Below are 60,948 nucleotides of genomic sequence, written 5' to 3'. Positions count from 1 at the left end.
GGCGAACAGGTGTTTTGAATGCAATGGGGTTTACAGTAATAAATGAGGTCAAGCTCATTCACTGACAAGGCTATGCAGATTATTACCCAAGGAATGTATTATGGAATGTTTCCGTCTGTCCTCAGTACTGTCAAAACCTCTTGTCACAACTCAATCAACAGCTGGAGAGTTTACAGTCGCCTAATGAGGGTAGATCGTTTCTGGGTCGTAGGAGTGATTGATCATTTGTGCAGCCTTTCGGCAACATTATTCCATCTGCTAGAGTCTACAGGTTAAATGGTTTAAATGTTTCTCACAGTAAAGCATCATTACTATGGGAATACATTATATGCATACTACTGGGCTCATCTCTTGTACAGGTACAGATGGTCTACCTTAATTTGACTCTGCTTCTCAGGAAATGGAAACAGGAAATGTGAATTATTATGTGGATTATAATTAATGGATATTTTTGTAAGTGTTGATACTTTATCATTAGGGCAAATCAGGTCAGAAATGTTAAAGTGGAAAGTACAAAATTTAGAAACTTTTATAAACCTTTTAAAGACTACAATGTGCATTTCCTGTGACAACAGAGTGATCAAACTAAGATAGCAGATCTGTAATTCAACCTTTAAGCCACGCTGGGACTTTTCAGAGTTGTTGAGAGGTTTGATTGTTCTAAGGGTTGGACTAAAGTAGGATGGAGGACAGGTGGGGAAGCAATTTGATACAATACATTTCAATCTTATTTGAAAGCCAGCTGTGGAAGACGAACTCTGAAAATGTTCTGATCAAAACTGGATGAAGAAAGACTTGCTGGAGTCGATCAGGAAATTCCTCTCAGGAACAAATTAGTTGATTGTTTCAGACTGTATTTCTTAGTTTTTACATGCTTTTTTGGAGGAAGAGAAGAAATGAAAGAAATGGCAGCTGTTTTGTCTCTGGGCCTCTTTGAAAAGAAGTCACTCATGACAGCAGTGGCAAATTTGAGAATGTATGTTTTCGAAAGAGATGAGGTGCAGTGTCTTCAATGGAGACGTCTGGGGAACAGGTGCTTTGAATGCTGTGGGTTTACACTCATGACTGAGGCCATACAGACAGTTACCCAAGGAATGTATTATGGAATGTGTCCGTCTGTCCTCGGTACTGTCAAAACCTCTTGGCACAACTCAATCAACAGCTGGAGAATGTACAGTTACCTATTAAGGGTAGATAGTGTCTGGATAATAGGAGTGATTGAAGGAAAAGCTCTCTTGTCATTCCTCCTCTATCGTCCTTCTGTTGAAAAGACATGAACTTCTTATTGCAATGAGCCTTGACAAGAGTGACTGGGGAAACTGGACTCCTGTCTTGAGTTATGTAACAGAGTTGATGGGTAACAGGCCACGGAGTAGTAGAGTCAGCCAAGTGGATTTAAACACACACACACAGGATCCCTTACAGGTACTCAGAGTTCAAGGCAACGAGTCCTTTGACGTGTCACGTTGAGGTGCGGCGACCACGCCAACCACACTTACAGGTTTTTTCTCAACTGTCCGGTCGTTGGCATGGTCATGGTGCCTTCAGAGTCTCTCAAAGAGGTTAGATATGTCATTGGATGAAACAGCCCAATGGTTGTTGTGTTTTGACACTTGAATCTAATGCATTTGGTTTTAGTTGCAATGGATAATCTCCGGCAGAACCGTATTTATATTGTGTTGTTTTTACTTTCCATCTGTTTCTGAAGTGCAATCCCCAACTAGCCCTAAACTTTGGTCATTGTATCAGATCCCCAACCAACCCTAACCTTATTGTATCAGAATACCCAACCAACCCTAACCTTATTATACAGATCCCCAATCAACCCTAACCTCATTGTATCAGAATACCCAACCAACCCTAACCTTATTGTATCAGAACACCCAACCAACCCTAACCTCATTGTATCAGAATACCCAACCAACCCTAACCTTATTATACAGATCCCCAATCAACCCTAACCTCATTATATCAGATGCCCATCTAACCCTAAACTCATTGTATCAGAACACCCAACCAACCCTAACCTTATTGTATCAGAACACCCAACCAATCCTAACCTCATTATATCAGAGATGTTGAGACAGCGCAGTGTTACCACTTTATCACTACTATCTGCTACTAACTAACCAAGGCCTTACGGGTAGGTTCAAGAGGATTTAGGGCTAAGGCTACGTCCCAAATGGCACCGTAATCCCTATAGTGCCATATATCGTGCAGTAGCAAAAGTGGTGCACTATGTAGGGAATAGGGCGCCATTTGGGACTAATACTAATCTGTATTTGTTATTTTATTTATGGCCTCAAATAACCTTCTCAGCCCTAAATCATAATCTCAACACCAACAGAATGTTAGTTTGAACTTCAGCCACTGTAACACTATCGCCAAACACCCATAATCCACTTTGTCTCTCTATTTAGACCCATAATATGAGTCAACTCAACTCCCCGTGAGAAAATGAGAACAGAGCATTCTTTTTTATGGTAAATAAAACATTTGTTAACCGTTTCTACTGCTTTTGCTCATTGTTTTACTGTGTTTTATTTTTAGGTTCATGCCCTACTTTGACATGCCAGTGATTTGATGTGCACATTAGGAGTTTAAAATGGCAATACTCGGCCAAAACGTTTTAGTCCTGGATGCACAACAGTTTCCATGTTGTCTGGAATTTTCTCACACTCTCTGTGATGTAGTAATGCTCTGCCCACCTCTGGCATAACACATTCTCTCATTTATCATCATGGAGACTATGGCTTCTCTGTACCAGTCTGTCTCAGCACCACCCTCTTCTCTCGCTTTCTCTAGAAATGCCCCTTGTTGCTCTATCTGTCTCTGTCTCTCTCTGTCTTTGTCTCTCTCTTGCTCTCTCTCGCTCTCTCTCTTGCTCTCTCTCGCTCTCTCTCTCGCTCTCTCTCTGTATCTCTTTCTCTCTCTATTTCTCTCTCTTTCTCTGTTGCTCTCGCTCTGTTTCTCTCTCTGTCTGTTTTTCTCTCTCTCTCTGTCTGTTTTTTTCTCTCTCTCTCTCTGTCTGTTTTTCTCTCTCTCAGTTCAATTCAAAGGGCTTTATGGACATGGGAAACATATGTTTACATTGCCAAATCAAGTGAAATGGATAAACAAAAGTGAAATAAACAAAAGTGAACAGTAAATATTACACTCACACAAGTTCCAAAAGAATAGAGACATTTCAAATGCCATTATGTCTATTTACAGTGTTGTAACGATGTGCAAATAGTTAAAGTACAAAATGGAAAATAAATAAACATGAATATGGGTTGTATTTATAATGGTGTTTGCTCTCTCTCCATCGATTCCCTGTCGTTTTAGCCCTCCCCTCTGTTTTCCTCACACTTTCTAATCCTCTTTAATTAATGGTGGTCATTAAAGAGGTTCAGGACCATAAACTTGTGGTCATTAGTCAGTACAGTTGGAATGTCCCACATTTTTTCAACATCAATTCTCCATTAAGACCGCTGAGCTTTTGTTCTCTGAACTTCACAGGCTGGCTTGTTTGTAGGAAAACAGTTTTGTGTTGAAAATAAGTGTGTGTGTGTGTGTGTGTGTGTGTGTGTGTGTGTGTGTGTGTGTGTGTGTGTGTGTGTGTGTGTGTGTGTGTGTGTGTGTGTGTGTGTGTGTGTGTGTGTGTGTGTGTGTGCGCTCGCGTACGTATGTGTGTGTGAGAGCATCCCAGCTGAGGGGAATGGAGTGTGTAAAAGGAAAACACTGCGTCGGATTAGGACTCTCACCCCCTCCGTTTTTCTTTCTCCCTGTCATGTTTCTCTCAAGGGCTTCCTTGATAGATGAGTTGTGGTCCAAGGGAAATTCCCTAATCCTATCTGGGCAGGGATTCCCTGTATAAGGAAAAATATTTTTTTTGAGAGATGAATGGAGAGATGGAAGGAGGATGGAGGGATGGAAGGAGAGCGGAGGATGAAGGGTGCTTGGCTCCGGGGAAGGTGGATGACAGTGAAGAGGGGCATGGAGATTAATGTGGTATTGCTCTGTGATGACTACCTCATACAAGCATGGGATCCCTGCATAGAGATTAGTGTTGTGATTGTTTTCACAGCCCTCGTCTGTCCACTGCAGGACTGTGCTAACGTGTTGCTCCGTCATTCAGGTTGGTTATGGGCCTCTGTCTATCTTGTACTGACGTGAAGCGTTGTAGCTCATAACATTAAAACAGAAAATGGACCACACAAGCTTTACCCCGTATTTGTAATGCTAGTAAAACAGTTTTATGTCTTTCCATTTTAGGAGTGCTTTGGTTTTAACACAACCCATGTTGGTAGTGATTATAGGGGGGACACTGGGGACATGCTTTTATACATCTGGTGCAAAGCGTCTCACCTTTGCATTGAGGGAAGTTGACAACAGAAAGCAAACACATTCAACATGTGTTTTCGGTTGACCCAATACTGAGTGCCTGGACAGCTCTCTTTTTTCATCTTTTCAGTGTATTCTGCTATGTATGTCCTTGAAAGGGAAAGGTCATTCTTCACAACTCCTCTGCAAATGTCATCCATGCTGTTTAATTGCTTGACAAGAGCGTTGTCATAAACATTTTTACTTACTATCAGAACCTCCTTCACACAATGTACTTTGTGGCTGAGTGACTGGGGTGAGGGGTACGACAGTCAGTACTGAGTTTAACACTGTCTTATTTCACAACAGTCACAGTGATTGCTACTGAGACAAATCACAGAGAAGAGAAGCCCCTAAAGTCAGCTTCAATCAAACTGTATTTTTGCCAGCAGTCCTCTAGAGCAGGGGTTCTTCAACTTTTTCAGTTCCAGACCCAAATGAGAAATGTACTGTCCTCCTGTGACCCAAATCGTACTCCAACGACCCAGATGAAGAAGAAATAGTATGTGATTATAGATGTATTATCATAACTTGTGACCCACCTCTCACATGCCCAGAAACCCTGCTCTAGAGATGTGATGGTGACAGCTGGATGTGGATGTGATGAGGGACCCCAGTACACACATGCCTTCTCAGAGAGAGAGAGAGAAAGAGAACTTCCAGCTGGCTGCAGAACACACTACGGTTGCATCTGAAATGGCACACTACTCCCTATATAGTACACTACCTATGGGCCCTGGTCGAACCACCTATGGACCCTGGTCAAAAGTAGTGCACTAGGCCTATATAGTGAATAGGGTGCCATTTTGGATGCGCCCCTAGAGAAAGAGACTGAACATTTCCAGCTGGCTGCAGAACAGACCCTCCCAGAGGCCTGCTGTCTAAACTCCCCAGGGCCATGTACTTACTGTCAGTAACCATGAAGTGGACTTTTATCACATCCCCTGAAAACTAGAGGATCGGTTACAGTACCAGCATGTGCTGTTCACAGAGTGCTGAACACTTCCTGGTTACTGACAGTCAGATCCCATTCAAGTCCAAGTCATTGATTAGCTCATTTTATTTTCTCAGACACATTTCTTCTTTCATTTAACTAGGCAAGTCAGTTAAGAACACAATCTTATTTTCAATGACAGCCTAGGAACAGTGGGTTAACTGCCTTGTTCAGGGGCAGAAGGACAGATTTTTACCTTGTTAGTTCAGGGATTCAATCTAGCAACCTTTCGGTTACTGGCCCAACACTCTAACCACTAGGCTACCAATAATCGCATGAAAATACTTTCCCAAGGCTGGTAAGTGACATTTCATGTGGTCCCCGATCCTTTCCTCTGTTAGTGTTGACAGAGATCTGAGCACACACACGCACGTCGGCACCCATGTACTCGCACACACACCAAAAATGACAGTCATTCCATTGTGTCTAGTCAGACCAGATGGATTGCACGTTTTTATGCTGTGTGTGTGTGTGTGTGTGTGTGTGTGTGTGTGTGTGTGTGTGTGTGTGTGTGTGTGTGTGTGTGTGTGTGTGTGTGTGTGTGTGTGTGTGTGTGTGTGTGTGTGTGTGTGTGTGTGTGTGTGTGTGTGTGTGTGTGTGTATGTGTGTTTATAATGCTGATTCATTCTGAGACTGGAGACACATTCCTCTCCGGTGCTCATGTTTCATCATAGTAAAAGCTTGCTGCATACGGCTCAACAATAGCAGACTGTATACATTACATGCAGGGCTTGTGAGTTGGAATATCCCATAGACACAGAACTCAATTCAATACAATTCAAATATAAATGGGACGCTTCGATTTTCTTGGTTTTTCGATTGAGACGTTTGTTTCATAACAGTGTCAGACAGTGGTTGACTGACCGTTGAATGGAGATCTGTGGACTGGCGTCTGGTGCACATTTCCATGATTTGAGAACTGATTTCAGTACAACACATACAGACATCTGTTATCGTGCTCTGTTGTTTTTCTACTACACTTAGTTGTTTTGACATGCTTCTATATTTCTGTCTCTGTATTCACTTTGGGCTTCACAATGTTGTGTGAAAGAGGCTTTATCAATATTTTTGTTAGGATTCAATCCCAAATGACTGGCCCCTATGCCTTAAGTCTTAACCTTAAGTCTAACTCCTAAACTAAACAGAATCCCTACAGTTTAACACATGCATTGCCTAATGCCTGAAATTATAAGAAATCACCACCCAAGGATGTAATGTCCCTGCATAATGATTCCACCACTGGCATTTTGGCCTTACACTCCACAGAGCTTATTTATCAACTGTTGAGGCTGAATTCTGCTTGTGATCATTAATTAGTACAGTATATTTGATTAACAGCCAAGCCCTGCAGTTCTACCCCGGTTAACATGGGAAACCAGCTAGCTATAAAGGCCATACTGTGAAACTGTTCCTCTATACAGTGAATGCCCTGCGGTTGAAACAGCTGCGTGGGATTTGTGGTTCCCTTGTGTAAAGCGGTGTGGGTGAGCGGTGTAGTGGTGTAGTGAGACACAGTCACTTACAACAATGTCAGCAGAGAGTATAGTATATGTAGTCTGTCTAGCCAGCATGCTTGGACAGAAGCCCCTATGTACTGTTACAGTGCATTCGAAAAGTATTCAGACCCCTTGACTTTTTACACATTGTTACGTTACAGTCTTATCCTAAAATGTATTACATTTTAAAAAATCCTCATCAATCTACACACAATACCCCATAATGACAAAGAAAGAACAGTTTTTTTGAATTTTTAGAATTACCTTATTTACATAAGTATTCAGACCCTTTGCTATGAGACTTGAAATTGAGCTCAGGTGCATCTGGTTTCCATTGATCATCCTTATGATGTTTCTACAACTTGATTGGAGTCCCCCTGTGGTAAATTCAAATGACTGGACATGATTTGGAAAGGCACACACCTGTCTATTTAAGGTCCCACAGTTGACATTGCATATCACAGCAAAAACCAAGCCATGATGTCTAAGGAATTGTCAGAGAGCTCCGAGACAGGATTGTGTCCAGGTATAGATCTGGGGAAGGGTACCAAAAAATGTCTGTAGCATTGAAGGTCCCCAAGAACACAGTGGCCTCCAATCATTCTTAAATAAAAGAAGTCTGGAACCACCAAGAGCTGGCCACCCGGCCAAACTGAGCAATTGGGGGAGAAGGGCCTTAGTCAGGGAGGTGACCAAGAACCCGATGGTCACTCTGGCAGAGCTCCAGAGTACCTCTGTGAAGATGGGAGAATCTTCCAGAAGGACAACCATCTTTGCAGCACTCCACCACTCCACCAATCAGGCCTTTATGGTAGAGTGGCCAGACGGAAGCCACTCCTCAGTAAAATGCATATGACGGCCTGCTTGGGCACCTAAAGGACTCAGACCATGAGAAACAAGATTATCTGGTCTGATGGAACCAAGATTGAACTCTTTGGCCTGAATGCCAAGTGTCACGTCTGGCAGAAACCTGGCACCATCCCTACGGTGAAGCATGGTGGTGGCAGCATCATGCTGTGGGGATATTTTTCAGTGGCAGGGAGAGGGAGACTTGTCAGAATTGAGGAGAAAATGAACAGAGCAAAGTACAGAGAGATCCTTGATGAAAACCTGCTCCAGAGCGCTCAGGACCTCAGACTGGGGCAAAGGTTCACCTTCCAACAGGACAACGGCCTTAAGCACACAGCCAAGACAATCCAGGAGTGGCTTCGGGACAAGTCTCTGAATGTACTTGAGTGGCCCAGCCAGAGCCTAGACTTGAACCCGATCAAACCTGAAAATAGCTGTGCAGTAACGCTCCCCATCCAACCTGACAGAGCTGAAGAGGATCTGCAGAGAAGAATCAGATAAACTCCCCAAATACAGGTGTGCCAAGCTTGTAACGTCATACCCAAGAAGACTTGAGGCTGTAATCGCTGCCAAAGGTGTTTCAACAAAGTACTGAGTAAAGGGTCTGAATAATTTTTTGAATTTTTTAAAATATTTTTTCTTAGCAAAAATGTCATTATTGTAGTGCTGGATACAGGGAAGTCAGGCGCAGGAGAAAGAACTTGGTGTAAACGGAGTCATTTAATAAGTCCTCACAAAACTCAGAAAACCAAAATATACAAAATAATAAAAGTGGGTACAAAACCCGTCGCGTACCAGAACATAACTTGCACATCACATACAAACAAACAATCACCGACAAGGACATGAAGGGGAACAGAGGGTTAAATACACAACATGTAATTGATGGGATTGGAACCAGGTGTGAAGGAAGACAAGACAAAATCAATTGAAAATGAAAAATGGATCAGCGATGGCTAGAAGATCGGTGACGTCGACCGCCGAACACCGCCCGAACAAGGAGCGGGACCGACTTCGGCGGAAGTCGTGACAATTATGGGGTATTGTGTGTGTAGATTGATGAGGAAAAAACACAATTTAAAACATTTTACAATAAGGCTGTAACATAACAAAATGTGGAAAAACTCAAGGGGTCTGAATACTTTCCGAATGTACCGTAAGCTATTTGTAGTGTATTTGTGGTTTAAAAATGACTTTTGAAGTTTGCAATATCCACTTTGAAATATCAGGTTTGATTTTCCCATACAAAAAATGATCAACACCTATAAAAATTCCCATTAATTATAATCCACATAATAAATCACATGTCCTGTTGCTGCAGGATTATTTTCCTGCTGTAGCAAACTGTCTCAAATGAAGATCCTATTTCCGTATAACATTCCCATTCTGTAACTCCTACCGCTGAGTTGTTCCCCATGGATCAGCTTGGCACCAAGCTTGGCAGTGTCCCTGATGGCACTGGTTAGCTGAAGCTTATCTTTATCATTCTGCAAATCTTATTGTAAAAAAAAACGTTCAGCTGGTAATGTCTCATTGCCTGCACAAACTGGTCCAAATCAAATCAAATCAAATGTATTTATATAGCCCTTCTTACATCAGCTGATATCTCAAAGTGCTGTACAGAAACCCAGCCTAAAACCCCAAACAGCAAGCAATGCAGGTGTAGAAGCACGGTGGCTAGGAAAAACTCACTAGAAAGGCCAAAACCAAGGAAGAAACCTAGAGAGGAACCAGGCTATGAGGGGTGGCCAGTCCTCTTCTGGCTGTGCCGGGTGGAGATTATAACAGCACATGGCCAAGATGTTCAAATGTTCATAAATGACCAGCATGGTCAAATAATAATAATCATAGTAGTTGTCGAGGGTGCAACAAGTCAGTAACACAAGACTAAGTGTCAGTTGGCTTTTTCATAGCCGATCTTTGAGAGTATCTCTACCGCTCCTGCTGTTTCTAGAGAGTTGAAAACAGCAGGTCTGGGACAGGTAGCACGTTCGGTGAACAGGTCAGGGTTCCAGCAGGTCTGGGACAGCAGGTCTGGGACAGGTAGCACGTCCGGTGAACAGGTCAAGGTTCCATAGCTGCAGGCAGAACAGTTGGAACTGGAGCAGCAGCACGGCCAGGTGAACTGGGGACAGCAAGGAGACACCATCCTTCTGAACTGGGGACACCATCCTTCTTAATATAGAGCACTGTTATTATTACTAAAGCAACAAGGGTGAAGTGGTTAGTTTAGCAGTATTTAGCCTGTTGGTTTTGTACAAAGTGGTTAGTTTAGCAGTATTTAGCCTGTTTGTTTTGTATGAAGTGTTTATTTTAGCAGTATTTAACCTGTTGGTTTTGTTTGAAGTGGTTAGTTTAGCAGTATTTGGCCTGTTGGTTTTGTATGAAGTGGTTAGTTTAGCAGTATTTAACCTGTCGGTTTTGTATGAAGTGGTTATTTTAGCAGTATTTAGCCTGCTGGTTTTGTATGAGAGTGACATAACTTGAACTTCCTTCTGAAAGACTGCTTCTTAAAGCTTATGTAGGTCAGCTGTGGGAGATGCAGTCAGGTTCCTGGGATCAGACTACTGCCCACCTTGATGTGACATTAGCTGTTATGCCCAGACTATAACTTTCTCTTGGAAAGCTAATACAGACATTGAGAACCTTTCTTCCCCTTGCCCCTGCGATTTCGAAGAATGTCCCTGTGTTGAATTTGGCGTTCGTTGGGCTCTCTCTGGAAAAGTGTGGTAATCCATGGATGTCTGTTGATTTTTCTAATTGGCGATGTGGTTCTACTCTGACATGGGGAAAGTACACCAGGATGTATGAGCTGTAAGGGGATCGGCTCAGTGGTGGTCAACATCTCATGTCAACATAGACAGACCATAAAAAACACTACATTTTCTTTTCTACCTAATAGAAATTCTATGGATGAAACAGAGCAGCCCAGTTAAGGAAGGCAGTTTATTTTTCAAGTTCCACCTGTACGCTCCTTCAACTGGAAAACACTATCCCTCCAGCTACCCAAAGCGAAAAATGGCAAGGACATATTTTTTTTTATAAAAAAGGAACAGAACTTCTGTTTTTATTATTGAAAATAGATACAGGAATTAAAGTATGTTTTAAAAAAACAAGAGTACAGTTCCATATGACAAACATTTTCCATGAAAAATAAGTATAAAAACACTGATCTGCAAGCGCATTGAGCCAAAAGTGTATTTTTGTACAAAACTAAGAAATCATTCAACAGGACTCCTCTCAGGACCATTTATCAAGGCTACTAAGAAGATAAGATATCCCTCTTATTTTCCAACAAGATATATACAACGTGTTGTATCAGAGGTTGTAAAATGTTGCCAGTGGAACACTGAAGTATGAACGTTCGCTTTAAGTGACGTGTCTTTTGAAAAAGTTAGTTGAAAAAATACTTTCTCTCCATATACATATAAATACATTTATGCTGTGCAAATTGCAAGTGTAAAGACCTCCCATGCATAGCCACCCCATATATCAGGGCTAATGAAGGAGAAATATTGGTTTGGTACAAGACGTCCTCTGTGTGTTTTGCGTGTGTGCTTATTTTCCAATGCTTGTTTTTGGTTTTAGGTGACTGTGAGGGGAAGATGCAGGTGCACCATGTGTCATTGCTCGGTCAACATTCATACAATGAACTTTACTGGTGCAGGAGGTTGGTGGCACCTTAATTGGGGAGGACGGGCTCGTGGTAATGACTGGAGCGGAATTAGTGGAATGTTATCAAATACAACAAATACATGGTTTCCATATGTTTAATGCCATTCCATTTACTCCGTTCCAGCCATTATTATGAGCCGTCCTCCCCTCAGCAGCCTCCACTGGTTAGTGGATATGTGTGAGAGTGGACTTCATGTTAATATATACAGCATTATCTTCTCTGAAGGTGTATATTGAACTAGGGCTGGATTCAATTTGTTTCGCTGAAGCGTTCAAGATTGCGTGATGGAAATGTAAAGGTATTTTCCCATTGAGCTGACATATGCAGCGTTTACCATGAATGCAGTCTCCGCTAACTCGGGAATATTGCCTTTAAATCATTTCAATCGCGCCACAACGCTGAGCTTCAGCGATACGGATTGAATAGAGCCCTAAGACTGACCAATTTATGGAACAATTCTTGCACCATGAATCGGTCACTGAATGAAACCATGAAATTCCGGCAGGTTGTCTGAAACTCTACAACTCGGACTGTACAGCAAAAGCATTGCATTATAACCCATTTCCTGGAACTATGAACATGGCATCAAACACTTTGATAAATAATATTATACACGTTATCAAAATAAGTTTCAGGGAGCCAGCTTCCCATTATAAAAAAAAAAGTTATCTGCTGTATGTTTGTTACCTCACTCTGTTAGTTAGAAGTTTCTCCATCTATCTCATACTATGCTCTTTTTATCCGTTTTCCTTTTTGCCATGTTTGATAAATAAGATAAGGCTATTACATATGGACATTATATTAACCTGACACGGAGATCCTGTACACGTTTTTACATGGCTGGTGTTCGGAGGCGGATGGATGGGGGATATGTAGCATCCAGAGACTGATTGGATGCGTAGAAGGACCCCTCTTGCCACCTTCCCAGCCGGTTTGATATGTACTGTATATCCTTCGGGCTTCTCCACAGACAGCTTTGGGGGGGTCCTACCATTTGCCAGGAATGGCTGTTCCACACTCATACCATGACACGTAGGTGACGTGAGAGTTCCCTCCTATCTGACCAAAGTTGACAGGCTCTTGTCTCATAGCCCTGTAATACCCTGTATGTGACAGACAAAATGAAGTGAGAGGCTGAACTTTGAGTCGTTTTAGACATTGTGAAAATGTAGTTGTGTTCAGGCATGGATATTAAGCATATTCTTAACAGGTTCGCATTTCAACAGTTCAAAGATAAATCTGTCAGTGCTGTAGCTTGTACCTTCTCTTGCTGGCAGCTGGTCAGCTCTGACTTGGTTTCCTGTCCTTCCATCGAGGAACGAGTCTACAAACTGACAGTGGTCCTCGCCATGGCCAGTCTGGTCCCCAATGTTGTAAAATTTACCTGTAAAGTTATTAGGGGAAAAAGTTGTCAAAAGGGATGTCAATTGAAACTGAGCTACAGTACTGTTCTGTACTGTACTATAGACACTGAGCGCCGGAAGCAGAACTGACCGTTGAGAGAATCACTCAGATATATCTTGTATCGGAGGGAGTTGCAGAGCTGGATGCCCACAAACTTGCGGTACCAGGTCCTCTTCACGTACTGCTTGCCATTGCACTCCGAGTATGAGTCTGTCTTGAAAGGGAACTGGGTCCAGATGGCATCTTTTCCTACAGGAAAGAGTTAACAGAATATTAGAATGTGGAATATCAAAGGCATGAAGCATGAAACAAAGATAATAATTAAGAAAATAGAGGTGTAGAAGCCCAAATGTATATTTTCATTCCCAATCAGAGTTGTCTTTTTAGTGTATCCCAGCCTTTTACTACTGATGAAATGAAAGGGAAAATAAAAATGTCTCCATTCATTTAGCTGTGTAAATGTTTGGTCTGGCTGTGAGTTGGGTGTGGAAGAAGTGAGCTCATAGATATTGGATGGAGAGCAGTGTACTGCTGCACTGGGGCACTGTGGCCTGAGTCTCCACAGACTCTCACTGTGCCAGGCCAGACCTTCATTAGATCATCCATTCATTCAGCCTGGTGGAATGTGTCACCTGGGACCAGTGCTCAGGACAGACCACAGACTGAGGGGCTTACCTGAGACATTCTCACTCACACGTGGGTCCGCTGCAGCACGGAGGGATGGAGAGATGGAGAGAAAAAGGCAGAGAGAGAAATGTGAGTTAGTAGGTGCTTTCAAATGCTTTCTTCTCAGAATAGACTGTACAAATGGTTCCGAAACGATTTTGAAATAAGTTGGTGATTCTCCTAAATAAAAGACCACAAAACCACACGTCTTGTAGCAAAGCCATACAAAATCTACGGCAAGTAATTAAGTCCACTTTGGCACTGAAAAGACAGTCTGATATGGTAGTGTGGAACTCCAGGAGTCCAGGACAAATCATCTGCTTTCAAACTCCTCATCATCTCTCACATAGAGGGTAAGCCTCTGTGGGCCAATGAGGCCCAGCGGTGAGGTCCTCCCAGAAACATAAAAATGACCTGATTCCCTACTTGCCATTCATTTATGATACGCTGTTGTATTAGTGAGTTTGATTGAGTGTGTTGTGAGCTGCAATGCAGGATGAGGGAGAGCTGGCAGCCGGACAGCCCTCCTGGGATTGGAGGCAGTTTACATGGAGAGGCAGCAGCCAATGTTATGGAAATGGAGGGGCCATGCTGAAAACATTAGGTTAATAACAGCTAGTTAATTACAGACCCCTACACCGGTAAGTGGTGGACCGCCAGACATGACTGGAGCAGGCTGACGAGGCAGTGCGTTTGTACGTGCGTGTTTTAGTGGATGCTTGTTTGTTTGTTTAACGCCAAATGCCTGACCTAGTCAACAGATGGCCTACGCCAAAGGCCAGATGTGTCTCTTGAACTTTTAACTGATCCTGAATAGGTAATGGTGTAAGTCAGCGATTCAACGAAACAACCAATCACCAAGTTCTTGTGTCGTTTAATGAGGCGTATTAGTGCTGGCTTGGAAAACAATGTGGCCCATACTGTACCTGATTCAGTGTTGAAGGACACAGGCTCACTGGGTGGCCCCTCTCCAAGCTCGTTCTTGGGTTTCACTTTGAACTCGTAGCTGTGAGGTAAGAGCAGGAAGTGTCACTATCAGAAGGTCTCACAGCGATTATCCAACCGACTCGCTCCAGATTCCAATTTCCGCTCCATTTCCAATTGCAAGCAATCATTTCCACAGAATCTGATTTTCCTCTAATCCTCACAGCGTTTAAAGTGGACACGGTATTTTGATGGAAACGTAGTGTATTCTTGTTCGGCCTTGTTGTTACAGCAAGGAAAAATGAGGCTCTAGTATTGCCTCCCTATTTATCTCTTCTCCAGACAGTGCAGTCCAGAGAGCCAGGAGAGCCAGAGAGTCCCTCCCGCTAATGTCTCCTCCATATGAGATGTTCAGACACAGCGATTGGTGCACCACGTGCCAGTAGCCTCAGCAGGCTCAGCTCACAGGAAGCCCTGGTTTATATTCTATCACTTCTTTAATGTCAAATAGTCCCATATTCAGACTTCATTAAAAACCTAGGGAGCGTGGCGGCCCTCCTCTGCTCTCCACACGTGAAGAACCTTTCTTCTCCAACTACGCCAGAGAGAAGTGCAGGTCCTGATGTTAACCAGACATAGCTAGCTAGCTAATCCTTCTGACAAAAGTAGTAATAATGCAATGACTAATTAAAATGCTGTATTATTTCCATGAACGAAAGCCTTTCAGAAAGTTTGAGTTTCACGAACATTTACTTTTTAGTTATTTAGCAGACTTACGGTAGCGAGTGCATGCATTTTCATACTTTTTCAAAGCTCTGAAAAAAGCTACCGTCTGAGGACTGAGAGAGAGCATACCGAGAGAATACAATGTGTTGTATCAATCTGAAACACAGGCATAAAGATGTTATGTTATATACCTGCTCTCGGGTTTGAGGTTCTCCACTGCAGTGTGAGTCTGGTTGGTGGTCAGGATGGAGACCTGAGTACCATCTGGTCCCTTCGTCGTGGAGATGACCTCATATTCTACACAACAACCAGGAAATCACTGTTGAATTCAAGAATTCACCAAGTATCCCAATATTCAGAGTCACACTTTCCAATGTACACTACTGTTAAAAAGTTTGGGGTCACTTAGAAATGTCCTTGTTTTTCAAAGAAAAGCACATTTTTTTGTCCATTAAAAGAACATCAAATTGATCAGAAATACAGTGTAGACATAGTTAATGTTGTAAATGACTATTGTAGCTGGAAATGGCAGATTTTTTAATGGAATATCTACATAGGCGTACAGAGGCCCATTATCAGCAACCATCACTCCTGTGTTCCAATGGCACGTTGTGTTAGCCTTGTAAATTGATAAACTTAGATTAGCTAATTGAGCATAAAAAAAACTTTTGCAATTATGCTAGCACAGCTGAAAACTGTTGTCCTGATTAAAGAAGCAATAACACTGGCCTTCTTTAGACTAGTTGAGTATCTGGAGCATCAGCATTTGTGGGTTCGATTACAGGCTCAAAATGGCCAGAAACAAAGAACTTTCTTCTGAAACTCGTCAGTCTATTCTTGTTCTGAGAAATGAAGGCTATTCCATGTGAGAAATTGCCAAGAAACAGAAGATTTCGTACAACGCTGTGTACTACTCCCTTCACAGAACAGCGCAAACTGGATCTAACCAGAATAGAAAGAGGAGTGGGAGGCCCCGGTGCACAAATGAGCAAGAGGACAAGTACATTAGTGTCTAGTTTGAGAAACAGACGCCTCACAAGTCCTCAATTGGCAGCTTCATTAAACGGTACCTGCAAAACACCAGTCTCAACGTCAACAGTGAAGAGGCGATTCCGGGATGCTGGCCTTCTCAAACTAGACACTCTAATGTACTTGTCCTCTTGCTCTTGCTTTATTTATCAGGACAACATTTTTCAGCTGTGCTAACATAATTGCAAAAGGGTTTTCTAATGATCAATTAGCCTTTTAAAATGATAAACTTGGATTAGCTAACACAACGTGCCATTGGAACACAGGCGTGATGGTTGCTGATAATGGGCCTCTGTACGCCTATGTAGATATTCCATTAAAATATCTGCCATTTCCAGCTACAATAGTCATTTACAACATTAATTATGTCTACACTGTATTTCTGATCAATTTTATGTTATTTTAATGGACCAAAAAACAGTGTCCCACTCTCCCCACCTGTGGTGTCGTTGTCGGTCTTTTCCCAGTCTAGAATGATGAAGGAGGGGCATCCCTCCACCGTTACCACGGTGAGGTTGGAGGGCGGAGACTTGGGCGGGGCTGTCACGTTTGTCTCCCCGCCCTCCTCCTCTGGGAAGTAGCTGAGAGAGGTGGTGATGGAACAAGGCTCGTCTGGTTTCTTGTCCGTCTTGTAAACTACATGGGGTGCTTAGGGAAGAGAGATCACATTTAAAGGATCCCTGCGGTACTGGTTCAAAACGACCATTTAGTAACTTTGTATTTTCTGCCAGGGACAATAGAAGTACATGATAGTTACAAGAAGGGTTTTTTACTTACCAACAAAACGTTTCTTTCCCAATGCGTCCACGTCAGAGGCTGGTAGGGAGCTGAATAATGAGGAGTTCTCCCAGGTTTCAAACCAGATGTCTGTGAGAGGATGAGAAAGGACAAGGATATGCTTTAGAGCTCCACAAAACACATTTTAGGATTTCCTTACATGGGGCACCAGTAATGTAGGTCTTCTTAGGACATAATTTAGGTCTGAATTGTGATCAGTTATACCGTTGACTGATGGTGCAGTCGTTGCTGTGTGTCTGCGGTCTTGCTTGGCAGGTTTAGCCGTCACTGATGGAAACTTCTTCAAAATGGAGGCCTTGTCCGTTTGCTTCAAGACATTCAGCTTGTCTGTAGAGAACAGAGTTTTGGCAAAGCACATTGTTTACAAAAAAAAAGTTTGTAGTTATTCTTGGCTTTCAATATTTCTATATTTGCTTAGAGGAAAAGTGCCTTTCAAGGTTGTAAACATAAGCTCAGCCAAATGACAAACTTCATGATGACAAAATACTCTTTCACCCCATTTCAGGCAGTGGATGATGTATAGAAAACTGCTCAATGTTCAATTATGTGTTGTTATTATTACAACCAACTAAACCTTACTCATATCACCAGGTTTGCCAACCAGGTTGGTCTTTTTGTTGACAGGAATGGACAGACGAGATCCTGAAAAATAGAAATCAAAGGAAACAGTCAGTCACATAATCACTAAACATTACAATTTCTGCGAGAACCATTCCTTTGTTTCTCTGATGGTATTATTTGCCTTGAAGAAGTCATCTTAAATGAAAAACAGTGGAACACTCTTTCACCACTACTTGTAGAATAACCCCAAATACCTCGACCATTGTTGACACAATCGGCAATATCTAGAGAAAATCCTACAGCAGGATTTCATCACGTATCTGACATGCGCCATCTGTCATACACTGTTAGAGAAAAGCGTTCGAAAAAGGGTTCTTCTGCTGTCCCCATAGGAGAACTATTTTTGCTTCCAGGTAGAACTCTTTTGAGTTCCATTTAGAACCCTTTTGAGTTTCATGTAGAACCCTTTGTGTAAAGGGTTCTACATGGAACCCAATAGGGTTACACCTGGATCCAAAAAGGGTTCTCCTATGAGGACAGCAGAAGAACCCTTTTAGGCTCTAGATAGCACATCATACTTATGACCATGAGCTGTGGAAAATTATTTTGGCATCTTTATGCCTGAGAGGAACTCTATATGGACTGTATAAATAAACGGATGGTAAAACTCCATACCCTACGCCCAATGAACCTTAAAACATGAACAATCCTTTGTAATTCCTTGAGGTTTTACACATGTTCTGAAAGTTACCCAGAACGAAATGCTTAACCTGTTGCCAATTAGCGCTCTGTTGCATTGAGGCCAAATTCTTCACAATCAAGGAATTGTTCCTAATCCATAAGAAAATATGCTAAATGCAAAGCCCCAGTACATAAAAGCTGGTGTAGCTCTGAAACATTTTAGCTGGTAATATAAAACAATATGGGTCCATTACTTTCCATCAATTACATGTAAATATCCATGTTTGAAATACTGCCAGTTTGCAGTTAGCACTGCTTTATCCAACTCTACAGTTTCTAGAAAACATGGTTCTACTTAAAAAGAAAAGCTTTCCCAAACTTTTTTCATGCTGTCATTCAGGATAGCATATGTTGTACATTTATAAAACTGGGAGTCTACTGAAATCGGAGTAAGAATAGATATTTCTCTGCAATGACAGTGTTCTACGTAATCTTAAAACATTGCATTTTTCTAGCCACATGGAACCAGCATAGATCAAGATTACAATTGTTTCACAGGGTACAGAACATGCAGTGAAGCTTGATCATAGGTGACTGCATGATCAAGTGACAAGCCACCAAACACAATCAATATTGACTGCTGACTTTCTGCCTTTGCACTGTGACCTGTCTACTCATGCAAAAATATTAGTCCACTAAGTCTAGTTCATACAAACACAAATCTGTAACCAAAAGAAAATATTGAATTCCTGTAGCTGATGAAAAGCTGATGCCATGCTCTCCTGATTGCATGATGGGTACTCTAAACACTGGCACCTCCACAGTGATGCACTAGCCTGTGAAGATTATTGTTCTTCTTAAGTCAATACTTGCAATCAAGCCAGAAGCATGTGGAACCTACCCAGGAAAATAGATTAAAATAACATTTGAGCCGCCCTCCAAACAAAACGTCAAGTTCATTACACGGCGGCAGGGCTATTATAGAACACTTTATTTCTTAACATGTGGTAAGAGAAAGTGCAAAGCTTGGTGAGAAACACGCCAAAAATAAGGTTCTTAAAAATAAGCTAATGACCCTCAGACGTCATACTTTCCAAAAAAGGAAAGTATTTTCCAAAGACTCGGCTGAACTGAAGCCTTTGGTCGAATTCTTAGTGATGGTCGACCAGTGTTTTGATCAAAACAAGACGTATTTTACATCCAACATGGCCAACTCATGCAGTCTGGGCGGAAATGATGGCGATGGAAGCTAGCGTGTGTCAGCGTGGCCAGGGCTAGCTTTGCGCTGGGTGCAGATAAGACTGGATTCATGCCATTTTACCATAGAACTGGTCCTCAATGGAAGAGAAGCCTGAACGGCCCAAAACATCAGGGTTTATGTCCTCCAACAGCGAGTTGTTTGTGTTTGCTGCAGGAAAAGTACTAAGATTAAAACCTATTGTGTCTTTGAGGGAAATGTGGCGTGTCCAGACACTTGAAGACATCGATGATATCTGAACATATCAATTAAGATCTTTCAAAGAATCCTCCTTGAGTATTCCACTGTTTTGCATTATCAGTAAAGACACAACCAATTGACCATAACATGAAACAGAGCACAAACATACAGTGAATGATGTTGATAGACAACCCAACCACATCTCATGCTCAATGAGGACAGTACAGGACTGACATGCATACAATCATGCACAGGGTGAACCCCAACCATAAGCAGTGGAAAAAACCTTGGAACTCCTAAAGAGAGACATTTCTGCAGCTCAACATTGATTTGACTTCCAGTTTGCCAGTTTGTGACAGAGAAACAGCATTGGTTATGTAGCTCGGCATACAAAGAGCCTGATCTTTGAAGGCCTCTGAAACTGCATCAGTTTCTGCTTGGAAAACATGAACTGAGTTTCCCCACCACCACAAATGGGTACTAACACAGGCTTACCTCCCTAAAAAGAGCAGTGATTACTTAATACCCCTTTGATTACTCGTTGTCATAAGCTTTTGAAGCCTGCAACAGCATTGAATCTGCAGAAGCTTGTATTAAAACCAAGAACACAAAGACCCCTGGACAGATGGCAACGCATGGATAGACAGACTGACGGGCTGATGAACAGACGGATGGATGGAGAGACAGACACATTATTGACAAACAAAATGAATGGGTGAAGGACACCGACATTGGTTGATGACGCCGCCACAACGCCAACAAACTGTATGGGTTAATGGATGAGAGACACAGAGGAGAAATATCAGCTCTTTTTACCCATTCTCAGTCTGTTCCAAACGACTGGTTTGGGAAGGCCGGTTCCTTTGTGATGCTTACCATTGGCTGTGGAGAAGAAGAGTGACTGTTATGGAAAAAGCAGCTAGTATTGTTAGCTCAGACTTAATTCTTCAGGAAAAAAAACTGATTAAAGATGAATCTCCCAACAGGCCTTGTAAGGAGGTGATGGACCAGCGGAGAGTCCTGTCAGTGCATCAGTCCTAAGTGAACAACATGTTTCCCCAAAGACAGTGGAAAGCTCTGTCTTAACATGGCTGACCTGTGCTGCAACCAGAATCTACGACATGCTGACCGTATCTGACAGATCTTTCTAAAAGTAGCAGTTATTTCTTCAGATGGTGCGAGAGTCAAGAGATGGATAGATTGGACAGCCATGACAAATCTTGACCGCGATCACGCTCTCCCATGTTGTGCAGAGTGAAATTAGGCACTTGATGCCAAACCAACTCTGAAATCTTTGCCTGATCTCAATCTCTGCCCAGATATGACAACATTTGTGGTTGGTTTGGAGGAAGTCCTGCACACTGGTTACACAGGGTTTGTGGGGGTAGAGGGGATTTCCAGAAAACCACAAGGAGATGACATAGTAGGAGGAAGAGAAAGAGAAAAGGGGGAGAGAGAGATTCCATTACCCCCTGGTGTCCTGGAGGTCTGTGATGAGTTATTAGCCCTACGAAGAAGGGATGAGGAAGAGGAGGAGGATGAGGTATCTTGTCTTGAGCCATCAGTGAAGGGAAAGAGAGGGTTTCTGGCAGCAGGAGACTTCATGGTCCTGCCTATCAGTGTGATGGCCGGGCCATGGGGTTTCAAATTTCTCTGGCTGCCTTGACCTAGAAAACCACAAAAACAAGTGTAGAACCTGTTACAATGTGTAGTTTCAATGTCTGTTAAAGACAATGCTGTTGTGCCATTCAGGTGTGCTGGGAGACACGGCCCTAAGGAGTGGAATAGTGGGGTTAGTGAGGATGATTCAGTCAATGATCTCTCAAATGATCTGCAGCATTCAATAGTGTAGTTTGATTGAAGGCATCTACTGTAGTTCCCTAACATGAGCTCTTAACTCATGTTAGCCCTGTTGTTATAAGTGTTGCATGTTTTATTGTGTGTACTTTTAATTCATTTAGTGACGTAAACAATATTTACTATAGGATTCTTCAAGCATTTTTCATCCTAAAGCTTCCACAATCTAGAGTCATAGATGCTGCTGGGGCTCAGCAGTGCAGCGTAACCATGACTGTCAGATTGTGTATTCCATGCAGATATGGATAATGCAGGTAATGTGGTTGATAATGTGGTGGATGGTGCAATAACTCCTGATCATGACCTGTGGACCAATGAGTGTGCAATAAAGCTGGACAACAACATTGAAGCTGTGGACCAATGAGTGTGCATTAAAGCTGGACAACAACATTGAAGCTGTGGACTAATGAGTGTGCATTAAAGCTGGACAACAACACTGAAGTTGTGGACCAATGAGTGTGCATTAAAGCTGGACAACATTGAAGCTGTGGACCAATGAGTGTGCATTAAAGCTGCACAACAACACTGGATTGGCTAGTATTCTTAGCTCAGACATAATTCTTCAGGAAAAAAACTGATTTGAGATGAATCTCCCAACTGGCCTTGTGAGCAGGAAAATAAATATCGACTTCCCCTGAAGTCGGTCCCTCTCCTTGTTCGGGCGACGTTCGGCGGTCGACGTCACCGACCTTCTAGCCATCGCCGATCCACTTTTCATTTTCCATTGGTTTTGTTTTGTCTTCCATCACACCTGGTTCCAATTACATGTTGTGTATTTAACCCTCTGTTCCGCCCCATGTCCTTGTCCGTAATTGTTTGTTGTCAGTGCTTGTGCACGTTATGTTCTGGTGTGCGTCGGGTTATGTACACATTTATTCCATTGTTCTGTATCCGGTGGGTTTTGATGATTAAACTGAGCCTTTGGAAACACAGTTTTGCTCTCCTGCGTCTGACTTCTCTGCCGCCAGTACGCACCCCTGACAGAATTACAGACCACTACGATGGAGTCAGCAGGAGCAGGTACCCCGGTATTAGGGGTGGAGGAGCGCGACCGGGAGCACGCAGCAATGCTCCAACATCTTGGCACCGCCATGGACCGCGTTGTCCAGACAATGGACCGCTGGGAGAAACAGGGAGTTCTTCCAGCGCCTCCACCAGCACAACCGGGGTCTCCACTGAGCGCCCCTCTTCATTCTGGTTCCAGTGGGATTCGTCTCTCCCTGCCCCAAAAATATGATGGGAAGGCTGCCAGGGGTTCCTTCTCCAACTGGACCTATACCTGGCCACCATCCACGCGGCTCCATCGGGTCGTGAGAGGGTGTCCGCCCATCGTCTCATGCCTCACCAGGAAAGCCCTGGAGTGGGCCAATGCCGTATGGAGAGAGGGAGATGCAGCGTTGGAGCGCCTCTTCCATCTGAGGCAGGAGACGAGGAGCGCCCAGGAGTTCACCGTGGAGTTTAGAACCCTGGCTGCCGGCGCGGGATGGAACTACAGGGCCCTGATCGACCATTACCGCTGCAGTCTGCGCGAGGACATCCGTCGGGAGTTGGCCTGCAGAGACACCACCCTTACATTTGACCAGCTGGTGGACCTGTCCATCCAGCTGGACAACCTGCTGTCTACCCGCGGACGTTCAGATCGGGGTCTGGTGGTTCCATCCCCCCACATCCCCTCTCCGATACCTATGGAGCTGGGAGGGGCGGTGCGCAGGGAGACCGGAGGGGGTTCCAGCTCGTGCACCATCTGTGACCGCAGAGGTCACACTGCCGGTCGGTGCCGGGTTGGTTCCTCTGGGGATCGAGGTAACAGGCAGGGCGCTCTGGCGTCACCCCAGGTGAGCCGGCACCATTCTCACCCAGAGTCCTCTGTTGCTCATATATTTGTCTATGCTACCTTTTCTGAGTTTTCCCCGCATTCCCAGCATAAGGCGCTCGTCGAGTCAGGGGCAGCTGGCAACTTTATAGATAGAGCGTTCGCCAATAATTTAGGGATCCCCATTGTTCCTGTGGCTGAGCCCTTCCCCGTTCACGCCTTAGATAGTCGACCATTAGGGTCAGGTTTGATCAGGGAGGCCACCACTCCTCTGGGCATGGTGACGCGGGGGGGGCACAAGGAGAGAATTAGTCCCTACCTTATTGACTCTCCTGCGTTTCCCGTGGTGCTAGGCCTACCCTGGTTAGTTTGTCATGGCCCCACTGTTTCTTGGCCACAGAGGGCTCTCACGGGGTGGTCGCGGGAGTGCTCGGGGTGGTGTTTAGGGGTTTCTGTTGGTGCTACTATGGTGGAGAGGCCAGACCAGGTCTCCACCATGCGCATTCCCCCTGAATATGCCGATTTGGCTCTCACCTTCTTTAAAAAGGCGACTCAATTACCACCCCATCGACGCGGCAATTGTGCGATAAATCTCCTGGTAAACACTGCACTTCCCAAGAGTCACATGTATCCCCTCTGACAGGTGGAGACGGAGGCGATGGAAACATATGTCTCCGAATCCCTGTGTCAGGGGTACATTCGGTCCTCCACTTCACCCGCCTCCTCGAGTTTCTTTTTTGTGAAGAAGAAGGAGGGAGGTCCACGCCCGTGTATTGACTATCGGGGTCTGAATCAGATCACTGTGAGGTATAGTTACCCGCTACCACTCATAGCCACAGCGATTGAGTCAATGCACGGGGCGCGCTTCTTCACCAAACTATATCTCAGGAGAGTTTACAACCTGGTGCGTATACGAGAGGGAGACGAGTGGAAGACAGCTTTCAGTACCCCCTCAGGGCACTATGAGTATCTCGTCATGCCGTACGGGTTGATGAATGCGCCATCAGTCTTCCAAGCCTTTGTAGACGAGATTTTCCAGGACCTGCATGGGCAGGGTGTAGTGGTGTAAATTGATGACATTCTGACATACTCCGCTACACGCGCTGAGCATATGTCCCTGGTGCGCAGGGTGCTTGGTCGCCTGTTGGAGCATGACCTGTATGTCAAGGCTGAGAAATGCTTGTTTTTCCAGCAATCCATGTCCTTCCTAGGATATCGCATTTCCACCGCAGGTGTGGAGATGGAGAGTGACCGCATTTCAGCTGTGCGTAATTGGCCGACTCCCACCACGGTAAAGGAGGTGCAGCGGTTCTTAGGGTTTACCAACTACTACCGGAGGTTTATCTGAGGTTTTGGTCAGGTAGCGGCTCCCATTACCTCACTGCTGAAAGGGGGCCCGGTGCGTTTGCAGTGGTCGGTTGAGGCGGACAGGGCTTTTAGTCACCTGAGGGCTCTGTTTACCTCGGCTCCCGTGCTGGCCCATCCGCATCCCTCTTTGGCACTCATAGTGGAGGTGGACGCGTCCGAGGCTGGGATAGGAGCGGTGCTCTCTCAGCGCTCGGGTACGCCACCGAAACTCCGCCCCTGTGCCTTCTTCTCGAAGAAGCTCAGCCGGCGGAGCAAAACTATGGAGTTGGTGGACCGGGAGCTGTTGTCTGTCGTCAAGGCCTTGAAGGCGTGGAGACACTGGCTTGAGGGGGCTAGACACCCTTTTCTCATCTGGACTGACCACCGCAATCTGGAGTACATCCAGGCAGCGAGGGGACTGAACCCTCTCCAGGCAAGGTGGGCCATGTTTTCACCCATTTTGTGTTTACCCTGTCCTACAGACCAGGCTCCCAGAACGTGAAGGCAGATGTATTGTCCCGGCTGTATCACACAGAGGAACGGCCCATGGATCCCACTCCATACTCTTGCCTGGTGGCGCCGGTAGTGTGGGAGCTGGACACGGACATTGAGCAGGCGTTACGTGCAGAGCCCGCTCCCATCCAGTGTCCCGCTGGGCGTCTATACGTCCCATCTGCTGTTTGTGACCGGTTGATCTATTGGGCCCACGTGTCACCCTCCTCTGGTCATCCTGGGATTGGTCGGACAGTGCGCTGTTTGAGCGGGAGGTACAGGTGGCCTACCTTGGCTAAGGACGTGAGGGTTTATGTTTCCTCCTGCTCGGTGTGCGCCCAGTGTAAGGCTCCTAGGCACCTGCCCAGAGATAAGTTACACCCCTTACCCATTCCACAGCGGCCTTGGTCGCACCTGTCGGTGGATTTTCAAACTGATCTTCCACTCTGACAGGGTAACCCCGCGATCCTGGTCGTTGTGGATCGATTCTCTAAGTCCTGTTGTCTCCTTCCATTGCCCGGTCTCCCTACGGCCCTACAGACTTCGGAAGCCCTGTTTACACACGTCTTCCGGCACTACGGGGTGCCTGAGGATATAGTGTCTGATCGGGGTCCCCAGTTCAAGTCTAGGGTCTGGAAGGCATTCATGGAGCATCTGGGGGTCTCGATCAGCCTTACTTCAGGTTTTCACCCCGAGAGAAATGGGCAGGTGGAGAGAGTGAACCCGGATGTGGGTAGGTTTCTGCGGTCCTATTGCCAGAACCGGCTGGGGGAGTGGGCGACGTAGGTGCCCTGGGCCGAGATGGCACAGAACTCACTCCGCCATTTCGCCACTCCTCCACTAACCTCTCTCCCTTCCAGTGCGTACTGGGGTACCAGCCGGTTCTGTCACCTTGGCATCAGGGTCAGAACGAGGTTCCTGCGGTGGACGACTGGTTCAGGCGCACGAAGGAGACATGGGAAACCGTCTGTGTCTCCCTTCAGCAGGCCGTGACGCACCAAAAGAAGAACGCAGATCGCCACCGCAGTGAGACTGGCTCTCGACCCGAAACCTGCCCCTCCGCCTGCCCTGCCGGAAGCTGGGGCCGCGATTTGTGGGGCCATTTTAAGTCCTGAGGAGAGTGAATGAGGCTTGTTATAGGTCACAGCTTCCACCCGATTACAGTATCAACCCCTCGTTCCATGTGTCTCTCCTCAGGCCCGTGGTGACTGGCCCGCTCCAGGAGTCTGAGGTGCGGGAGGTTCCTCCACCCCCTCTGGACATCGGGGGGGCCCCAGCGTACTCCGTTCGCTCCATACTGGATTCGAGGCGTCGGGCGAGGGGCTTTCAGTATCTCATGGAGTGGGAGGGGTACGGTCTGGAGGAAAGGTGCTGGGTTCAGGTCGAGGACGTGTTGGACCCTTCTATGCTGCAGGAGTTCCACCGTCTTCGTCCGGATCGCCCTGCGCCTCGCCCTCCGGGTCATCCCCGAGGCCGGTGTCAGGTACTGTCACGACTTCCGCTGAAGTCGGTCCCTCTCCTTGTTCGGGCGGCGTTCGGGGTCACCGACCTTCTAGCCATCGCCGATCCACTTTTCATTGGTTTTGTCTTGTCTTCCATCACACCTGGTTCCAATTACATCAATTACATGTTGTGTATTTAACCCTCTGCCCCCCCCCCCAATGTCCTTGTCCGTAATTGTTTGTTGTCAGTGCTTGTGCACGTTATGTTCTGGTGTGCGTCGGGTTATGTACCCATTTATTTCATTGTTCTGTATCCGGTGGGTTTTGATGATTAACCTGAGCCGTTGGAAACAGTTTTGCTCTCCTGCGTCTGACTTCTCTGCCGCCAGTACGCACCCCTGACAAGAAGAAAAAAAGACAGGACAAAAACAGATGTGATTTTGTATGGAAAGGTAGCGGATTATACAGTATGTGATGGACCAGCAGAGAGTCCTGTTAGCACTTCAGCCTCAAGTGAACAACGTGTTTCCCCAAAGACAGTGGAAAGCTCTGTCTTAACATGGCTGACCTGTGCTGCAACCAGAATCTACGACATGCTGACCGTATCTGACAGATCTTTCTAAAAGTAGCAGTGACTTCTTCAGATGGTGCGAGAGTCGAGAGATGGATAGATTGGACAGCCATGACAAATCTTGACCGCGAAGATGACAAGCTACGTCGAAGCATGACCGATCACGCTCTCCACATGTTGTGCAGGCTGAAATTAGGCACTTGATGCTTAACCAACTCTGCAATCTTTGCCTAATCTCAATCTCTGCCCAGATATGACAATATTTGTGGTTGGTTTGGAGGAAGTCCTGCACGCACACTGGTTACACAGGGTTTGTGGGGGTAGAGGAGATTTCAAGAAAACCACAAGGAGATTACGTAGTAGGAGGAAGAGTAGGAGGAGCAGGAAGAGTAGGAAGGAGAGGAAGGAAGGAAGGAAAAGGGGAGGGAGAGAGATTCCATTACCCCCTGGTGTCCCGGAGGTCTGTGATGAGTTATTAGCCCTGTGAGGAAGGGATGAGGAGGAGGATGAGGAAGAAGAGGGGGGATCTTGTCTTGAGCCATCAGTGAAGGGAAAGAGAGGGTTTGTGGCAGCAGGAGACTTCATGGTCCTGGCTATCAGTGTGATGGCCGGGCCAAGGGGTTTCAAATTTCTCTGGCTGCCTTGACCTAGAAAACCACAAAAACAATTGTAGAACCTGTTACAATGTGTAGTCTCAATGTTAAAGACAATGATGTTGTGCCATTCAGGTGTGCTGGGAGACACGGCCCTAAGGAGTGGAATAGTGGGGTTAGTGAGGATGATTCAATCAATGATCTCTCAAATGATCTGCAGCATTCAATAGTGTAGTTTGATTGAAGGCATCTACTGTAGTTCCCTAACATGAGCTCTTAACTCATGTTAGCCCTGTTGTTATAAGTGTTGCATGTTTTATTGTGTGTACTTTTAATTCATTTAGTGCCGTAAACAATATTTACTATAGGATTCTTCAAGCATTTTCCATCCTAAAGCTTCCACAATCTTGAGGAATAGAGTCATAGATGCTGCTGGGGCTCAGCAGTGCAGCGTAACCATGACTGTCAGATTGTGTATTCCATGCAGATATGGATAATGCAGGTAATGTGGTTGATAATGTGGTGGATGGTGCAATAACGGGCATTCAGTCCAACTCCTGATCATGACCTGTGGACCAATGAGTGCATTAAAGCCGGACAACAACACTGAAGCTGTGGACCAATGAGTGTGCATTAAAGCTGGACAACAACACTGAAGCTGTAGACCAATGAGTGTGCATTAAAGCTGGACAACAACACAGAAGCTGTGGTCTGAGATGATGGTGACACAGTGGACAGCAGACAGACAGCGGAGTGTACATAGACCAGCTGAGGCAAAACACAGTGAGGGCATTCATACAATGAGGCCATCGTTACCCAAGTTGTTATTATTGGCTTTCTCACTGCCCAGGGCGGGGGTTAGCAGTGATGCTCCTTTCTGTGACTCGCTGAGAGCTGTGTGGGGAAAAAATGGTTTTATCTGTTTCTGGAGGGTTGGGTTACAGTGGTTTGTAGAGAAATTCAAGATAGGCAAGGAAGCTCTATCTGTTACTCGGGCAGCACTCTCAAAGACTACACATTGAGGTAAAGGAAAGCAAAGGATTCCTGCCTCACTTCATAAAAAGTGAAAATGTCCCTAACAGCTTTAGATACCAGTACGTCTTTCGGTTTCAGTAAACATCTAGGCGTTTGCTTCGAAGAGAGTTAGGCTTTAGATAACTTATATTTGAGGGATACCAGAGTATACTCTGATGCCCTTAACATGACATTACAGACTGCAAAAGAAGGGGAAGGTAAAAGAGAGTTGAAAGGTGGAAATTACCATAGGAAGGGTTATGTGGCTTCTCTGTGGCGCTAGTAGGTCCCCTGGGTTGGGTCTTTCCCTGTTGCTTTTCACCGTGTGGAGATGGGTTGTTAAGGACAGGGGTGGCAGAGGAGGTACTGGGGGTTTTGGTGGGCAGGAGTTGGGGGGGGGCAGGAGGGAGGTCCACGAGATGAGAAGAAGCATTTCTAATATTGTTTCCTCTGTCTGGGTGAGAGAGAAGAGGGAGGTATACTTTGATTATGGGCACTGGAAACTATGGAGTCACATAAGGACGTACCTTATGGAACATTTTGATGCCCAATTGTTGCTGTCAATATTAACAGTTCATAGACAGGCATTCAAATCCATCTCTTTGGCTCTGAGATGAATGTCTCTGAATGCCTTTCATTGACTGTATACGATTGTAGTTATTTATCTTTTTAAAATAGTGGATTCAGGTTGATTTAACCTTGTCACATAATGTAGTTGTACCTCATTGAAATACACACAGAAAGTCTTGAAAATATAATTGGAAGGAGTATTTAGAGGGACAGAAGGGTTACAGAGCAACTTTGTGCTGCCTTTCCCTAATGGGAAATTCAAGCACGTTTTTTGCATGCAGTGTTGTCATGCAGACTGTTTAAACCCAGCATTGCCACTGGCTTTAAGTGCAACAGCTCTGTAAACCAATGAGATGACAGGGATGAAACATGGAGAGAGATGATTGAGATGACTGATGTCAAGAAAGACGTCATGGTGTGTGGACACAAACATATGAAATAATGGATTTTGATGGACACTGCTGTAGAGAGAGAGAGTCACAGAGGTTGTGGGGATAGACATGGGAAGAACAAACAGCAGAAAAATAGAAAATGGATTGATGAATAGATCAATGGATGAGCTATGGGTGAAAGAAAAAAAGAGTGGAAGAGAGAGAGAGAGGTAAAGGTAAAGTGCAGAGTTGGACTGATAGAGTATGGAGGGAAACTGAGCAAAACAAGCAGCCAATCCTCTCACAGCGCCTGAGGTCTAAGCAAAACAAAATCACCGTCATGCGTGCCATTCGCATTTGCTCTGGCAGAAACTTACACCATACTTCCAACTCTGTGGCGGCACCATCCTGTGTCACTACCATCTCCACGATCCAGGGACGTTCTACCTCTCAGTGGACTCAAGGCATGCCAGCATGCAGCCAATCACAACAAACAGCTGCGGTTCTCACCCCCAACCCCAGCCCACCCCTCCCCTCGCAGCAGCGTAGTGGACATAGCTAAGCGATGACTGACTGCGAATAAAGCTTGATATGATTCAAAATGTCAGTCTCTGTTTACCCAGTGGGAACTGTGGCCATTGAGGCTCATTGGAGCGGGGGTCAGGTCTAGCTTCCAGGTGGCTCTCTGGTGGTGCTGTAGAAAATAATATCACGTTTCATAAAGTGTGAATAAGAACGAAGTGCAAATGTAGCGAAGGTGTTGGGCAGGAAATGTGTTTGACAACAGAAGGTCTTTAAAGACAGTGAAAATAGTAGTTTTTGGCAACAATAAAAAAAAAAATTGAAAAGTTAAGTGCTTTAGAATGAGAGAGAGAGTAATCACCAAAAGAGGTCTTGGGAGCTCCTGGGAAACCTTCGTTTTTGGTCAGAGAGAGTCTAGGCTGAGTCTTATTGTGAATAGCTGGGGGAGAAAGGGAATCAAGAGGAGATAGGCAGGATTTCAAGTAGCAGCAACATACTCCCTATGTCTAAAGTAGTGATGCTGTAACTCAACACTTTACATAGGCGTTATACCATATTAAAACAGTGTAATATGCAGCTATATCCTCAGAAAACAGGTGTAACAAGGGTAAGTAGCATTTAGCTGTCTGGACTTACACACCTGGAACAATATCATGACATACTCTACATTCCTGTACATTGGAATAAAGCTTATGTAACGGTGTTGCCTGGACATGCATATGGGCATGTAGCGTTCTTCGTTGTTTCATTTGGATGCAATATAAAAGTTCTGGTTCCAAGTGATTACACTGAAATGGCTTACCTGGACGAGGTGGGAAAGGTGCACGGGACATGGGTGGTTTCTGAGAAACAAAAACAATCTACAGTTGGTGGACGTTTTTATTGCCACCAGATCCACAGCCACAGTTCATATGTCAACGCTAATACGCTGCCCGTGCTAAAGCCATGTTTTCGTTTTATGGTGAGAATACCGTTGTGCTTTGGGCTGTCTCCCCTTGAGTGCTACATCCCTGAGAGTCTCCCTTGAGACTTCTAGCGTACCTAACGTGCCCTTCAACCTCCCTTAACGGCAAATACATCAATCCTGACTTCTGCCTGGAAAAGCCATTTCACCAGAAAACATTTATGGTCTGCTGTCTACACTTCACTTACTGGTACCTGACTTAGCCTAACACACACACACGGTCAAGGGCCATATGAGAGTCACATGTGCATATAAGCTACAAAATCAAAATAGCTGCCATGAAAGAGATTGGAAAGAGGATTAGGCTGGGTTTCTGTATAGCACTTTGTGACATCTGCTGATGTAAAAAGTATAAATACGATTGATTGATTGTGAGTAGGCAGAAAGACTATGTCAGCGTGAGCGTGTCATGTGTTGATTTGCGATGTTCTGCCTGTCACAGCTGGGCTGTGAGGGGGACCCTCTTAAACCCACATTAAAGAGTCTCTCAGGCTGGGTGCTGCGGTCAGACAGGGGAAGCAGACAGCAGTTTATCTACTCTGGTCTTATACAGCTCAGCTATGCTCTGCTTCTCACCCTCTCTTACCACCTTTGTATATTCTCCCTCCACAGTGACAGCAGGAAATAGAAAAGGATTTTCTTGAAGAAAAAATGAGAGGTAGGGTAAAGTTGTAGTGTGAGAATACGTATGCCTGTGGAATCAATTTAATGCAGAGACTGAGAGTCCTGTGGGTCATAGGTTCTTATGCTGTATGGCCAACAAACACAACACATACCATAGGCTTCACAATAGGGGTCCGGTGCTTGTAGGGTTTCTGGACGCTTTTGTCTGCAAAACATGGAGAAGAAGATGTAAACAACTGCTATTCTAAGAAGAGTGTCGGTAGGTCATCTTTTGAAAGTCTGGCAAGTAGGAACAATAAAGCACATGGCTCACATGATATGGATGTTTTATTCTTTATTCTTGAGCCACAAAGATTTCTTACAGACTTCTTCAAAAACTAAACGAGGAGGTACTAGCTGAACTCTCTGATTTTCATTTTCCTAAGTATGATGTACATACCGCCCATGCAGGGTTGGGAAGTAACTGATTACATGTAATCTGATTACCAAAAAAACTGTCAATGTAATCAGTTACATTACCAGCTTAAATATTGTAATCAGATTACAGATACGTTTTAAAAACTAGATGACCACTTCTTGGATTACTTTTAAATTCGGAAAGGATGTTTGCTCAAAAAATAAATACATTATGACACCTTTCTGTTTTCTCAATGACATTCAATTCAGCATTGAAAAGAAGCCGGTAAGTTTACATTTGTTCCACTTGAGCAAGTCTGACCACAAGTCAGAGACCACTTTGATGACACAACAAATGTGTTTGATGGATCCTTTTTGTCTTCTTCTAATGCTTCTTAAGGGGAAAGTAATCCAAAAGTAACTGAAAGTAATCAGATTACGTTACTGAGTTTAGGTAATTCAAAAGTTACATTACTGATTACAGTTTTGGACAGGTAACTAATAACTATTACATAAAGAAAGTAACCTACCCAAATCTGCGCCTATATTGGTTTTGTGAATGACAGGCTTGCTCCAGATTCCGCTGCGTTCGTCTTTGTTGGAGCGGACCCCAAACTCATATGGGGTGTTGGACTTCAGGTTGTCAATCACAGTGTCGCTGGTGGGGCAGGTCTGGTAGATCCACTTCCTGTTCCTCTCCCTGTAGCGGACAGTGTAGTGTCTGCATGGCAGGGACAAACAAGGCACAGTAAACAACATGCTGATTCTTGTACAGTAGCTGTGCGTCTTTATGGCAAACTCTAACCTTTGGAAAATTCTGCCTTCTTTTCTCGTCGACCAACAAAGCACAGCAGGCGTGCTCCACATCATACAGTATGGGTGGCTATTCCAGCTCTACGGCTGTGGTCTGACGAACCATAGTGACTAATACGTTAAACAAGCTTCCTCCATTAGCTATTGCTAATTCTGGCTCCGGTATCTCCGGTCATCTCGTCAGTGTCAACCGATCCCTTTTCATGCCCTCAGGGACTGTCTTTCTGTGTAGCGCTGCCGGCAGTAGCCAAGCAGTAAACAGAAGGAACTGATATTAGCTTTTAATAAGCCACCAGATAGAAGTGGGAACTCTCAGCTGGAACTTAGGTCGAGATTTCCAACGACTTCTCCAACTTACGGAGTGGGGGAAATTCTAGAATGTATTAAAGGTGGAGCATAAATCGAGTGATGGAAAAGTGTGTTTGTGTCCCAGCAGTACAGTCCATGTATTCTCAGTCAACTCCTGCACACACCTGCGTTGGAAAAGACCTCGGTCCATTCCCATGCTTCATTTTCCATAGAAAATAAATGGCACACTTCCTCAACGTTTCTCTACATAACTGTGATTCATCATAAATCCTCCAAGGTTCGACGGCACAGTACATTGAATGCACGGTATGAGTTTAAATCTAGTCAAGCCTTCATACAGTATGTCATCTTTATACATAGCTAACAATAACAGCCTGGTATTCAGATCTCAGTGTGTGCACCTGATTTCAACTAGATCCTTCTCTTTTGTGAAAGCCAGATAGTCTGAATGCCTTAACAGTGTGTAACTGTATTCACCTGTCATCCATTTTGAGCTGAGTGAGGCTGTTTCTGTGGAAGCTTTGGCCTGAAACATGCAACATGGAACTGGAACCAGATGCCTGGCTGGCGGTGCGGTAGGGTATAACTCACCCGTCTTCCAAACAGTCGTTCATGATGTTGCCTGCTTCGTAGGGCGTCTTCAGGAAGGTTCCCCAGGACAGCAGCACAGAGGTTGGGGTGACGGAGCCAATCACCAGGTGGAGTGGCTTCTCCAGGTTGACCTTTCCTGTGAGGACAAAGGTCAAGGGTCATACACTATATTTGCAAACGGTTTCATGACCTGATTTAACCTTTTAGATGCGTAGACAGACTGCCGCAGGTACCTGTGCATTGTTTCTTTACGTCGTTGCTCGGGATTGGCTGGACAGCAACAAGATACTTGGGTTCAGCGTCTGAAAGGTTAAAAAACAAAAAGTTGTCACATTGATTTCTCTGTCATGGAAAAAGGAATATACCAGAAGGGGGGAAATATTTTCCTGGGCAGTGAAAGAAGGGTTTGGGAAGAAAGAGTCCTGCTGACGCCTGGTGTGTCACTACCTAGCCAGGTCTCTGGTGTTAGGGAGATGGGCTGAAACTATTAAAATCAGGCGTAAACAGAAACAGAACAGATACACAGATGAAAGAGCTTGACTTTAAGCACAACGGATGTCAACAGATGTCGTTCGGATGGTAAATTGAAATGCAATTGAGTTGCTTGAACTCCTCGGAACAATGGAACATTGTCCAACCTGCAGAGACTTTAATACATACAGTAAATTCTCTAAGGGGTTTATATTATCCAGCCACAATCTAACAGTTGTCTATTGTTATAATACTTGTCCAAATGCAAACAATGTCTGAGGCCAGCTAGGAGCGGTGAAATATGGGTATGGATCTGAGGCCAGCTAGGAGGGGTGAAATATGGGTATGGATCTGGAACACTGTTCAGACACATCTGGTCGCTTGGATTCAATGTGCTATAAAAACAGTGATCCAAAAATATTGTGTTTCTATTGCATGAGAATGGCAAGCTCATTAATGAATAACTATACAGAACAAAATAGACAGGATGTGAAGGGTGGAGCACTAAGGGCCTGACTAGGTCCTGGTGTTCAATGGATTAACATAGAAGCCAGAGTACTTGAGCTGGCATGCCAGGAGCAGGTTGGCATGGATCGAAGCTGGCACAATGTTATGGGTGGGGCATTGGACAAATGATAGTCACTTGGTTGCTTAAAATAAAGCAAACTGTTGGGTGTGGGGAAACACTTTAAATAAGTTAAGAGTCAGCACAGAAGAGGATCCCAAAGAGTCACAGTAACACAACCATATCCCATTGGACTACTACGTGTGTCATTATTGCTGAGAAGGTTCTGTCTACCCTCTGCTCTCTCGTTGGATCCCTCTGGGCTCTCTCGTGATGAGGTACTTCCATCAGGTGTTCTGGAGGGGCGCCTGAGACCAATTTAACTCGGCTCTTTGTCGTCGTTGTTTTTGTACGTGGAAGGTCACAGCTTGTACCAGTGAGAAATGATGTTTGATTACTTCTGTTGTCTCTCACACAGGTGAAAGGGCTCAAGGAAAAGTGGCTAAAAAGCTGTTCCGCATTGAACAAACAGCGCTCCTTTCACTGATTGGGGAGCCAGCCAAGGGACTTGTTCCATTCTCTTTAGTCTCTGGTTCCTTTCTACTCTAACACTTCATAGCCAATGGCCATTGAGACCTTTTCATACGACAAGAGGAAACCTGTTCCTGACCTGCTCTCATTTCGTGCCTGTAATAAATCCAAACAGATCAACACAAAACAGCAATAAAGGAACCGTATTTGTTTGATTTAATTATGAAAACACTCCAATGTTTACTTTAACTCAAGTGATTTTAATGAGTGGGAGTATCAAGAAAAATAAGTAACAGCGTATCATTCGAATTCTAACATAAGCATGTGGTTTCACGCTCAATAGATGTTCTACACAAGCTGTAAGGTAGTCTTCCACTGACCCTGTGCTGCCCTGCTAAGGTGCCGTAGTGGGCTGGGATGCTGTGATGTTGAAAGTATCTCATGAGAGGCTGTGGTTGATGATGAATGGAACCCATTGAGCTGCGGGAAAAGGTTTTAAAGAGGAAAGTAAACACTGTGGCGTGCTTAGTGTAACTCCTGCCCTTTTCACCCTGTTTGGAAAATCTCTGTGCTCTACAAAGACAGGTTGCTAGGTTTCTCAGAGGAACGGTTTCTCCCCTGGGTTTTCTACTGACGTATGTTGGAGGCACAATATACACTGTTATGACTATCTGATGAATACCTGAAAGTCAAAAGGTTAGTGTGTGCGCGTGAGTGTGGTCTTACCATAGACTGGTCTTACCTATCTCAGTCTCGTAGGGCTCTCCGTTCTCAGGCAGCTGGATGAACTGTTTAGAGAACATGCTGCTGCCATAGCCCAGGATGTAGCCCTCCAGCTTGGTGTCAGGGTTGGGCCGGACAAACTTCATCACGATGGTGTCGCCTGTAGCGTTGATGCGAACCTTCATGTTCTGTCTTCTCACTGTTAAAGGCCAACAAGTAGAATAATACAGTTGAATTGCATTGTGGTTATGATTAGTTGAACTGTGGTGCATTGCACCTAAAGATGCTAGTGCATTCCATTGCAGCTAACCTTCAGCACCTCACATGATGTCACGATCGTTTTGAAGGACGGACCAAGGCGCAGCGTGTGTTGGGTTCCACATATTTATTACCGTGAAACTTGAACAAAAAACAATAAACATATAACGAAAGTGAAGCACAGAGCGCACATCAGCACTCAACAAAACAATATCCCACAAAGCAGGTGGGAGAAAGGCTTCCTAAATATGATCCCCAATTAGAGGCAACGATTACCAGCTGCCTCTAATTGGGAACCATACAACTCACCAACATAGAAATAAAATTATTAGAACACCCCCTAGTCACGCCCTGACCTTCAACACCATAGAGAACCAAGGGCTCTCTATGGTCAGGACGTGACAGTACCCCCCCCCCCCCAAAGGTGCGGACTCTGGCCGTAAGACCTGAAACCAAATGGGGAGGGTGGGGGGGTGACTAGTGTCGGTGGCGGCTCCCGTGCGGGTCGCCGCCCCCGCCCAGACCCCAGATCCAGCCATGGCGCCGGGATGAACGCTGTGCCTGGACTGGGCACCGGCGCAGAGGAAGGCTCCGGCCTTGGAGCGGTACTGGATGCCATGCCTGGACTGGGCACTGGCGCAGAGGAGGGCTCCGACCATGGAGCTGGGTTGGCCGCCGTGCCTGGACTGGGCACCGGCGCAGAGGAAGGCTCCTGCCATGGAGCGGGACTGGACACCGTGCCTGGACACCGGCACAGGAGACCTGGTGCGTGGAGCCGGCACAGGTGGCACCGGACTGGTGACACGCACTTCAGGGCGAGTGCGGGGAGCTGGCACAGGACGTACCGGACTGGGGAGGCGCACTGGAGGACTGGTGTGTGGAGCCGGCACAGGTGGCACCAAATTGGTGACACGCACTTCAGGGCGAGTGCGGGGAGCCGGCACAGGACGTACCAGACTGGGGAGGTGCTCTGGAGGCCTGGTGCGTGGAGCCGGCACAGGTGGCACCGGACCGGTGACACGCACTTCAGGGCAAGTGCGGGGAGCTGGCACAGGATGTACCAGACTGGGGAGGCGCACTGGAGGGCTGGTGCGTGGAGCCGGCACAGGACGTACCGGGCTGGGGAGGCGCACTGGAGGCCTGGTGCGTGGAGCCGGCACAGGTGGCACCGGACTGGTGACACGCACTTCAGGGCGAGTGTGGGGAGCTGGCACAGGATGTACCGGACTGGTGAGGCACACTGGAGGCCTGGTGCATGAAGCCGGCACAAGTGGCACCGGACTGGTGACACGCACTTCAGGGCAAGTGCGGGGAGCTGGCACAGGACGTACCGGACTGGGGAGGGGCACTGGAGGCCATATGCGTGAAACCGGCACAGACTTGACCAGACTGCTGACAGGCTCTTCAGGTCGAATGTTGAGCAGAACCCACTTGACCAAGATCTCTCTCCACTCTCTCTCTCTACCAACTTCTCCATCGCCTCCCTGACGGTCTCTGGCTCTTCAGGGCGAGTGCGGGGAGCTGGCACAGGACGTACCGACTGGGGTGGCGCACTGGAGGCCAGATGCGTGGAGCCGGCGCAGATGGCACCTGACTGGTATCACGCTCTTCCAAACGGCTGCGCTGCAGCATACTCCTAGCCAAAACCTCTCTCTGGTATCCCTCATTGAACTCCAGAGACTCCCAGTCGGGCTCTGGCACTCTCCACTGCTCAGCCGTCCGCCCCATGTCCCCCCCCCCAAAAAAAAAATCTTGGGGTTTCTGTGGCCGCGGTCCCTGGTGTCGTCGCTGTCCCCCTATGCTCCTTGGCGACTCCCGCCAAGGAAGGGTCTCGTGTCCTCCCAGGATCTCCCAGGTCCAACTCACTTTTTCCTCCAATGCACGCTGCTTGGTCCATTTGTGGTGGGATATTCTGTCACGATCGTTTTGAAGAACGGACCAAGGCGCAGCGTGTGTTGGGTTCCACATATTTATTACCGTGAAACTTGAACAAAAAACAATAAACATATAACGAAAGTGAAGCACAGAGCGCACATCAGCACACAACAAAACATTATCCCACAAAGCAGATGGGAGAACGGGCTTGCTATATATGATCCCCAATTAGATGGAAAAAATTACCAGCTGCCTCTAATTGAGAACTACAACTCACCAACATAGAAATAACATGACTAGAACACCCCCTAGTCACGCCCTGACCTACAACACCATAGAGAACCAAGGGCTCTCTATGGTCAGGGCCTGCAGATTGCAAATACTGTGCAGAGCATTTGTGAATTGCATCTAAGTGCTGCATTTAAGAAACTTCTGGACACAGATTAATTTAGGGGTAATTGCAAGATAAACAGCTGCCTCTCCCCAGGTACCCAAAGGATTAATCAAATAGGATTGTGTTTGTGGTTTTCAGGAAACAGACTGCAGTACTCTTCAACTGCAGCCAATATTACCCTGAATGCATACAGGAGATGGGATACTTGATTCCCCCATTAGTCATAACATTGGACTATTAGGATAAAACCAAAGTACTTTAAACCCACTGATAAAGTAGAAGGTGAAATGCAATGGAGGATGTAACTCTTGAAGGTTGAGCTCCAAAGAGTTCAGAAAAGTAATTATTAAAGAACCGAGGCTAAATAGCTGTCTGGGAAATGTCCTAAACATTAGTAATGCATCTCATTTAAACCTGGTAATAAGGCTCTTTAGATTTGGAAAAGGCTTTCCCTTGTCCACCAGGTTCCCATTTCCCACCATGCAGGAACTTGACTGATTCAGCTGCTGGGTTAAAGAGGCTGTTTAAATGATAATGAAAAGCAGGCTTAAAATGCCACATAAAGGGGCTCTAGATGGTGTTCGGAAAAGGATGTTGTGGCAGTTTTTTGTCGTCACACACATCAATCAACAGCCCGCCGTTTTAATGCCCATGCAGGCAAGAGGCAAGGCAAGCGTTCTGGCACTCCAGCTAACCCTAATCATCACCCAGAGCATTAATTAGGTTTTAACGATAACCTAATCACTCCCATTCACAGAGCAAACTTGGGATGAACCTTGGATATAATATTGGCGCATTCATTATCGATGACCCACAAACCTCTTCAATCAAATCAAACATTATTTGTCACATGCGCCAAATAGAACAAGTGTAGACTTTACCATGAAATGCTTACTTACAAGCCCTTAACCAACAGTGCAGTTCAAGAAGAAGAAAATATTTACAGGGGTAGACTAAAATAAAAAGTAATAATAAAAAGTAACACAATAAGAATAACAATAACGAGGTTATATACAGGGGGCACTGGTACCAAATCAGTGTGCGGGGGTACAGGCTAGTTGAGGTAATCTGCACATGTAGATGGGGGCGAAGTGACTATGCATAGGTAATAAACAAACAGCGAGTAGCAGCAGTGTACAAAACGGGGGGGGGGGGGGGGGGGTCAATGTAAATTGTACGGTGGCGATTTTATTAATTGTTCAGCAGTCTTATGGCTTGGGGGTAGAAGCTGTTGAGGAGCCTTTTGGTCCTAGACTTGGCGCTCCGGTACCGCTTGCCATGCAGTAGCAGAGAAAACAGTCTATAACTTGGGTGATTGGAGTCTCTGACAATTTAATGGGTTTTCCTCTGACACCACCTATTATATAGGTCCTGGATGGCAGGAAGCTTGGCCCCAGTGATGTACTGGGCTGTTCACAATACCCTCTGTAGCGCCTTGCGGTCAGATGCCGAGCAGTTGCCATACCAGGCGGTGATGCAACCGGTCAGGATGCTCTTGATGGTGAAGCTGTAGAACCTCATGAGGAAGTGTGAAACAAACAAACAACCATATTTGTGTGGTGGTTTTGCGGAAGTTGCCAGGAACTATTGGTTTGGAAGAATTTAAAAGACCACTGGGTTTGCTGAATCAGAACAACATTGTGCAACTTTTTACACAGTGTGAGTGAATTAACTGTTTACATGGATACTTGTGTCCATTTCTCTTCTCCGCTTAACCCCAAAGAGTAATCTTGAATTGTTTGGAATATAATTGGAGGGGGGAAAGTATGTTTTGCTTGTCATGTTTCTGCTTTCGAAGATCATATTTCTAGTGGCGCCTTTGATTCTAACTGTCATTAATAAACGTATCTCCCCCGGCAACGTGACATAACCTCTGCTTACCTCAAGACTCCTGTCATGTTATTGCTGACTCCCTTTCATTTAACAAGAAGGATGTTTTCAGTCTCTGGCTTTATAGCTGCAAATCCATAAGGTTTTATTAAAGAGACCCTAGACTTACAAGGACTGTAATGTGTTTTCCTGTGTTTATAGAGGACTAGATGACCACTTCACCCATTGTGGAGACATACAGATGAAGAGTGATTCTAGCTACAGGGGGAGAATGTGGATGGCATTATTATGTTACATAATACCAATAAATGTATACTAAAGCTTATGGAAAGGCTTACTCATCTAAAACGCAGGTTGACGTTTATTGTCATCAATCTTGCCCTGGAGGCAGAACTGAGAGATTTCCGCCACACCCTTAGAAAAAAAGGTTCCAAAAGGATTATTTGGCTGTCCCCATAGGAGAGCCCTTTTTGGTTCTATGTAGCTCTTTTGGGTTCCATGTAGAACCCTCTGTGGAAATGGTTCTACATGGAACTCCGAAAGGTTCTACATGGAACCAAAAGGGTTCTACATGGAACAAAAAATGGTTCTTCCAAGGGTTCTCCTATGGTGACAGTCGAAGAACCCTTTTGGGTTCTAGATAGCACCTTTTTTTCCCCTAAGAGTGCAGCTGCAAAGTCATAATTTGGCTATATTGTAAAAATTAATGGGGAAAATGTTGATTATTTTTGGGGGTCTTAGTTTAAGGTTAGGGTAAGGCGTAAGGGTACCATACTAAACCACAAATTACCTCTATGTCCCGCAGCCTAATCTTAAAACTTTTACTTGAGCAACCACTGTAGCAGTGTGGTTAAGGTTAGGGTTAATGTTAGGGTAAGTTTTCAAATCAGATTTTATGACTTAGAATCTTTAAGGGTTCTTCGGCTGTACCCACAGGAGAACCCTTTGAATAACCCTTTTTGCTTCTAGGTAGAACCCTTTTAGGTTCTATGTAGAACCCTTTCTACAGAGGGTTCTATATACATATCTGGAACCAAAAAGGGTTCTCCTTTTTTCTAAGAGTGTGAGTGTAGTGACCACTCTGCAGAGCTGCCTCCATTACATGAGTCATACCAATAAATGCCAACCTGCATAAAAAATTGCCCCCTCATGCTGGAAAGCTTGTTAGCAATGTTGTGTTCTGTTGTCAATAAAGTTATCCTGCTCTTGACTAAGTTTTACGTTTTTAATGTCACATGCACAAGAACAGTGAAATGCCTTGCTTGCAAAAAAAAATGCAATAATCAATAACAATGTAATACTAGAAAAAGCACACAATAAATATGAAGAACACAATAAGTAAGTAAGCATACTTATATACAGGGTCAGTTCCAGTACCGTACTGTATTTACAATGTGCAGGGATACTGGTGTGATGGAGGTAGATATGTACAGGGGTAAGGTGACTAAGCATTAGGATATATAATAAACAGAGTAGCAACAGCTTGTGCGTGTGTGTAGAGTCAGTATAAATGTATGTGCATATTATGCGTGAGTGAGCAGATTATGGAGTGAATGGGTGTGTGAGTATGCATAGAGATAAAAGGTCAGTAAAGATACAAGGTTAACTCAGATAGTCCATGTAGCTATTTGGTTAGCTATTTATCAGTCTTATTGCTTGGGGATAGAAGCTGTTCAAGATCCTGTTGGTGTCAGACTTAATGCACCGGTACCGCTTGCCGTGCGGAAGCAGAGAGGATAGTCTATGGCTTGGGTGGTTGGAGTCTTTAATGATTTTCCGGGATTTCCTTTCACACCGCCTGATATAGATGTCCTGTATGGCAGAGAGCTTGGTCCCAGTGAGGTACTGGTCTGCCCGCACCACCCTCTGTAGCACTATGCGATCGAGGGCGGTGCTACTGCCATACCAGGCAGTGATGCAGCCAGTCAAGATGCTCTCAATGGTACAGATGTAGAACCTTTTGAGGATTTGAGTGCCCATGCAAAACTTTTTCAACCTCCTGAGGGGGAAGAGGTGCTATCGCGCATTCTTCACGACTGTGCGCGTGTCTTTGGACCACTTTAAGTCTTTAGTGATTGGGACACAGAGGAACTTGAAGCTCTCGACGTGCTCCACTGCAGCCCCATCGAAGTGGATGGGGGTGTGCTCGCCCCCTCCATTTCCTGTACTCCACGATCAGCTCCTTGGTCTTGAGGGAGAGGTTGTTGCTCTGGCACCACACTGCCAGGTCACTGACCTCCTCCCTGTAGGCTGACTCATTGTCGCCAGCGATGGTGGAGTTGATGTGTGTCATAACCAGCCTCTCAAAACACTTCAAGATTACAGAAGGGAGTTCTACAGGGTGGTAATCGTTGTGGCATGAAGCCTTAGAGTTCTTAAAACGTGGGGATTACAGACTGGGACAAGGAGAGGTTGAAAATTACAGTGAATATGCCAGCCAGCTGTTCTGCGCATGCTCTGAGAACGCGCCCTGGAATACCGTCGGGCCCCGCGGCCTTTCGGGTATTGATCTGATTAAAGACCTTTCTTACATCGGCCTCAGAGAGCGAGATCACCCAATCCTCTAAGACGGTGACGGCCCTCACGCCCAGCACGATGTTGTTGTTGTCAAAGTGTGCATAAAATGCATTGAGTTCGTATGATAGAGAGGCATCGTTGATATTAAGAATTCCCAGTAACTAAGTCGTCTAGAAAAAAATAGATTTTTAAGCATTAGCAGCAAGCATGTTTGATTTGGCCAACTGTGAGTCTTCAGGAGACAGATTGTGTACGATCATCAGTGTCCGTCTTCAGTCTCTTAATCTATCTTTGGGTTGTTTGTTCTACAGATTGGCATTGACATCCTGTTGCCTTCTCAAATGGTGGGAAAGCATGGAAGGTTCACACTTAAGACATGTGTAATCATGCATGCTGGTTTCTTGGCACGGATGTGCTGTTTCACAGTTGAAGGCATTCCAACTGCAGCTGATTGACCCAAGAGCAGAACTCAGTGTCAGGCTGATCACAAGTGAAAACAGTTGGTTTGGTTACATGACCCTTAAAGTGAATAACAGCCAGCCTTCAGGATATTGCGCTGAGGGAAAAAGTCTAGCTAGCATCTAATCCTTTGGCAGACTTTGAGATATGTTAGTCATAAACAACTTCTCTTCCAGCAATATCCCATATTGTTGTGTTTGTTTGTTTTGTATATTGAATAAGGAACTAAGAAACTTCACTCAAACCAAACCGTGAAACCCTTACAGTACCTTCTTTTGTGGAACATGGTCCTTCCATTTCTCCCAAATTGAACATACCTGTACCTTCTTAATTAAAATGACACAGACGTCTGTAACAAAAGTCCCCTAAATCTCCAGACACTACTTTTCTAAATCGATTCTCCAGGAGCATTTTACCTCATGGCTAAATGGAACATAAATCGTCCCTCATAGCTTCTCTGGGTTCATATAGCATATATTGTCCAGTCACATTTAGATGGACTTGATCTCAACGGTCTACAGCTGTTGATTCACTCCATAACTGCAGGGGCTTTCACTGGCAGCACATACTGGATAAGCACACGCATGGACGCATGTTGAAAAACCCAAACGTGCACTCCTACTGTATTCTCTTTGACTGTGTGTCCATCTGGCATGAGTCCAACTTCACCCTTTCATTCGTAGAGCTTCCCATCCCTCCTCATCCAGCTACATTAGTGGGGCACAGCAGCCCCTCCTCTTCGCCCCCAACCAGAGAGACGGTAGTTAAACAGCATGAAGGTAGGGTATATTTGCACCGAGCACTGTAGCACAACTGATGAGTGGCTTGGTGTGAGACTCTGAGCCGTCTCTCTTTCATCCCCTCTAATGAAGTATGACCATGCGTGAAGAGCTGGGGACACAACCACGTCTCCAGCTGCCTGCACAACCACAGCTTCAACATACTCCGAGCTCAGATACTCAGGTACACACATGTTACCCGTTTACAATGTACCCCCACCACCCCCGCCGCACGGAAAGCAAAGCAGGCACATGTATGTACTCAGGAATATACACGTAACACCTCAACAATGTGCAGAAAGCAGACACTGCCGCGCGGAAAGCAAAGCGGTCACTTGAATGTTCTACAACATGTATTGTTTAACAAGAAGCTTCTCTGCCTGAGATTGTGGAGTGTGCAGAGGGGAGATGTTGGCCCAATCCCAATCCCAAGCCTAACCAAACCCCTCCCAGCTGTGTTAGAGTATCATTGATAGATACCGCCCCGGACACCGCAATCACAAGGCTACATCCTCTGGGAAGTCCACTGGACAGCAGCAAAGTTATCATTAGGATAACATTTCTAGTCAACAAACAGATTGGCGCTCACATAGATTAACTTTTTAATCATGGGAACCTGTCCAAGACACACCCCAAGACAACCAACAGGCAGAGATATACACACACACACACACACACACACACACACACACACACACACACACACACACACACACACACACACACACACACACACACACAGCTATGTCCTACTATACTTGTGAGGACTTTTTTGGCATCAACAATTCATTCCCATTAAAATTCCTATTTTACCTAACCCTAAACCTAAACCAAACCCTTACCCAACCCTTAAACCTAACCCTAATTCTAACCATAATTCTAACCATAAAACGAACCCCTAAGCCTAAAATAGCCTTTTTACAAGTGAGAACAGGCAAAACGTCCTCACTTCTATGAACTTTTGTTGTTTTACTATTCACATACACACTGCCGCTATAATTTGTTTTTGATATTGCCGGTTTTTGCATGTGAGCTAATACAGTGTATCGATCATCCATTGTTTTTAGCCTGACATTTCCCTTTTCATTTCTAGGAGAGTAAATCCATCATATTGCATAACTACTGTATGCTTAATGGGACAATCAGTACGCTGCTGAACGTCCTGTAGCTCAAACAGTTCATCATCATCTGAACATGATCTCTAACAAGAGGCAAGCCAAGCTCCAATCAGACATTACAATTCTACAGTGAGACCAAAAAGCATCAGAACAAAATTCAAGGAAACATAATCTACGTACCGGTAACAACCAAACTTCTGCTGTTCATTCCGTTTTTGTGTCAAACAAATTCTTATCTTGCACAGTCACCGCTACAGGTTGCAAGACAGATATACAATGGTTTTGCACCTGAATCTAAATGCATTGCATTTATGGTCAGTAAATCGCTTGGATGAAAGCGTCTGCTGAATGGCATATTTTATATTGCTATTTAAATTAGGATTCCATTCACACTGTGGTTTCGCTGCAGTCAAGTTTGCACAACTCTACACATTATAAATTGTCCGAAACATTTTGGTCAATACTTTTGTGATAATTTCATGGGACTTTACAAACTTGACCAACTGGACCATGAAACCCCTACTCATGTACACATTGCAAGTTGGTTTTGGCAAGCTATTTCTTTCTATACAACGTGAATGGCATTAGCAGAACACATGCAAAGTCAGCAAAACATTGCATTGTGCACAATGCAAAATGATAAGCATCAACAACATCAAAACACTTTCCATCACACATGCATTGGCAAAAACATAATATGCATGCTCAAAACTATACATAAAACATGTAACACAAAACCATACTATCCAGAAACACAATATACCTGACTTTACAGAACGGACAATCTGTGCACTTGCCTCTAATCCTCTGTGCAGGGATGCAGTTGAGGAGAATGGATCCGGAGAGGAGCAGGAGAGAGACTCTGAGGAGCATGGTGCCTGCCATAGAGCTCTCTGGACAGGGATACTGGACAACTTCACTAAGGTAACAGCTCAATGTAGGACTTGTGCAGCGCTCCGTGGAAACACTGTGGAGTGGAGAGGACCACCGGACCACGAAGCATCTATACTAGCAGGATAGGAGAGGGGTGGGGTGGGAGGGGACTGGTGATGTCATAACCCAACCCCACACACACTATTCCTAGGTGGGTGGCTAAATGTGTGGAATCTCGCTGAAATGTTTCTCTCTATTTGTTTCCCTCCCTTCTTTTTTGTATCACCCACCCGGTTTCCCTCTCCCCTTCCTCCACCTCCACCCCTCCTCCTCCGATGTGTTATTTTTTTATCTATATTCATTATTTTTTTATTTATCCTTTGTTCAACCCAAGTGCTATTGCAATGTAGATTCCAGGAGGCGCCAATGTGGTGGGCAAAACAGGGTGGTGGCACAGGAGGAGCACCAGAGCGGCACCCTCGCTCCATCCTAACCTATGGACATGGGGGTAAAGTTAAACTCATGCAGTGTAGTTTGTATGGCACACTCCCATCCCCACCTCTGCCCAACATGTGAGCACTGTGCAGACTAACCAGTACCATGTTTTTAAGCACTTTGCTTTTGGAACGCACTACACAACATCACAGTACATTCTCTCTGAGCACAAATGACACGGGTGGAGCAGCGCCAACGGGTATCCAAATCCAACCTCCACTGGAGCTCTTTGGGAGGCAGTGACCATGCTCTCCCGCCAAGAAGTCCAGCCCCTGACATAGAGGAGGTATGAGGGGCGGTAGTACAGAGGAGAGAAGGAGGAGGGGATGGAGGGAGGGAATAAGAGGGGTATCCACACACTTCCTTCAAGCTGATTATGTTAGGAGCCCCATCCAACCAACACGTGTCATCACATGCGACAGGATACGGACTGGTGGAGACAGTTGTTCCAGACAGAGCGCCTGCCTGCTCCATCCCACAGGAACTGAATAAAGGCGTATTCATGATTCATGCTGCCCTCTACTAAATCACCAAGTCCAGATTTTACACGATGGACAAATAACGGGTGACTGACTGACCACCAGAAGTATGAATAACAGAAACCAAAGCACACGTATTCTGGCTGTTAAGGGAAAAAATGTTGAAACTTAGGAAAGATGTTAACCCCTCGTACTCATTGGACCATTCCTGCCAGAGACACAGTGACCAACAAGCATTGACACGCAGGTAACCAAAGTCAACACCCAAGCTGAGGGGCGGACAGGGACCGAAAATCATTTCTAATACACCGGCTCACTTTTTTCGTTGTGGCCCTCACACCAGACCATTTCTTCCTTGAGGCCACCATTATTTGCCAGATAGTGATCATTTTGTGCAAAAAAGGTTTGCCAGGCCCACTAGGCTAAATGGACAGACCCATCTGCCATTTGCCCGAGATGCCAGATGTCCAGTCTGCCCCTGCCCAAGTCCTGTACAGTTGTGAAACTTCAGGCTCCTTTTTCATTCTCTTGACTGCGAACAAAAATGTTGTTATTGCCTGACCGGAGTTTGTCCCCAATAAAAAGTTTTACCTCAGAGCACGTCTCTCACATTGTTCTGCCAGTTAGGACAATGTCTCAGTGGTTGAGTGACCCATTAATGTTTAACTCTGACAGTAAGGTACAGATCGTTCTTGTGTTTGTGCACTTCCTATAGGGGTAGATCACAGTCACTATAAACATGTCACTGTTAACGATGCTAACAATGGTCATTAATAGATGTGACTTATTGTTTTGTACATTGAGTTCTGAATATCAAGCATTACTTGAAATTTGTGAGAAAAACATAGGTGTTTGTTTATTGGCTTCAGATAATAAACCCCTGATTGTTTGTTGTTGTTGGTTTGCTTAATTGAGCTCATTTAGACTATTGAACAAAGTGTTTAAGCCCACAGCTTGATTCTTTGTAAATCATCATTAAAACAGTACGTCTGTGTACGTACATGCCCGTACAGTATCTAACTGAATCCGGCCACAAAAACAACCCCAAAACATTATCCTTCTGGGAATCTGAGGACAAGTTCCCACAGGCTCAAATTGATAGGAGCCGTTGTTGTTGTGAATGGGAGTCTCTTAAACCAATTGAAGTGTTTCTTCAGCCAAAGCATCCCAGTCTTCAGTGGTGCAGAGTAGGAGCAGCACCTGCACCATAACACCATGATGACGAAACCACTGGAGAGGCTGGATCGCTCTCCAATCCACTGACAAGGTTGCTCAACTTAAATAAAAAAACTATTTTCTATTCTCTACTCTATTTACAAGGTAAATCATTCTCTCCTCAATGGCCCCTTTGTTTCCCTCTCCCATGTCTGGGCAGAGTAGCTGACGGGAGAGACAGACAGACATACAGACATACATACATAGAGAGATACATACATAGAGAGATACATACACATACTGTTGGGATGATGGCGTACAAACGTTCTCTCGTGACTTAACTGTAAGGAAGTATTCCCTTTCACCCAGAGATGTCCAAGCTGGATTACTACACAGTGCCTTTCCTCTTTTCCTTTTCAACAACTAACCTATGGGTCTCAGGTGGGTGACCCCTAATGGGGTAGTTATGGGATGAATTGGCTGGTATTCTTTTCCATATGCCCTGAATGGGTTCCCAGGTACACGTGTCGTCTGGCTGCACAACTCTTCAGGCTAAACATGTACATTCTCGCATCTTTGTCACTGGATGAAAGTTAGGGAAGACAGAAATAAAGAATACAACAAGTTCTGTTACTCCTGTCTGTATTCAAGAGGAAGAATTCCTTTACAGAAAAATGTACAGTTTTCACAATTATAAACAATACTAATGGACACAGAAGGAGATAAACCTAAAAAATTCTAAATCTTTTCACATTTGCTCAGTTGACTCAGTAATCTTTCACAACCCCCATGAGGAAAGTACTTTGTTGCTTTTGATGGCTTCCTGCTGTTTCCAAAGTTTGTCACTGGCGCGGTTGATGTTTTCTTGCTGTGCTTCCTTCCCTGCTCCTTTCCCATCTCAATCCTCTGCAACAAAATTAATGGCCGCCTGGGCTTCGTCAAGCCACGACCCCCAGTTAAAACACTCCAGTGTTGAATGCATCCCACTAAAAATCCCTCAGCACCACACGCCAGCCTGTGGAGTATAGAGTGTATGCATCTGCTACTGGTGATTAACCTCCATTCAAGGTTCAATTCATCATTATTACGCCTATCTGTACTTTGGCCTGAGAAGTTCGATCATCCACGATTTGTGGTTTTGACTAGATGGGATACATTTTATGTCAGAATTGACCAGAACTAACTTTGTGTAGCAGGTCAGGGGAATTTATGCAGCAGGTTAGGATAATTAGCGTAGCAGATTAGGAGAATTACATTAAGGTTAGAAAAAGGGTTAGGGGCCTCCCGAGTGGCGCAGTGGTCTAAGGCACTGCATTGCAGTGCTTGAGGCATCACCACAGACCTGGGTTCGATACTGCAATCTTTTTTTGTAAGGGGGTCCGCAAGCGTCCCAGCCAAATCAGTTTGGAAGAGTTATTATGATAACAGATATTATGACATGTTGTGACATTTTTTTTAGTTTTGGACTTGGGCTGTTCAGGCACACATTTTTTTTCTTCTAGATATGCCCCTTCAACAGTGATTGGTCAAAGGTAGGGATTCTTCAATAAAGTCTTTGCTGTCATTCAATGAGGGACGACTCCTTTCTATGCAAATTTTTTTATTGAGAAATACTGCACCAAACATCTTAGTTAGATGTAAAATTGCACGACTAAAATCTCCTTGGCAAAAAAACGTAAAAATATATGACAGATTTCTTGAGTTATCATAGATTAATTCAGACTTTTTTGAGGAAGTGTATACTGTCTACGGCATCTCAAAATGGACAAACAGTACTAATACCGCTTTTTTCTTGTTTTTCAAGGGAACATCTTTTAAGGGAGTATGAGAGCTTTCAGCCTAACTGAAGCCTTTAGCCTAATGTATGTGTCCTGTCCACAGCTCGGGGAAGCGTGTACTCTACCGGTGGAAACAACGAAGGTCAGCTAGGTCTGGCAGACTGTGAGGAGAGGACAGCCTTCCAATTGGTGGACTTCTTCAGTTCACATGGACCAATCTAAATGCTTGCTGCCGGCTCCAACACCTCTGCTGCCCTCACAGGTAAGACTAGCTAGCCGCAAGCCGAACTGAAGCATGCTGACGCCTTTAGGGTTAGCTAAAATGCTAAACATTGACATAAACTGTATCCCATCTAGCCATGACCACGCTCTGTGTTGAATGAGTCATCTCTGGAGTTCACTCATTGTTACTGTATACTGCAACTGGGCCTCCAATCCACAGCTGTTTAGTGTTCACCCATGGCCTCAATAACTTCCCAAACACTACAGGAGAGGTTCTATATCTCAACTTGATGAAAATGGAGAGTAAATGGATTGCCATGCATTGGCTGCTCTCTCCATGTCTCTGCTCTGTGTTTTCCATCTCTAGTCTCTTGTTAACTTCTTGGTGACAGGGGGCAGTATTCATAAATTCAGATGAATAACGTGCCCAAATTTGGACTCATTCCTCTCTGCCTCCTTCTTTCCACTCCTCTCCTCTTTTGACCTCACCCTCTCACCTTCCCCCCCTACTCACAAGGCAGGCAATACGCTTGACCTCATCTTTACTAGATGCTGTTCTTCCACTAATCTCATTGCAACTCCCCTCCAAGTCTCCGACCACTACCTTGTATCCTTTTCCCTCTCGTTCTCATCCAACACTTCTCACTCTGCCCCTACTCGGATGGTATTGCGCCGTCCCAACCTTCGCTCTCTCTCTCCCGCTACTCTCTCCTCTATCATCCTATCATCTCTTCCCTCTGCTCAAACCTTCTCCAACCTATCTCCTGATTCTGCCTCCTCAACCCTCCTCTCCTCCCTTTCTGCATCCTTTGATTTTCTCTGGCCCCTATCCTCCAGGCCGGCTCGGTCCTCCCCTCCTGCTCCGTGGCTCGACGACTCACTGCGAGCTCACAGAACAGGGCTCCGGGCAGCCGAGCGGAAATGGAGGAAAACTCGTCTCCCTGCGGACCTGGCATCCTTTCACTCCCTCCTCTCTACATTCTCCTCTTCTGTCTCTGCTGCTAAAGCCACTTTCTACCACTCTAAATTCCAAGCATCTGCCTCTAACCCTAGGAAGCACTTTGCTACCTTCTCCTCCCTCCTGAATCCTCCTCCACCTCCCCTCCTCCCTCTCTGCGGATGACTTCGTCAACCATTTTGAAAAGAAGATTGACGATATCCGATCCTCATTTGCTAAGTCAAACGACACCGCTGGTCCTGCTCACACTGCCCTACCCTGTGCTTTGACCTCTTTCTCCCCTCTCTCTCCAGATGAAATCTCGCGTCTTGTGACGGCCGGCCGCCCAACAACCTGCCCACTTGACCCTATCCCCTCCTCTCTTCTCCAGACCATTTCCGGAGACCTTCTCCCCTACCTCACCTCGCTCATCAACTCATCCTTGACCGCTGGCTACGTCCCTTCCGTCTTCAAGAGAGCGAGAGTTGCACCCCTTCTGAAAAAACCTACACTCGATCCCTCCGATGTCAACAACTACAGACCAGTATCCCTTCTTTCTTTTCTCTCCAAAACTCTTGAACGTGCCGTCCTTGGCCAGCTCTCCTGCTATCTCTCTCAGAATGACCTTCTTGATCCTAATCAGTCAGGTTTCAAGACTGGGCATTCAACTGAGACTGCTCTTCTCTGTGTCACGGAGGCTCTCCGTACTGCTAAAGCTAACTCTCTCTCCTCTGCTCTCATCCTTCTAGACCTATCTGCTGCCTTTGATACTGTGAACCATCAGATCCTCCTCTCCACCCTCTCCGAGTTGGGCATCTCCGGCGCATCCCACGCTTGGATTGCGTCCTACCTGACAGGTCGCTCCTACCAGGTGGCGTGGCGAGAATCTGTCTCCGCACCACGCGCTCTCACCACTGGTGTCCCCCAGGGCTCTGTTCTAGGCCCTCTCCTATTCTCGCTATACACCAAGTCACTTGGCTCTGTCATATCCTCACATGGTCTCTCCTATCATTGCTATGCAGACGACACACAATTAATCTTCTCCTTTCCCCCTTCTGATAACCAGGCGGCGAATGGCATCTCTGCATGTCTGGCAGACATATCAGTGTGGATGACGGATCACCACCTCAAGCTGAACCTCGGCAAGACGGAGCTGCTCTTCCTCCCGGGGAAGGACTGCCCGTTCCATGATCTCGCCATCACGGTTGACAACTCCCTTGTGTCCTCCTCCCAGAGTGCTAAGAACCTTGGCGTGATCCTGGACAACACCCTGTCGTTCTCCACTAAAATCAAGGCGGTGACCCGATCCTGTAGGTTCATGCTCTACAACATTCGCAGAGTACGACCCTGCCTCACACAGGAAGCGGCGCAGGTCCTAATCCAGGCACTTGTCATCTCCCGTCTGGATTACTGCAACTCGCTGTTGGCTGGGCTCCCTGCCTGTGCCATTAAACCCCTACAACTCATCCAGAATGCCGCAGCCCGTCTGGTGTTCAACCTTCCCAATTTCTCTCACGTCACCCCGCTCCTCCGCTCTCTCCACTGGCTTCCAGTTGAAGCTCACATCCGCTACAAGACCATGGTGCTTGCCTACGGAGCTGTGAGGGGAACGGCACCTCCGTACCTTCAGGCTCTGATCAGGCCCTACACCCAAACAAGGGCACTGCGTTCATCCACCTGTGGCCTGCTCGCCTCCCTACCTCTGAGGAAGCACAGTTCCCGCTCAGCCCAGTCAAAACTGTTCGCTGCTCTGGCACCCCAATGGTGGAACAAGCTTCCTCACGACGCCAGGACAGCGGAGTCAATCACCACCTTCCGGAGACACCTGAAACCCCACCTCTTTAAGGAATACCTGGGATAGGATAAAGTAATCCTTCTAACCCCCCCCCCTTAAAAGATTTAGATGCACTATTGTAAAGTGGTTGTTCCACTGGATATCATAAGGTGAATGCACCAATTTGTAAGTCGCTCTGGATAAGAGCATCTGCTAAATGACTTAAATGTAAATGTAAATGTTTCTACGAACAGTAATGGAAATTTTTGACTTTTCGTCTCGGGTTTTGCACTCGCGCACTATGCCTTTGGAATAGTGATCTGAACATGCGAACAAACGGAGGTATTTGGACATAAATATGGAGTTTATCGAACAAAACTAACATTTCTTGTGGAAGTGGGAGTCCTGGGAGTGCATTCCGACGAAGATCAGCAAACGTAAGTGAAGATTTATAATACTATTTCTGAGTTTTGTTGACTCCAGAACTTGGCGGGTAACTGTATAGCTTGCTTTGATGGCTGAGCTCTGTACTCAGAATATTGAACAATGTGCTTTCGCCGTAAAGCTATTTTGAAATCTGACACAGCGGTTGTATTAAGGAGAAGTGTATCTATAATTCTTTCAATAACTGTTGTAAATTTTATCAACGTTTATAATGAGTATTTTTGTAAATTGATGTGCTCATTCACCGAAAGTTTTGGGAGGCAAAACATTTTCTGAACATCACGCGCCAATGTAAAATGGGTTTTTTGGATATAAATATCAACTCTATCGAACAAACCATACGTGTATTGTATAACATTGAGTCCTGGGAGTGTCATCTGATGAAGATCATCAAAGGTTAGTGATTCATTTTAGCTGTATTTCTGGTTTTTGTGACGCCTCTCCTTGCTTGGAAAATGGCTGTGTGGTTTTTCTTGTCTCGGCGCTGTCCTAACATAATCTAATGTTATGCTTTCGCCATAAAGTCTTTTTGAAATCGGACAATGTGGTTGGATTAACGAGTTGTATGTTTGAAAAATTTGAATTATGGGATTTTTGTTGTTTTGAATTTGCCGCCCTGCTATTTCAGCAGCGTCCCACACTAGCGTCCCACATGTCCCAGAGAGGTTAAACTCACAGTGGTTAATGGGCCACAGTGAGACCAACTACAACCAGATCCTGCAGGACCCATAGATCAGTCCGCCTTCATCCATCAGCATGGGATGGCGAGCCTCTGTTTCTACTACTCTTGTGGGGAAAGAGCATTGGGCTATATGGGTCAGAAGTGGGTCAGAAGTTCTTCCTTGTTCTGCTTCAGTAATCAAGATAAGTTGTTCCTCTTCCAGTGTGTTATCACATCTTAATGCCCTGGACATCCCACTCAGCAATGAAAGTCATATGGCCAAGGAGAAGGCCCACATGTTCAATGTCCTCCGCATCCTCCGCATTATCTTGCAAGAGAATTTTCTTGGATTATAGTCACAGCCGTATATATCCCCCCAAGAATTGCATCATTACTACTCAAACTTCCGCGATGCATACAAAGCTCTCCCGTGCCCTGCCTTCAACAAATCTGACCATGAATCCATTTTGTTGCTCCCAGCCTAAAACAGGAAACGCCCGTGCTCAGGTCAATACAACGCTGGTCTGACCAATCGAATTCCACGCTTCAAGATTGCTTAAATCACGTGGACTGGGATATGTTCCGGATAGCCTCGGACAACAACATTGATGTATACGCTGACTCTGTGAGCGAGTTAATTAGCAAGTGCATCGGAGATGTCATATCCGCTGTAACTATTAAAACCTTCCCTAACCAGAAACCGTGGATTAATGGCAGCATTTGCACAAAACTGAAAGCGCGAACAATCGCTTTTAATCATGGCAAGGCGACCGGAAACATGACCGAATACAAACAGTGAAGCTATTCCCTCCGCAAGGCAATCAAACAAGCAAAGCGTGAGTATAGAGACAAATTACAGTCATAATTCAACGGCTCAAACACGAGACGTATGTGGCAGGGTCTACAGTCAATCACGGATTACAAAAAGAAAACCAGCCCCATTGCGGACATCGACAAATTAAACAACTTCCAGACAAATTAAACAACTTCTTTGCTCGCTTTGAGGACAATATTGTGCCACTGACACGGCCCGCTACCAAAGCCTGTGGGCTCTCCTTCGCCATGGCCAACGTGAGTAAAACTTTTAAAAATGTTAACCCTCGAAAGGCTGCCGGCCCAGACGGCATCCCTAGCCGCGTCCTCAGACTAGCTGGCTGCTGTGTTTACGGACATATTCAACCAATCCCTATCCTAGTCTGTTGTCCCCACATGCTTCAAGATGGCCACCATTGTTCCTGTTCCCAAGAAAGCTAAGGTAGCTGAACTAAATGACTATCGCCCATTGCACTCACTTCTGTCATCATGAAGTGCTTTGAGAGACTAGTCAAGGATCATATCACCTCCACCCTACCTGATACCCTAGACCCACTCCAATTTGCTTACCGCCCCAATAGGTCCACTGACGATGCAATCGCCATCACACTGCACACTGCACACTGCCCTATCCCATCTGGACAAGAGGAATATCTATGTAAGAATGTTGTTCATTGACTACAGCTCAGCATTTAACACCATAGTTCCCTCCAATCTCGTCATTAAGCTTGAGACAGTGGGTCACGACCCCGCCCTGCGCAACTGGGTTATGGACTTTCTGACGGGCCGTCCCCAGGTGGTGAAGGCCCGCTGATCCTCAACACTGGGGCCCCACAAGGGTGCATTCTCAGCCCTCTCCTGTACTCCCTGTTCACCCATGATTGCGTGGCCATCCACGCTTCCAACTCAATCATCAAGTTTGCAGACGATACTACAGTGGTAGGCCTGATTACCAACAACGACGAGACGGCCTACAGGGAGGAGGTGAGGGCCCTCGGAGAGTGGTGTCGGGAAAGTAACCTCTCACTCAACGTCAGCAAAACAAAGGAGATGATCGTGGACTTCAGGAAACAGCAGAGGGAGCCCATCCACATTGACGGGACAGTAGTGGAGAAGGTGGAAAGTTTTAAGTTCCTTGGCGTACACATCACAGACAAACTGAAATGGTCCACCAACACAGACAGCGTGGTGAAGAAGGCGCAACAGCGCCTCTTCAACCTCAGGAGGCTGAAGAATTTTGGCTTGTCATCTAAAACACTTACAACCTTTTACAGATGCACAATCGAGAGCATCCTGTCGGACTGTATCACCGCCTGGTACGGCAATTGCACCGCCCTCAACCGTAAGGCTCTCCAAAGGGTAGTGCGGTCTGCACAACGCATCACTGGGGGCAAACTATCTGCCATCCACGACACCTACAGCAGCACCCGATGTCACAGGAAGGCCAAAAAGATCATCAAGGACAACAACCACCCGAGCCACTGTCTGTTCACCCTGCTATCATCTAGAAGGCGAGGTCAGTACAGGTGCATCAAAGCTGGCCGCCGAGAGACTGAAAAACTGTTTCTATCTCAAGGCCATCAGACTGTTAAACAGCCATCACTAACATAGAGAGGCTGCTGCCAACATACAGACTCAAATCTCTGGCCACTTAAGTAAATGGACTTAATAAAGGTATCACTAGTCACTTTAAATAACGGCACTTTAATAATGTTTACATATCCTACATTACTCATCTCATATGTATATACTTTATTCTATACCGTCTACTGCATCTTGCCTATGCCGCACGCCATCCCTCATCCATATATTATATGTACATATTCTATTCATCCCTTTACATTTGTGTGTATTTGTGTGTATAAGGTAGTTGTTGTGAATTTGTTAGATTACTTGTTAGATATTACTGCATAGTCGGAACTAGAAGCACAAGCATTTCGCCACACTTGCATTAACATCTGCTAACCATGTGTATGTGACCAATAACATTTGATTTGATTTTTGCTGGGGAGCTGAAGAGAAAACCGTTGAGTTGTATTTCCTGTAAAGCCCCTAAAGGCTTAGGTTCTCCTCCTTTCACCAGGGTTAATGGAGAAGCTCCCACGCTTTACACTATCGCACCACACCTCAGCATATCTAACACCATCATAGCCCAATGGAAGCAGATGTGCACTGCACTCGTCTTCCGTCAGCGTCCTACTTTCTCTGGCCATATGGAGTTCTGGGTTCTACCCTGGCCTCCTGCCCCTGACATTGGCAGACCAAGGTGACGGCCATCAACACAGAGATTTATGAACTTTTACATAGTGATTCTCAAGATGTATTACCTTGATTCCGATGGAAATATGGCTCGTGAACCAGCAAAATGGACCTAAAAATATATAAATTTTTTAAGTTTTAGTCTTTTTTTCGGTCAGCAGGTTTAGTGATTTGGAAAATGGTTGCAGATGTGGCCCACATGGGCCAGCCCTTATAACGGCACACCATGTCAATTCCCCCAGTTGGATCGTCTCGTGATTGGCGAGTTGGAGAAGAAAAACATTTGATATTTTCCATCCCTCAGTACAATCCTCTCAGTTCATTCGTGGACGCCTGCAGGAGGACTAAGGGCTGGGTTCAATCCGTATCACGGAAGATTTGCGTTCAAATGTAAAGGTAATTTCCGATTGAGAGGATATGTGCAGCATTTACCGTTAATGCAGTCTCCACGAACGCTGGAACATTGCCTTTACATTTGAATCAAGCTATAACGCAGATCTTACGCAATACCTCGGCTATACGGATTGAATCCAACCCTGAGTTACTGTGTTATCTTCTAAATGTTAGGTAGTAAAAGTTTGTGGCAAGAAAAGCATCACTCGCGTCAACACTCAGAGAATCAAATGGTGTCGTTTTTCAACAGGTTGCAGAGATTCAGTCATTGAAGTATCCACCCGTGAACTTTAGCCTCACTGGCAACATTATTAGACAACACTTGAAGGAAATATCAGAGCAGCTGTCCATTCTGCTTATGGTACTGGACACCGTCACGTCGTAAACTTGTAAACCTTGTCATCCTTTCATCACTCATCTAACAAGCTGTTGCCTGTGGATGAGGCAAGAATCCAGATCTCTTTTTATTTTATCGACCCGTGTTGGCAGTGAGTTTTAAAACAAACAGCACGAGAAAGCCACATTAGGAGGTAGCTTCATGACAGCGCCATTGAAACAGTGATGCATGGAATGTTGCCTGAGATATTGACACTCCTCCCCTCAGTACAGTCAGTAAAGAGGAAGCCCATGCAGGAGGGAATGTTGCATCGTTAAGAGACGTAGAGGCAGAGCGGGCTCACCTGTGATCTGTAGCCAACACAAGGTGAGGCTACTCTCAGAGCAGCATGTCTTACCCATAAATCCACCTTGACTCAACCTACCAGTAAACAAAGACTCCTAGCCTCCCTGACCTCAGCGGAGGATACGTCCTCCAGTTCATGTCATGGTAGTGACGTTTATTAGAAACGTGAGACGGCTTCGTGTTTCACTCCTGTTAAGGTTTTAAACCTTCACGCTCATCCATCGCCATGCACGGTCGGCTGAGGATAAGACACCTGGCCTGCCTACCATTGTGTGGGATGGGGAATCGCGAGAGATGGGGGTTGTGATTGGAATGTTTTCTCATATGTCTAAGAACACAGTAGGAAAGTTACTGAGAACATCATAGCCTAAAGTTGTAAAACAGACACTGGGCAGCTGTTCATTGTGCTGAACCGTTTAACAAGTTTCTGACGAACAATGTCCCGCTTTCTGACGTCCGTCATTACGTAATCTCTTGGAGGAATGGTTATGAAAACTCCAAAGTTACCAGAAACCCAAAATGATGACTGCTGATAAAAAGCTAAATGAGGCAAACCCAATATGGTTGTGCCAGTAAGGTATTGTGTTAATTCACAACGGTTACATTGAACGGTATAACAGCAGTGTGTAACAAAGACTGTTTGAACATTTGTGCTGAGTTGTGTATTTAGACAGAGCATGCGGCTCAAGTCTGTTTATGACGTGAGGATTTGTCAAAGTCAGACTTTCCTGTAAATCTTTCCAAGCCTACATGACAGGTTTTATGTAATGATTTTATTCATACTCAAGATTTCTTTCTAAGAACTGATATTCCAACATTTGAATAATAACACATTCTGAGAATCTCCGGCTAAGCAAAATCTAAAAGACATGGACAGTAAATGCTAGATTAACTGGAAGATATTTGTACTTTAGTGGCCACACCTATCTAATACTGTTAATACAAACTCATACAAACTCATAAAATACAAACTCAATGTGTCACTCTGCTTCAAACATGTTAGCATCGGACAAAAAGTTATTATTTTATACTTTTGGCACAAAATAAAAGTCTGTTGAGCTGTGAGCATATTAATTCAGATAAGCCTCATAACAAAGACCCTGTGGCAAATGTCCTCATGTGTAATGTTTCGGAATACTTCAGATGATTAACAGGCTATGGTCCCGTGTGGTTTAGATGGTAGAGCGTGGCACTTGCAACGCCAGGGTTGTGGGTTTGATTCCCATGGGGGACCAGTATGAAAAATGTATGAAAATGATTGCACTCACTACTGTATGTCACTCTGGTTAAGAGTGACTGCTAAATGACTAAAATGTACATATCAGGATTGGTTCTTGGATGGTAAACCATCAATGGAACACAGCACTGAAGTTGGCTGTTGTAATACGTCTGTGTGTTGTTTGTTTCAACAGGAACAATGGATTATTGGCTGTTGAATCTTGTCAGTACATAAAAATTCCTTCCGATTATACTTGTCATGTAGGCATGCCAGTGATACCAGAGAGAGACACATTTGTCAAAAGCATACCCAATTTAGACAAATAGGTGCCATGTTTCCAGAGCTAGGACAAAGACTGCTAGTGGGCATAACTCAGTGAGGTAAGCCACAACCTGGTCTAACGTGATGGGTTTTTCAGTATTAAATAAACATGGAAACACGCAATTGAAAATAAATTAGCTTTTGTAAGTCTGGTTTATCCCTGATGTTCCTGGCGTAATGGGTGGACACAGCTGTCGAAACTGGCATGGACCGCCTTGTTATCCAGATAGATACTCTTACCAGAGGCATTCTGATGACACGAAGAACGATATCAGAAGAGCCCAATAAGGAAATCAACAACAAAAATATACGTTAAGATATTGTGAAAAAAATATGCCTGTTAGAATAATCCAAACAACTGATATGAAATGACTTCTACATCTGTTAGGCTCAATGTACAACCTCAGCTGACACACACAAAAAAAGGAACTACAAGACAGATGGTCATCTCCAAGTGGTTTCTGGAGGACTTCCAGATTGATCCGTTTGTTTTCCCAGAAGTCTGATTTATCTGAGGTTGTTCTCCGGTGTTAGGACCATCCTCCGGGCTTCAGTCGTAGGTGATTTAACGCAAATAAACCTGAACAGGAAAAATAATCAGACAACGCTTTGAGCTGCGGCGGGCAGAGCAGGGGGCAATCAGAACTATCAAAGCTCACGGCAAATAAATCAATCAGGAGAATTAAAGCGTTTATATGAAACAAGGGAAAGAAAATATGATTACCAATAACATTCTATTTTTCACAGGATTGTGTTTGTTTTTAAAACCAAAGAACATGTAGTCCGTCTCAAAACAAGTCTAACTGCATCTGGATGTAAAGAGGTCGGTTTCCACTTCATAATTAACGTTTGTTAAAGTCAATATCTGGGTATATATAATGCAGGGCTTACAGTGAAGGATTACAGTGGCAAACCATGTGGACTTGGAACAAAATGCCAAGTATCCATACTACAACTCAGTAATATTGTTGTGAATGTGCATATTTCGCATTCAGAATGCATTACCCATCACCGTGAAGATACCAAAGATCACAACAGATATTTGCCTGTCAGTCATCAATAATTGTTTCCAGTAGGTAATCAGTAT

The 60,948-nt window shown here is 45.1% G+C and overlaps 1 protein-coding gene across 20 annotated transcripts; it reads right to left on the bottom strand.

The window, feature by feature from the left end:
• Window positions 1-10,636: 10,636 nt before the first annotated feature.
• On the bottom strand, window positions 10,637-46,335 carry LOC115179155 (target of Nesh-SH3). Of its 20 annotated transcripts, XM_029740464.1 has the most exons (25): window positions 46,154-46,335; window positions 36,146-36,325; window positions 34,130-34,198; window positions 33,897-34,032; window positions 32,714-32,904; window positions 31,940-31,992; window positions 31,002-31,041; window positions 30,561-30,638; window positions 30,297-30,371; window positions 28,984-29,190; window positions 28,539-28,616; window positions 27,573-27,776; window positions 21,077-21,274; window positions 20,424-20,489; window positions 19,491-19,577; window positions 17,507-17,569; window positions 17,132-17,254; window positions 16,907-16,996; window positions 16,568-16,777; window positions 15,292-15,397; window positions 14,377-14,456; window positions 13,460-13,489; window positions 12,875-13,033; window positions 12,642-12,764; window positions 10,637-12,483 (listed from the first exon to the last, which is right to left on the bottom strand). In XM_029740464.1, the coding sequence occupies exons 1-25, from the start codon at window positions 46,239-46,241 to the stop codon at window positions 12,368-12,370; spliced, it is 2,850 nt and encodes a 949-aa protein (XP_029596324.1). In that variant the 5' UTR covers window positions 46,242-46,335; the 3' UTR covers window positions 10,637-12,367. The 20 variants fall into 20 exon arrangements, with proteins under 20 accessions (XP_029596324.1, XP_029596327.1, XP_029596328.1 ...); XM_029740467.1 differs by lacking the exon at window positions 19,491-19,577; XM_029740468.1 differs by lacking the exon at window positions 21,077-21,274.
• Window positions 46,336-60,948: the final 14,613 nt, after the last annotated feature.

Source organism: Salmo trutta, chromosome 39, assembly GCF_901001165.1.
Source record: "Salmo trutta chromosome 39, fSalTru1.1, whole genome shotgun sequence".
In the NCBI taxonomy this organism is placed as follows: Eukaryota; Metazoa; Chordata; class Actinopteri; order Salmoniformes; family Salmonidae; genus Salmo; species Salmo trutta.
Note: the sequence above shows the minus strand (reverse complement) of the source record. Positions and strands in the feature narration are given on the sequence as shown.

Excerpts from the sequence above, each read along its gene's own strand:
- LOC115179155 (XM_029740464.1), bottom strand. The coding sequence starts at position 46,241 with ATGGCAGGCACCATGCTCCTCAGAGTCTCTCTCCTGCTCCTCTCCGGA. Across the intron at positions 31,993-32,713 it reads CAATATAGGCGCAGATTTGG|ACAAAAGCGTCCAGAAACCC; the intron begins GTAGGTTACTTT and ends CATGTTTTGCAG. Across the intron at positions 28,617-28,983 it reads GCCACATAACCCTTCCTATG|CTCTCAGCGAGTCACAGAAA; the intron begins GTAATTTCCACC and ends TTCCCCACACAG.